The sequence below is a fragment of the Canis aureus genome, chromosome 2, assembly GCF_053574225.1.
Source record: "Canis aureus isolate CA01 chromosome 2, VMU_Caureus_v.1.0, whole genome shotgun sequence".
NCBI classification, from domain to species: Eukaryota; Metazoa; Chordata; class Mammalia; order Carnivora; family Canidae; genus Canis; species Canis aureus.
In genome coordinates this window covers 61,350,881-61,420,609 of record NC_135612.1, presented here as the reverse complement: position 1 = coordinate 61,420,609, position 69,729 = coordinate 61,350,881, and the positions used below count along the sequence as shown (strand labels likewise).

The 69,729-nt window shown below is 56.7% G+C and overlaps 1 protein-coding gene and 1 long non-coding RNA gene across 3 annotated transcripts; one reads left to right on the top strand and one right to left on the bottom strand.

Moving 5' to 3' along the window:
* The first annotated feature begins 41,697 nt into the window (after nt 1-41,697).
* Nucleotides 41,698-46,153, top strand: HMX1 (H6 family homeobox 1). Its single transcript, XM_077860369.1, has 2 exons — nt 41,698-42,082; nt 44,703-46,153. Exons 1-2 carry the CDS (start codon nt 41,698-41,700, stop codon nt 45,356-45,358), a joined length of 1,041 nt encoding a protein of 346 aa, XP_077716495.1. The 3' UTR covers nt 45,359-46,153.
* A 1,718-nt stretch (nt 46,154-47,871) lies between these two features.
* Nucleotides 47,872-51,798, bottom strand: LOC144290785 (uncharacterized). 2 transcript variants are annotated; one of them, XR_013358318.1, is made up of 3 exons: nt 50,925-51,798; nt 48,247-48,552; nt 47,872-48,162 (listed from the first exon to the last, which is right to left on the bottom strand). It is a non-coding gene; the product is annotated as an uncharacterized LOC144290785 (long non-coding RNA). The 2 variants fall into 2 exon arrangements; XR_013358317.1 differs by having other exon boundaries at nt 48,267-48,552.
* Between the last annotated feature and the right edge of the window lie 17,931 nt (nt 51,799-69,729).

Genomic DNA, 69,729 nt, shown 5'->3' with positions numbered 1-69,729 from the left:
GACCCTCCCCTGGAGCCTCCAGGAGGAACCAGCCCTGCCCACACTTGCATCTTAGGACCCCCTCCAGGTAGAAGACCATCACATCTGCATGGTTTCAGCCACCAAGTGTGTGGTGATTTGTCACTGAGCGCATGGCCACCATCGGCCTCCACCCGGTGCCTGCCTCAGGTGCTCACAGCCAGGTCGCCTTGTCCAGATCTGCTCTGTTGAGGAGTCTCACAACCCCAAAACTGTCCTTTTGAACAGGAAAGACCAAAGAACACATAAGCACCGGCCCCGCGCTGGACACCTACAGGGCATGTGACAGAAGTGTCCTCTCTGCCCCACATGGAAGCACAGAGCCCTGCTTCACAGGTGGGGAAATTGAGGCTCAGCGGGGTATGGGCAAGAGCAGGTGTCACCAGGCCTCCTCGTAGGGGAAGCTGGGGGAGCCTGGAGCCAGGGGCCTCCTGGGGCCTGGGGGTCCAGAGGCGCAGACTCCACACAGAGCCTATTCCCTGTCTCCCACCCTCGGGCCTCTCCTCTCCTCCCCTCCCTTTCGGGTGTCAGCCTGAGTCTCTCTTGTCCCTCTTCTGTCTTTCCATCACAAGGACAGAACATTCCACTCATAGCACAGAGGCTGGATGGGCCCAGCTACCCGCTGACCACCTGCCCACAACTGAGGACCCACGAGGGCCTGGCGCCAGAGCTGCCCCAAGCAGAGCACCCAGAAAGGGAGCCACCCAGAAAGGCCCAGAGCACCCAGAAAGGGAGCCACCCAGAAAGGCCCAGGTCTCACCCGGAACCGCAGTGACAAACAGCAGATACAGCCCATGCCAATCTACAAAAATTGTTCAGAGGGGGTCTGGGCACCTGCTCGTGTCCTGCCACTCGGAGGGAAAAGCAGGCCCACAGAATGTAACTGCTGTGACCCCTACAGCAGCAGGCCCACAGGCCCGTGGTCTAAAGGGGTTGTACATGGTCCCAAGGCCCCAGGAGTGTTGGAGAGTTTGCTGTAGAGAAACTCAGTAGGGAGCGATTTTAGCAAACACGCCCTGGCTGCAGAGGGGACAGCAGTGAGGCTGCCTCTTGGGTGCCTGGTTCACAGGCATTTCCTGTGACTCCCACCACGCCCCTCATGCCAGGCCAGGTGCTGCGGCTACAGGGGGCAAACAGGCACCTCCCGGCCCCAGCAGGGGAGACAGACGTGTGCAAAGAACCCACGCAAACAACATGGAACTGCAACAGGAAGTGGGTGTGGGAAGGCTTCCTGGAGGTGGTGAGCACCCAGCCGGCCGAGATCTGAGGGATGTGCAAGAGAAGAGGTTGGGGTGGGGGTTGTGACAGTAACACAACAGTAGGGAAGGAGAACAGCAAGCAGGTGGGGCAGGTAGGGCAGGAGGGGCAGTGGAGCAGCTGGGCAGGTGGGGTAAGGGACAGGGGGTGGTCTGCAGCCCCAGAAAACAGACCGACCCCAGGAGCACCCAGAGTCTCACTTCTGCAGCCCCCCCACAGCTCCAGCTGCCAGAACTGTGGCCCAAAGGCAGACCCCGTGTACCTGTCCGAGATGTGGCAGGCCCCACCAGTCCTGGCACAGCAGATCTCCCCCAGATACCATGTGGAAAAAGCAAGTGGTGGGTTATAACTGTCCAGGCATTCAGTGCTCTTTCTACAAAGAACCAGCCATCACCTGTGAGACAAATGCTGTGCTGCAGAAGGTCACCTGTACAAAGCTCCGCCTCTGCATCCTCCCTGAATTACTGGGTTCACTGCCCGGTGGCCATGTGGGGGACCCCATGCTCTCACTGCCCACCTCAACCCTGCCCTGCCCCAGCCTCTCTCCAGCTGTGTGCACTCCAGGAGGTTGCACGCCCTCTCTGAGCCTCAGTTTCTTTGTCTATCAAATGTGGATTGTGACTGCATCTACCCTTACAGGCTGCTCTAGGGACCGCATGAGCACATGCATGTATCGTATTGTGCACATACCCAATGTATGTACACACCCAAGGACGGAATCATGTTAGTGGAAATACCATGAGCTGTGAGAAGTGGGTCTACCAGCACTTCCTCTCGCCAAGCACTCTGTATTTCATAGTTCCAGCTGCCCTCTGGCCGTGGCGAAAAACACTTCTATTTTACTCATGCAAGAACTAGAACTCAAAAGCTAACATGATGGGGACTTGAAAGCATATTTCTATTTATTTTTTTAAAAGATTTTATTTATTTATTCATGAGAGACACAGAGAGAGAGGCAGAAGCAGGCTCCATGCAGGGACCCTGACGTGGGACTCGATCCCAGGTCTCCAGGACCACGCCCTGGGTCGAAGGCAGCGCTATATCGCTGAGCCACCCGGGCTGCCCAACATATTTCTATTTATGTTCACAGCAGTGCTACTCATAAAAGCTGAGAGTGGAAGCAGCTCAAGTGTCAGCAGATGGATGGAGAATAAGCAAAATGTGTCCCATCCACACAGTGGAATGTTATTCACTCTAAAAGGAAAAGAAATCTTGCCACCTGCCCCCATGTCAATGAAACTAGAAAACATTGTGCTCACTGGAATAAGCCAGTCACAAAAAAGACAAATTCTGCACGGTTCCACTTATAGGAGGTCACTAGGGCCAAAGTCATAGAGACAGAAAGTAGGTGGTGGTCACCAGGGTCTGGGAACAGAGTTTCAGTTCAGGGAGAAATCTCCTGATGGATGGTGTGATGGCTTTCCACTCACTACCACTCAGTTGTATACTTTTAAGAATGGGTAAAATGACAAACTCAACATTATATGTATTTTGCCACCATTTTAGGAAGTTCATGTGGCTTTCCAAGGCCACCAGCTCCTAAGTAGCAAAGCCAGAAGGATTCAAACCCAGTCCCTTCCCTTAAGGAGAACTCTACACACCACCTGCCCCCAACTTGCTCCCCTGGGCACAATGGCGCCCAGAGAGTTGGCCCCACCTGGGGCTTCCCTGAGCCTCTGATCCCCTTGCTACAACAAGACACACCTGGGGAGGGGAGCCTCTGATCCTCTTGCTACAATAAGACACAACTGTGGACTGGATCCTCTAGGCACAAGGACCCCACTGTCATGAGAGAAGAGCTCACCCACATGGTCAGAGTCACCCAGATAGTGTAGAACCAGAGTTTCTATGGGACGTGCCTAGGGTAACATCCTCAGCCCTTCATTCTCTGCCCAGGCTTAGCTCGGCATACCTGCTCATTCTAGCAAAGCAGCAGGGGAGAGTCCTTCAGGCCATGACCATGCATCTCTGAGTGTGAATGGCTGTCTCAGCAGTACATACCTCTAGGAAGTAAATCTCAAGGAAGAAGTCACAGGGACAGGAAAACAGATGTTTGAGCAAACACTGTTCATGAGTATTCAATTCAAAAGGTGGGCTGTGAACCCCAGTGGGTGAGTGTGTAAAGAGTAACGCAGATAGAAGATAGAAGATATCAGCCTTCATCCTCCCACAAAAACCAACAGTTGGACAGCTATCTGTAGATGGAAATATCCCTATTAGGAACTAGGACAACACAGCAAAGCAAAGAATGAATAATAACCTCACAGAAAGAATCCCTAGGGTGGGGACTGGCTCTGCTCAGATGTCTGGAGCCTGCTAGGAACAAGGGTAGGATGTCTTTATCAGCCCCGTGGCAGGTACCCAAGGGAACCAGCAACCAGCTGTTGCAGACCTCCTGGAGAAGTAAGTGTAGGGGCAAACTCAGAATACTCCAATACTAAGGGTGGTCTATAAATCACTTAACTCTAACATAATAGTTATGAGACAAGGATATTAAAAATTATGGTAGGGGTGCCTGGGTGGTTAAGCATTGCTCAGTTGGTTAAGCATCTGCCTTTGGTTCAGGTCATGATTCCAGGGTTCTGGGATCGAGTTGTGCATTGGGCTCTCCACTCAGCAGGGAGACTGCTTCTCCCTCTCCCTCTGCCTGCTGCTTCCCCTGCTTGTTCTCTCTCTCAAGTAAATAAATAAAATCTTTTAAAAATAATAAAAATAACTGTAGCTATGATAACTCATTAATAGATACACAGTATAAAAAGATGTAAATTGTGACATCAAAAACATAAACTGTATGTGGGGAAGTAAAAGGGTAGAGTTTTTGTTATGTTATCAAGGAGAAGTTGTTATCAGCTTAAAATAGACTGTAAAACAGTGAAGATTTAACTACAAAGCACAAACCTATAGTAAATATGTAAAAGAGAAAGAGAAAGGAGTGCAAGCATCCTGCTAAGGAAAATCATCAAGTCACAAAACAAGACAGCAAATTATGAAGGAAAGAACAAAGGAGGTATGAAACAATCAGAAAACCACTAACATGATCACAACAGTAAGTCCTTATGCATCGATTATTACTTTAAACATAAATGGAATAAATTCTATCAGAAGACATAAAGCGGCTGAATGGGGAAAAAAGTAAGACAAATTGTATGTTGCCTTCAAGAATTCACTTCATCTTTAAGGACATACACTGGCTGAACATAAAGAGATGGGAAAAGATACTCCATGTAAATGGAAGCCAAAGTTCTCAGACTTATATCAAAGTACACATTAATCAAAAACTATACCAAGAAACAAAGAAAGTCATTACATAACAATAAAGTGATTAATTCATCAAGAGGATATAACATTTATAAATACATATGCGCCCAACATCAGAGCACCTAATACATTGAGCAAATATGAACAGACCTGAAAGGCAGAGATTGGGAGCAACATGATATTCTTAGGGGACTTCCAGACTCCATTTTCAACAATGGATAGGTCATCCGGGTGGGAAGTCAAAGAGCAAAAATTACACATGAACTGTATTTTAGACCAGATAGACCTAACAGACACACAGGACATTCCATCCAACAGCATCTGAACATACATTTTTCAAGTGCGCAAGGAACATTCTCCAGGATAGATCATATATGGGGTCACATAACAAGTCTTAACAAACTTAAGAAGATTGAAATAATATCAAGTGTTTTTTTTTACAATCACAATGATGTGAAACTAGGAATCAATAACAGGGGGAAAGCTGTAGAGTTCAGAAATATGTAGAAATTAAACAACATACTCTTGAACATTAATGGGTCAAAGAAAACATCAAAAGGAAAGTAAAAAATATTTTAAGACAAACAAAAATGAAAATACAACATACCAAAATATATGGAATGCAGGAAGACCAGTTCTAAGAGGGAAGTTTATAGCCATAAACATCTACATCTAGAAAAAAAATATCTTAAATAAACAACCTAACTGTCTACGTCAAAGAACAAAAAAAAAAAACAACCAAAAAACAAAAACAAAACAAAACAAAACCAGACCAAGCCCAAAGATAGCAGAAGGAAGGAAATAATGATCAGAACAGAAATAATAGAAATAGAGCCTAGAAAAATAATAGAAAAGACCAACAGAACTAAAAGCTGGTTTTTTAGATGGACTAAATTGACAAAGCTTTAGTTAGGCAAATGAAGGAAAAAGAGAGGAACTCAGATACACAAAATCAGAAATGAAGGAAACATAACAACACATGCTGCAGAAATACAAAGGACCATAAAAGATTATGATAAACAATTATATGCCATGAAATTGTGCAAACTACAGAAAATGGATGCATTTCCAGAAACATGCAACATGACAAGAATGGACCATGAAGAAATTGAACATGTGAGTGGACCAATTACTAGTAAAAGGACTAAATCTGCAATAAAACACTCCAACAGAGAAAAGCCCACAACCACATGGCTTCCCTGATGAATTCTACCAAACATTTAAAGAAGAATTAATGCCAATCCTTCTCAAACAGCTCCAAAATTGGATGAGAAGGGAATACTTCCAAACTCATTTTACAAGGTCAGCATCACCTTGATACCAAATACAGACAAGCCACTAAAAGAAAAGAAAATTTCATACCAACACCTCTTATGAACATAGATGCAGAATTTCTCAACGAAATACTAGCAAACCAAGTTCAATAGCACATTTAAAGGATCATACATCAGGGAATCCCTGGGTGGCTCAGCGGTTCAGCACCTGTCTTTGGCCCAGGGGGCAATCCTGGAGTCCCGGGATCGAGTCCCACGTCGGGCTCCAGGCACGGAGCCTGTTTCTCTCTCTGCCTGTGTTTCTGCCTCTCTCTCTCTATGTCTATCATGAATAAATAAATAAAATCTTTAAAAAAAAAGGATCATACATCATGATCAAGTGGTACTTAGTCTTTGCTGTAAATGTAAATATGCAGATCAATGTGACACAAGTAAATGTATGCAAAGAAACATGATGCACCACATCAACAGAATAAAAGATAAAAATCATACTATCATCTCAATAGATGCAGAAAATCACTGGACAAAACTCGACATCTTTTCATGATAAAAACTCTCAAAAAATTAAGTATAAAAAGAACACAACATAACAGAGGCCATATGTGACAAGCTCACAGCTGACGTCACTCTCAGTGGTGAATTCTTCTGGGATCAGGAACAAGACAAGGATGCCCACTCTCACCACTGCTACTCAACACAGCACTGAGAGTTGTAGCCAGAGGATTCAGGCAAGAAGAAGAAATGAAGGGCATCTAAGTCAGAAAGGGAAAAGTAAAATTATCTGTTTACAGAAGACATGATCTGAAAGAGTCCCTGAAGACTCCACCCAAAAACAGTTAGAACAAACCAACAAATTCAGTCACATTGCAGGATACAAAACCAAAATGCAAAAACCAGTTGTGGGGATCCCTGGGTGGCGCAGTGGTTTAGCGCCTGCCTTTGGCCCAGGCGTGATCCTGGAGACCCGGGATCGAATCCCACGTCGGGCTCCCGGTGCATGGAGCCTGCTTCTCCCTCTGCCAATGTCTCTGCCTCTCTCTCTCTGTGTGTGTGTGTGACTATCATAAATAAATAAATAATTAATTAAGAAAAAAAAACAGTTGTGTTTTTCCACATTAACAACAAGCTGTCTGAAAGAGAAATTAATAAAAAATGAAAGAGAAATTAAGACAACAATCCCATCAAAAACAATTTAAAAACTTAGGAATAACTTTAACCAAGGAGGTGAAAACTCCTACATTATTGACTGTAAGACATTGATGAAAGAACTCGAAGGAGATACAAATAATGGCACGGTATATACCATGTTCATGGATAGGAAGAATTAATATTGTTAAAAAGCCCACACTACCACAGCAATCTACAGATTCAATGCACCTATCAAAATTCCAATGGCATTTCTCACAGAAATAGAAAAAAAAAGCCTCCAAAATTCATATGGAACCACAAAAGACTCTGAAGAGTCAAAGTAATCTTGAGAAAGAGGAAAAAAGCTGGAGGCATCATATATCCTGTTGTCAAACTATATTACAAAGAAAAGCAATACAACACATTACGAAACAATATGGTGCTGACATAAAAACAGATACACGGGTGGGGGGGGCCTGGGTGGCTCAGTTTATTAAGGGGCTTACTCTTGATTTCAATTCAGGTCTTGATCTCAGAGTCCTGGAATCAAGCCCCATGTTGGGCTCCATGCTCAGCAAGGAGTCTGCTTCAGGACTCTATGTCTCCCTCTGCCTGTCCCCCTGCTTGCTCTCTCTCTCTCTCTCTCTCTCTCTCTGCATCTAAAATAAATAAATAAATCTTTTTAAAAAATAACAGATACACAGACCATCAAAACTGAATGAGAGTCCAGAAATCAACCCATATATATGGGTTATATATGATTATCAACCCACATATATGATTAATAAATCTATGACAAAGGTCCCAAAAATACACAATGGGGAAAGACAGTCTCTTCAATACGTGGTATTGGGAAAACTGGATTTCCACATGCAGAAGAGTGAAGCTGGACCCGTATCTTACTCCAAAAATTAACATGGAAGCCATTAAAAACTTGAATATAAGACCTGAAACCATAAAACTCTTAGAAGAAAACATAGGCAAAGTCTCCTTGACATGGGTCTTGGCAGAGATTTCTTGAGTATGACCCCAACAGCACAAACAAGAAAAGTAAAGATCAGCAAGTGTGGGACCATGTGAAACTGAAAAGCTTCCATACAGCAGAGGACATATTCAACAAGATGAACAGCAACCTATGGAGTGGGAGAAAACATCTCCAAATCCTTTATCTGTTATGAGGTTCATCTTTAAAATATATAAGGAAGTCAATAGCTCAATAACAAGAACCCCCTCTTCCAAATAATCCAATTTAAAGAAATGGGGAAATTCATAGGCATTTTTCCAAAGAACATATTCAAATGGCCAACAGGCATGTGAAAAGGTGGTGCTCAATATCACTCATCAGGAAAATGCAAATCAAATCCACGTGAGATACCACCTCCCATCTGTTAGAATGACTATTATCCAAAAGACAAGAGACAACAGGTGTTGGTGAGGATGTGGAGGAAAGCCACTCTGGGCACTGTTGGTGGGAATGCAAGTTGGTATGTCTGCTGTGGAGAACAGGATGGACACTCCTCAAAAAGTTAAAAATGAAGCTACCATGTGATACATCAATCCTACTTCTGGGCATATATCTGAAGGGAACAAAATCAGCATCTCGAAGATGCTCATTGCAGTATTAACATATTAGCACAGCCAAATATGGAGACCACCCCAGTGTCCATGGAAGGATGGGGAGAATGTGGTGGGCATTTACACAATGGAATGTTGTTCGGGATCCCTGGGTGGTGCAGCAGTTTGGCGCCTGCCTTTGGCCCAGGGCGCGATCCTGGAGACCCGGGATTGAATCCCACATCGGGCTCCCGGTGCATGGAGCCTGCTTCTCCCTCTGCCTGTGTCTCTGCCTCTCTCTCTCTCTCTCTGTGACTATCATAAAAAACAAACAAACAAAAAAAAACAAAAACAAAAACAAAAAAACTATGGAATGTTGTTCAACCACAATAAAGAAAATCCTGCCATCCATGACAACACATATGAATGTGCAGGGCATTATGCCAAATGGAACGAGCCAGGTAGAGGAAGATACAGTAAAATAAAAGTAAAATACAGTACAATATCGTGTATTTGTGAATTCTAAAAGAATTTTCCAAAATAGAATTCTAGAATTAGAGATGAGAACGGTGGCCAGGGACTGCAGTGAGAGGAGGGGAGATGTCAGTTAAAGGACACAGACTTTCAAGAGTAAGTTCTGAGGACTCAAGGCACAGTGTGGTGACTACAGCCAATACTACTGTATCTTATACTTAAAATTTGCTAACAGAGTAGATCTTGAGTGTACTTACCAAAAACAAAAGTATAAATTAAGTGATGAACATGTTAATTAATTGTGGGTGTCATTTCAAGATATATTTGCATGTCAATCATCACATTGTACACCTTAAATTTATACAGTTTTATTTGCCAGTTATACCTCAGTATAGTTGAGGGGAAACAGAAGAATGGCTCTATGGAATGTGGTATATCCACAAACCATGTGTGTGTGCAAGAATATGCAGGAATAGGATATTACCACATACTGTAGGATTCCATTTATGTGAAATACTCAGAATAGACAAATCCAGAGAGCTGGAAAGTAGATCCATGGTTGCCAGGGGTTGAGTATGGGGCTGAGGATGGGATACTCACTGTTGATGAGAATGCAAATTGGTGTAGCCACTCTGGAAAACAGAATGGAGTTTCCTCACGAAGTTGAAAATCGAGCTACCCTATGACCCATCAATTGCACTATTAGGGATTTACCCAAAGGATATAAACACAGTGATTCAAAGGGGCTATGTTTATATCCTTTGGGTAGATCCCTAGTATTGCAATGTCCACAATAGCCAAACTATGGAAAGAGCCCCAAATGTCCATCGACAGATGACTGGATAAAGAAGATGTGAAATATATATATATATAATGGAATATTACTCGGCCATCAAAAAATGAAATCTTGCCATTTGCAACAACGTGGATAGAACTAGAGGGTATTATGCTCAGTGAAATAAGTCAGTCAGAGAAAGACAATTATCATATGATCTCACTCATGTGAAATTTAAGAAACAAAACAAAAAATCATAAGGGAAGAGAGGAAATAATAAAACAAGATGAAATCAGAGAGGGAGACAAACCATGAGATACTTTTAATCACAGGAAACAAAGGGTCCCTGGAGGGGAGGGGAGTGGGGGGACAGGGTCACTGGGTGATGGGCATGAAGGAGGGCACGTGATGTCATGAGCACTGGGTGTGTATGCAACTGATGAATCACTAAATTACACCCCTGAAACAAAACAAAACAAAGACAAAGACAGCAATTATGCTGTCCCTCCTGGCATCTCAGAGTCCCCAGGGGCGCTCCTTCTCCCTGGAGGGGGCCTGGACCAGCCCTGAGGGGGTTGCTGCTGGTGGTGCTATTCGACATCTCAGTTGCCATTTTTCTCAGTGTCCTTTGCCTTAAGGTGCATCATGTCCCCTGAATGTCTGGCTTTGCTGGCCACAAGGCTGTGATCATTGGAAACACAGCTGCAAGATTTGGCAGCTTCTCTCACCAAGAGGGAGAACCCATCCTCCCCCCCCCCCCCCCCCCCCCCCCGCCATCCATCCCCGCCCTCCAGAAGCTCGGCTGGCCCATGGCTGGCTTTGACCTCGGCTTCTGGAACTGGCGCTGCTCAGAGGACAGGCCTGGACAATGCAGTCCCGAGGTGGGCTGGCACAGGGGCCCAGCATGAGGTCACAGCACCGGTGTTAGAGAGAGGGGGCACCCCGCAGGAGTGAGCAGGGTTAGGGGCCTGACAGGGTGAGGAGGGGCACCGAGTGCGCTGTTCCAGCTGCGTGAGGGGGTGTCTACCTGCAGGAAGGGCAGCCCACATTGGCTCTCAGAGCCCGGAAAGGTGAGCAGAGGCACCTCTGTGGGTGTGGCCTGGCGTGGGGTGTGAAAGAGGGAGGTGCAGCAGGACACGGAGAGGTTGGTTCCATTTGGAGGCATGACTGCTTCAGTAAATATGCCGAGGATAAGAAAATACAGGGTTCCATGGTCCCTGAGGAGAGTCACAGGTACAGAGAAAGGTAGGAAACAGGAACAAAGCCTGTAATGTTGGGCAGCCCAGGTGGCTCAGCGGTTTAGCACCGTCTTCAACCCAGGGCGTGATCCTGGAGACCCAGGATCAAGTCCCACGTCCAGCCCCCTGCATAGACCCTGCTTCTCCCTCTGCCTGTGTCTCTGCCTCTCTCTCTGTGTTTCTCATGAATGAATAAATAAAATCTTTTTTTTAATAAATAAAATCTTTAAAAAAAAAAAAAAAGCCTGGAATGTTGAGTGTGTATAAGGATCACAGGTGACAGGTGCAAAGTCATGGTTTGGGATATACACAGATATGGAAATGCATGTAGATACATGTGTGTAAGAGTGTGTGTGTGTGTGTGTGTGTGTGTGTGTGCACGCACGCACGAGATGCATCCCTTTGCCCCCCACCCCAGCACCGAGAGGTCCTAGGACAGAAACCCCCCAATCCTGACTTCCAATTCCCATTCTCCATAAACAGGAGCCAAGATCCTGGGAGAAGCAGCTGCTCCAGGACAGGGTCAGGGAAGAGCCAGGTGAACCTGTGTCATCCTGCTGCATTGGAAAGTAAGCAGGTGCTCCGTGCGGGAGACTTGTCCCATGGGCAGCGCCAGCACCCTGGAGGAGTCTCCACGGGCCACAGACGGGATAATGTGTGCATCCAAGTCAGTGACGTTACTCACAGATTGTAACCTGTTGAATAAAATAGGAATCCAGAAGCCCATAGCTTTATTCAATTAAGGAGCCACTAACTGTAAGCCTGATGGAGAATGGGCTTTTTCCTCCATCTCAATGTCCCTGCCTACAAAGTACTTGCTGATTTCTGAGAGAAAAGGAGAACTGTGCAAAGCGGACACCCGGCAGGCCCCACCTCAATCAAGTGATCAGAGGTGCCCTCACCAGGAATACGGCAGATCACAGTTGGGAGCCTCGGGGTCAGACACTGTGAGCATCAATGCAGCATCACTTCTGGGATTCTCCTGCCAAAGCGGTAAAGTCTCAATGGACTCGTGAGGACCATCGCCCATCCCAGTGTGGAGGCACGGGGGACCTGTCCTGTAACCCACAGTCAGGAATGGAAGTCACTTTGTAACGATGCCCGTGCATCTTTGGAGCAAATTCCTGAAGGTAGCCTTGCGGAGTAAAAGGGTAAATACAGACACGGTTTTGCTGGAAATTCAGCAATGCATTTGAGGGTGTATCTGCTGCAATTCCTCCAACACCGGGCAGTTGGCAAAGAAACTGATTCTCAAAATAGTTCCTCCATGATTTTGATGCAGGGGGAAATCCTTTCCTGCTCTTGCCTAAAGACAGCTGGAACCCCCAGCCAGCCCCCCTACCCTCGAGGAGACTGGGTCTTTAACTGGCCTCTCTTCTGAGTTATTTCTGAACTAGTCCTAGTACAACAGAAATGTACTGTCCTGCCCGGAGCTGGAGCCCAGGAGACCAAGGTCAAAGTGTTGGCAACAGGGTCTTTCTGAGGCTGGGAGGGGGACCTGTTCCGGCCTCTGCCCTGGCGGCTAGGTGTCTGCTGGAAATCTGTGGCCCCCTGAGTCGTGCTGCATCACCTCAGCTTGGCCCTAGCTTTGTCCTCATGTGGCATTCTCCATGTGTGTCTCTGTGCCATATTCCTCTTTGTCTAAGGACACCTGTCATATCGGATTAGTACGCTCCAGTATGGCCTCCTCTTAACTAGCTACATCTGCAGAGATCCTATTTCCAAATAAGGTCACATTCTGAGGTTTAGGGGTCAGGGCTTCAATCTATGAATTCCGGGGACACACAATTCAACCCAAGACATTTCCTTTCAGTGCAAAGGGCCCCTTGAATGCTCTGAACAGAAGAGCAACTTTCCCCAGTTTTCGGGACCAAGACATAAAGCATATTTATTCATAACTTACTGCCATAGGAAACCACCCTAACCATAGTGGTGTGACACTGTGGTCACTTACTAGCTCATGGTTCTGTGGGCTCAGCTGACAGTAGGTGTGCCCAGGCCTGTGCAGCATACTCAGCCTGGGCTGGGCTGGGGGCTGGAGGGCAGGGAGCACTGCTCAGGGGCTGGGCAGGGGCTGAGCAGTTCCATGTAGGTAGAGTATGACACTGAAAGTGGCTGCACCTCTGTCTCTACGTGGCTTCTCACCCGCTGGAGGGTGAGAGTAGGGCTCCTACCTGTGTCAGCCTAGAATCATCGAAGAGGGCCCCAGCAAGGCCTCAGAGTTCCTATGAGGTCCTCACGCCATTTCCATTTCCTCTAGTTCAAGCCAGTGGCCAGGCCAGATTTAAGCTCCTCCACCAGATGGGGGCGAAACAGGGCCATCTCTGGAAGACAAGTCTACTGGGAAAGCAGGACACCATGGGCTTGTGATTTGATCCTGTGGCACAAAGTCTGTACCAGAGTTTACCCTGTGGGTCCTCCTGTGGTTGAGGTAGCTGCACTGTGCAGCTCAGCGGAGATTGCACTGGTCCTGTACAAGACCTGGCCCAGCCCCTGCCTGCACCTTCAGCCTCTGTCTGCACCCCCAGCCCATGACTGCACCCCAAGCCCTGGCATGCACCTCCAGCCTCTGTCTGCATCCCAGCCCCTGCCAGCACTCCCAGACACTGCCTGCAACCCCAGCCCCAGCATGTACCCCCAGTCCCAGTCTGCACCCCCAGCCTCTGCTTGCACCCCCAGCCCTAGTCTGCACACCCAGCCACTGCCTGCACCCCAAGCCCCTCTCTACACCCCTAGCCCCAGTCCACACCCCCAAGCCCCAGCCTGCACACTCAGCCAGGGCGAGCACACACTCTGCTCTCAGGACTGCAGGACTGATGTGGGGTTACATGAGATGCTAGGTATGGGTCCCCTTGCCCTGCTACGCCCTGGCAGCAATAGGCCCCTTCTTTCTGCCTTTTCCTCTGTGAGGATCCAGTCCCAGCTGGCTGACCGGGGCCAGCCCACCAGGAACGGAGCCCCGTGGCGCGCTCCCACGGGTTGCTATGACCCCAAGCTGGCTTCTCAGATGTGACCTCAATGCCCTTCTCTAATTTGTAAAGCAAACTCTGGGGAGGGTGGGGAGGAAGGGTGCGGATAAGGACTCTTCACGGGCCGCTGGGTCCTCTCTGCTCCGTTCAGGACAGATTAGGTAGCCATCCATCAGCGGTCCCTGCCAGGGGCCTGGAGGAAAGAAAGCTGGGGAGTTGGGCAGGGAGCCCGCCCCTCCCTCAGACCATCGCCGACCCTGCTGGGGGGGTCACTGGGCGGGGTGGGGTCCCTGGGCTGGCTGGGGGCCACCTTGCCTCCACCCGCACAGTCCCATGGCCCTTAGGGATGGGGCACAGCTCCCCGCTGATCCCGAAGCCCTCAGACAAGGCCAGGGATTTCTCTCTCCCGGGCCATTTGTTTCTGAATGGCCTCCACTGGCCACCCCCTGGTAGCTGAGAGCCCCTCCCCAGGCAGCCTCTCTGGTGGGAGGGGCACTCAGTGCCAAAACGTTTGCAGACCAGCCTTTCAGAGTTGAGACGGGATGGGGGTCTGACATTTGCCCTCAGGTGTGAGAAAGAGGGTTACTCCCTGGCCCAGCCCTGCCTCCCTCCTCCCTTCTCTGGCCCAGGCTCCCACGGAGCATGCCCTGGATCCTGGGATGGTTGGAGCATCCGGTACCCAAGGCTGGTGTAGAAGGGGTGCGCCTGTTGGGCACGCACCGTGGCCGCTACCACCCCCAAAGCTCACGTAACCCTCCTATCAACCAGGAGGCATTATCAGCCCATCACAGGAAAGCAGCCCAGAGAATCCACACACTTGCAGCCCGGAGGAGGTGGTGGGAGGGGAGCAGCCAGGCCTGCAGCTTCACTGGGCGGCAGCCACGGTCACGGTCACGGACTGGCTGGTGATGCTGCGCAAGCACGCGCTGCTAACGGCCACGCGGCCTCACCGGCTCCTGGTTCCCAGGTTCCTGCTAGCTCAGCGGGGGCCCGGAGGCTCTGGAGTGAGGGCTGATGGGCTAATGAACCCGTCCTGCACCCGGCAGGCTCTAAGGAAGGAGCGGCGTGGCTAAGGTTAGTGGGAAGTCGCAGAGGCTTCACGGCACACAGGACTCCGTCCCTTTGTACTCCTGTGGGACTTCCTGTGACCCTGAAAGAGACAGGTCCATGTCCTAGCTCCCAAGGCCCTGTGACTGATCTTACTGGAAAGAGGGTCTTTGCAGGCGTGAGTATGTTGGAGCTCTCCAGGTGAGGCCGTCTTGCAGGAAGGAGAGCCCCGTTCCCGGCAGTTGGTATCGTCCTGAGAGACAAGGAAAGGCAACTCAGACACAAAGATACACGGAGCATGCGGAATGCATGAAGGCGGAGGCGGGATGTGCCCAGGAGCACCAGAAGCCGCTGGGAGCTAGCAGTCAGGGACCCTGACCTGGGACTCCTGGTGATAGAAGAGCCACCGCCCAGGTAACGGTGGGCACGCCAGGTGCCATCCTGGAGCAGCTCCTGCATGGTGGGAGGCAAGTTTCCAGGCAAGGTTTCAGGGCGAGGTGCTCCACACAGAGGAAGCCACACATGGGAAGGACGAGGGGACACTCCTGCAGTGGGGAGCAGGAGGTGGGGTGCAGCTGTGTGCTGACCAGAGGGCCAGCCACGTCACCCCGTGGGAGCTATCACAGCAGAGTGCCACAGACTGGGGGCCTCGGGCGCCAGGCCTTCATTTCTCACGGATCAGGAGGCTGGCCTGCCAAGATGAAGGGCGCTGATCGGGCTCCTGGGGAGAGCCTGCTTCCTGGATGCAGACATCCTTCTCTGTGGGGAGAGACATTAGCCCCGGGGGTCTCACCTGGTGAGGACCTGAATCCTGTGGTGGGGGCTCCACCCTCCTGGCCACAGCACCTCCCATAGGCCCTGCTTCCCCGAACCCTCCCACTGGGGTGTTAGGCTCCAGCACTGGAATTTGGGAGATTTACATTCAGTCTATATCAGCCCCTCCCTCCAAGTAATTTATACCTCGCTGCGCCCCGCCCCCCCCCAAGGCTGAGCTCTGAGACCCTTGGTTCCTAGGACTGTGACAGTCTCTCTTGAGCCCCCTCTTTCTGCAATCAGCATTGGGACTTGGCATCTGTGTCCCTTCTGCCCCTTAACTGTGTCCCCCGAAAGCTCTGTCACCAGGGGTGCTAGGGAGTGGCTAGAGGGGAGGAGGAGGGTCCTGCCACTCCCTGCTTGCTCCTTGCAAGTTACCATGGCAACACTCCTCCCTGGGCTGGGCAGTCCTCTCCCCTGCCAGCTCTGAGCTCAGTTATCAGCTCCTCCCTCCCCTGGAGCCAGTCTCCCCTGGGACCAGTCTTGTGGCTCCTCAGACACCTTTGTGGCTGCACCCCACCCCTCTCCCCCAGGTCTGGGTCCTCATCTGGCTGCTGTGTTTAAATCCCTCCCTCTTCTTCTGGTCTTTGTCCCAGCCCTGGGGGTGTAGTCACTTCCCGGTGGCTGTCTCCCGACTTCTTAGGGTCTCTGTTTGCCTTTCCAGGTCTCTGATGCCTAGTTAACTATTCCTTCTAAGAAATTCTCCCTGTGAAAACAATGGGAGCAGACTCTGTCCCGAGGGAACGCTGCTAGAGGGAAGTGATGAAGAAAGTGATTTTTGTGGGCCTGAGTTTGAGAAGTGCCGGTTTAGCCTACACCCCAGGGTAAGGTCCTCTCCGCAGGGGTCTCCAGGGGTTAATCCCAGGTCTGAGGCGTCTCCCACACCTGAGTAGTCACAAGACCATTTGCCCAAAGAGCCCAGCAGGACCCCTGTTCACAGAGTCTATGTTGGGGAGACTCGGGTGGTCAGGGGGCCCCAGGGAGCTGGAGTTGGGGCTACGGGATAAGTCAGCCCCCAAAATTCATCCTGGAACCCAGTAGGTGTTTGCTGTTCCACTGGCCCCTAACCTCTGGGTTCTCCGGTCACTCTGAGGAGCCCGGCCCGGTGGACAGCATCCTCACACACAGGGCCCATCCCTCGTTCCCTCCTCGCTCAGGTGCTGGAGGCTCTGAGGCCCACCGTGGGGGCAACGCCTCCAGCCCAGGGCTCTTTCTCCAGCGAGGCAGGAGGAGGTCTGGCTGCAGTCAGACTAGCCTCCCTTTCCCTCCCCACCCCGGGCTCTGAACCAGAGTGGATGGGGTTAGATTTCCAAGAGACAGTGTTTTCCGGGAGAGGCAAGTGCTTCTTTTCTCTCTCAAATGGTGAGTTTCATTGGGGGGTGGGGGGGCTAAAGACAAACCTCCAATTCCCAATCTGGATCTTTGCAGCCTGGCCAGCAGCCCTGACATGACGGGGCAGTCTCAGCAGAGTGGGGCTCCTTCCAGCCCAGAGGGGCAACACTCACCATTGGCTCAGTGAGTAAAATCCAAACGGAGGCGGGACCTGGGATCCCCCCAACCCCCCCAGTCCTCGCCCAGGGCTACCCGTCAGCAGACAGGGGTCCACCTGTCACCCGCAGATACGGAGCCATGAGACTCTAGATTTCAATGGCCCGTGATGAGAAGGATGCCAACAGCTCTCCAGGGATCGGCTCTACCTGCCTCTCATAATTCAGTGGCTCTGAAGGTGGGGGAGCACATATTTTTAAAATATAAAAAACATGATAAGGAGTACCCAGATGTCTCTGTTTCCTCCCCCCCAAAAGAACCATATGAAAATAAAATCCCCTGAGCGTGATTAATTTTTATGCAGGGAGCCGGCTTTACCTCCATCAAATGATACTTTTCCTTAAATATCATTAACACATTTCCAGACAGGAAAAATTTACTGTTGTTAGCTTTAGATGAGTATTATGCTAATCTCATATCTAGAGCCAAAAATATGCTCCAACAACAATATGGATGCTATTTTTTTCTGGGTTTCCTCCCATGTTTGATCAGCAGATGCAAACCAAAGGGCTTTTAGCTCCTGAGGGGTGCTGGAAAGTGCCAGGATCTAATTAAAACCACGGGCTGGGACGACATGAATTAGGGAGAGTCATCCTTCTGGTTCCCTACTGTCCACCTGCCTGCCTCAGGGGCCACAGCCACCTCCCCACTGTCAGTTCCGCCCTCCATCTAATGCCACTGTCCACTCTGGTCATCCTGGTCCCCAACTCTCCAAACACACTTCCTCTTCCTTATCTTCACTTTCCTATCCCTTCCTGCTGGAGAGGTTTTTCCTGCATTCGTTCACCTGGCCAGGCTGCCCTGGAAATAGCTGCCGTGTGCCTGACGCTGTGCTGGGGGGAGGGCAGCCAGGACTGGGCCAGGTGGGCAGGTAAGTGAGAGCAGGGACACTGACCCGAGGGGACAGCAGGGAAGGCGACTGTGCCCAAGGGTGCAGAGAGTCTCCTTGCGCAGAGCACAGGCAGGCTCTCACAGACGAGACGGAGATGGTGACATTAAGAGATATTTCTATCAATGAGCTATCTGGCTTTCTAGGATGAAGAGTAGGGCAGGCGAAGCAGAGAGATGGTACCAAAGGCAGAGACACAGAAATTAGGATCAGCTTAGCCCATGGCGGACCTACAGGGAGGGACTTACAGCGGGGAGCTGAGAGGAGGGCCTGGCGGGGAGGGTTTGGTGCCAGGTTAAGGAACCCACTTGCTGGGCGACCTTGGGAAAATCACTTCACCTTTCTCCTGCTCCGCTTCCACTTCTTTGAAATGAAGACCGTGAGTCGCCTCACAGGCCAACCGAGGTATAATCTCAGGCCCGCGACTTCCACGCAGGCAGGGCCTCACTTGCTCGCTAGCTGCCTTTCCAGAAACTTGATGGTGATTGGCACCCCCCAGGCATGCAGTAAAGATTCTTGGAAGTGGGGAGGGCAAGCAGGAGGGAGGACACGTGTATAGATTTTGCTGGGAATTTGGAGCTGTCTGGAAATTGCTGCCGGAGATTCCAAACCCTTCTGGGTGAACTATCCCAAAAACTGCTCAGTTGAAAAAAACCAGACTCCTTAGGGGGGAGGGGGATTTAAAAACCCTCCAAGGTTTCCCTGGTAACATCCATTTGCACGCGGCATGGGAAGTGATCTCATGGAGGACCAGAGATCCTGGAGACATCTTCCCAAGCGGAGACCCCCGGGAGAAGGGTTAACAGCTCTGCCAAGTTCTCTTTAAACCTGTCCTGTTCCGTCCACCCCAGCTCGGAGCTAGCGTGTGCTTTCCAGTGAAATGATCTGGGGCCGCGCTGATTTGTTTTTCCCGGACTTATTTCCATTTAAATCGGCTGCCCTTCGGAGCCCCTCCGTCTTGCATAATGCAGGAGCTCTTGAAGTGAAATCAATCGGAGCTCGAGCTCGAAGGAAATGGATTTGTATTCGCATCCTGTGTGGCGGGCTCTCTGCCAGGCACCTCTGAGCTCGCGGGGTGTTCAATCTCTGATTGTGGGAGTGTGCATGTGTGTGCACGTGCAGAGGTGTCCCCAATTCAAGTCCATTTTTTCCTGCTGCTGTGTGGTCTTACTGAGTTTCCCAACCTCTCTGTGCCGCCATTTCCTCATCAGTGAGCAAACAACGAGGGTGGCCCTTTATTTCATCACCGGGTTTGCGGAAGCATCCTCCTTGACCCTCCACCCAAGCCCCCATCCCTGTGCGGAGTGGGGAAAAGGATTACTTATCTTGGGCCCTGCCTCATCCCACAGGTCCCCACAACTTTCCAAAGCCAGGTGCAAGGTCGGGGACAGAGGGCTCCGTGCTGGTGCTGCTCAGGCTCGGTCCAGGCTGGGGCCCACACACTTGCCTGGCTTCTTGTCCCACTAACCTCCTGCAGCCCCGCTGGGGGCCAGGGAAGCCAAGTCGGGGTCTGGTGGGCAGTGGGGACTCCGCGTTCTCGGAGGCTCCAGGAGGCTGGGATAGGACATCTGGCTGGACCTTGGACCTTGGAAGGCCAAGCTGGGAAAGCGTCCAGGCCCCATCAGTGCCGACACCCCCCCACAAAGTCCTCCGGGAACCCAAAAGCCTTTCTAGTGTCCACATCCATCCGGAGGTGTAGGTGTGGGTCCACCCCACATATGTGCCCCTTCCCTGGAAGAGACTCAGAAAATATGTCCAGGTGACCATCTGCTTCATCTGGTACCACCTGCTCCCACCCAAGGTGACAGTCCCACACTGAGGCCTGAAGGGACCGTCTCACCCCAGTTTGTCCTGCTGAGTTGGGGTTTGGTCCCTTCCCTCCCTGTGTGTGGCTCAGGGTCCCCAGACCCCAGAAGAGAAGCCCCTTCTGGCAGGAGCAGGAGTGTGCTCTGCAGGGAGGGGCAGGGCCTCGTGGCTGAAGTAACTCCCCAGCCCTCAGCTTTGAGGCAGGTCTTATGCAGACAGAGGAAACTGATCCCCTGCCCAGGCAGTGAGAAGCCTGGCTGTGGGTGCCCACAGAGGCTACCTGGCTGTTCCGCAGGGTCCATGATGTCAGACCTGAGCACAGCCAGCGCCCAGCATCAATGAGAGGCCAGGGGCATCATCTAGCCCCTCTGTGCCTCCATTCCTGGCTCCCAATGGGGGTAACACAGGCACAACTGTGGGTAGTATCATGGGGCTAAAATGGGCTAAAAAGAGAAAGTCCGGGTGGGTGAGGCTTGCAGAGCACGGAATGTGTGCTTCCTGTGTCCCAGCCCTCCCACCGCCTTACCTGGAGGCCACATTGTTTCCCTCCCTGTCCAGAGTGGGAAACCCCTGGCATGGGAGGGACGCACCCAGAGACACACAGGTAGGTGGGCCCTGGTGGTCCTAAAGCTTATGTAGTCATAGGGCTCCCGATTGATAAATAAAGGAAGATATAGCAATTTTTTTTTTAAAAAAACAAAGCATATGTGCTGGTGAGCTGCTGGTTTGGCCTCTCGGGCCTGGACAGGGGCCCTGGCCGTGAAGCTTGCGCCTCACCTCTGCCTCCTTTCAGTGAATCTGCCTTTGAATTTAGCTTGCCAGACCCCCTCCTGAGGCACCCCTTCTGCAGCCCAGGGTCTCGAAGATCTCTGTGCAAGCAGGCTTGACCTGAGCTGCCTGGACCTGCCTGGTGCTCTAGGGGGCTGTCTCTGGGCCCCTAGCCTCGCCCAGCACCCCACCTGTTTGTGTGTGTGTGTGTGTGTGTGTGTGTGTGTACTGGGTTCCCCCTTAAGCCCATGCTTCCCAGCCTGTGCTGAGCTGTAGGCCACTTCTGGGAAGGATGGGCTAGGCTCAGCCCTGGCTGGGAGTGACCCAGTGGCAGCTTGGCAGGGGACACACACCCTTGGCCTCAGAGCCTAAAGGAAGGTGGGGAAGCAGATGAGGGGATGGAGGGGCTTTGGGGGGAGGCCTGGGAGACTCACACACAGGCGTCTGGGAGACTCTGCAGGTGTCCAGCGTCCCTGCCATCCGCCCAGCTGGCACTCCTCTAGGGTTCCCAGTGCAGCCAAAGACAGCCCACAGGTCATCTCAGGGCACCACCCAGTCTGTAGGGAAGAACAATGACCTACCGCCTTGCAGAGAGCCCCAGGATGGGAGAGCACTTGATGCAGTGTGGTGGGGGGAGGCTTGGGAGAGGCCCAGGTGGGGCTCAGGGCTCGCGCTCCCACTCAGCCCAAAACCTTGAGGCACGGCTGGTTTCCAGGGTTATGGGCACCTGTACAACCACACAGGTGCTCTGCTTCCACGCAGAAAGGCCCTCCTTCCCTGTCACTGCCTTGAAAGTCATGATGCTTATTAATTTGCATATGCATTTTCCCACAGAATTGTGTAGCCACAGCAGTCTGCAGAGGAGAGAGCCCTAGTTCCCAGGGAGGTTGCAGAGGGCCTGGGGCACAGCTAGGCCTCCCACCCTGTGGGATGGGCCGGGCAGGACGGAGGGGAGGCTTGTGGGCCCCACCTCCACCGGCCAGGCAGCCCCTGGCGGGGTGTGGGGTCAAGGCTGGGCGGGAAGGTTAAACAAGCAGACCGCAAGGGGGCTGGGGCTGCGCAGGGAGAGTTTGCAGCCAGCCCAGCTCCAGGCCAGTCAGTGGCCCCACTGGGGCCTGCTGGGGGAGGGGAGGTCATCCACCAGAGCAGAAGGCCGCCTGGAGGCCTGGGGTTGGCCGCCTGCCCCATGGCCCCCAGGAGTGATAAGCGCAGAGCGGGGAGCACAGAGCGGCAGGAGCGCAGGGCCCACCCGGGCTGGCCTCGGTAAGACTGGGGAGACCCAGGCAGGCGGGCCGGGGCGGGGCGGGGAGGAGGTGGCAGCCGGGAACCCAGGCGGGGTGGCCAGGGACGGGGGCCTGAGGGCCTCAGGTCAGTGTCCGAAGCTCCCAGGACCCCTGTCCAGGTGCCGCCTCGGTGGGAGATGGTGGCCTCGTTTGGGGGAGAAGCTGGAGCCCTGAGCACTGGGCCAATAGCCAAGACCCAGGGCAAAGGCGGGGTTGGTCTTTGTTCTTGCTGCTGAAGCTTTTGGCCCCTGGTGGGGACCATAGGGACAGCGGGGATGATAGGGACGATAGTGACAATGTATGCAATGTATGCCGCTGCTGGCAGGCAATGTGTTGGTTGAGGGCAGCACTGGCCCCTCAAGGTTGTGGTCGCTGTGGCCACAGAGCCAGAGCCGGTAGGTGCCACAGGCACTGGGGCTCCCCACCACCTGGGCTTGGGGATGGCCTTTGCTGTGCTTGCCGCAGAGCTCTGCCTCTGCTCAAGGCCTGGGCTGTGGCCTGCAGGCGACAGGCCCTGACCCACTTAAAGACAGTATCACTCCCTGAGGTCCCCTCAGGGAAACTGAGGCACGTACAGCCTCTCTTCCTGTCTGCTAAGACTCAGTTTCTCTGTCCGGGCTGTGGAACCCAAGGCAGCCTCTGGCAGTGTGGCGAGGAAGACTCAGGGTGGCCATGGGGCAGGAGAGCAGAGGTAAAGGGAGAGATTGATAACACCGGTGCCACGCCAGCAGCTCTGGCCCGCACTCCAGCCACAGCCCAAGACGCAAGGGGAGCACCCACCCTTGGGACAGGACAGGTCAAATCCTGCTCTGAAGGCCCACAAAAGGCTGGGCTGTGGCCTCAGGCTTTGGGCAGCGATCCGATTGTGTCACTCAAGGACATAGGTCCTCCAGGGCTGGGGCCAAGGGACCCTGAGACCAGCTCCGTGTGCCCACATTGGTGCGTGGCCCTGGAGAGCATCCGGGGGCCCAGGGCGTCCCTCTGGGGAGGGGCCTGCAGTGGGAATGGAGGGGCTGGTGCAGAAGTCAGCCCTGCCCCAGGTCATTTCCCAGAGTGGTTTCTCCCTAAAGGCTTAACACTTATTGTGCACTCTGATACCCAGCAGTCCTGGGCCATCCCTTCCTGCTTTGTGCCAGGTACGAGGGCTGGGGGCCTCGACTAATGGACCCCAAGGCACGCCCGGGGTAAATGACCTCAGGACGGGTGCTGGGTGCCCGTTAACTTGCCACTACGGTGCACGCCCACAGCGCGTGGTCATTGGCCTGCGTCTCCGTGGTGGAGACAGGTCAGCAAGTTGCTAGGTTCCCCTGACTCGCCTCGGCTGAAAGAATTGGAGGAGACATTTTCTGGAGCCAGGCGAGGACCCACGGGGTTGAGGGTGATTCTCGGCCCGCAGTCCCAAGCCACCTGTTGTCCGCACAGCATCGCGAGTGGGAGTGCGGCCATAGGTGTCCTCCGTGGAGAGAGCAAACCAAGTCCAGGGAAACCAACTAAGAAACCCCGAGGGAGGCGCCGATCCTGCTTAAAATTTGCACAAATGCTGCAGGCTGGACGAAAGGAGGGTCTGGGGCAGAGGACCCTGGTGGTTTCAGTGGATTCGTGCCCAGAGGGTGTGGTGGGAGCCCAGTGTGGGGCCCCGCTCAGCCTTGCTCCCCTGCTGCTGCTGCAGGAGGCCCCAGCTCTCCAGCCTCCGTGAGTGAGTGCAGCGGGGGTCGGAGGGTGTGTTTTCAGGTCTGGTCAGTGACCGCGGGGACGGCCCACTAAAGGAGTTGTCGTGCCCATGTTTGAGGGGTGACGCCATGCTCCATGCCCGAGCCTCAGGCGAGGCCTCCATGAAATGGGACTAACCCGGCTGCCTGGGTGATGACGCAGTGGCCTTTGGGGGCGCAGGGGCTTGCGGGGCTTCTCTGGCTCCCCTACTGCCCCAGGAGGGCCTAGGACCGGAACAGGCGCCCTGACCGCCAGCTCTGCAGACTCCCCGGTTCTGCTCTCCCGGCCAGCACCCTGCCCTGGACCCCAGCACCGCACTCCAACAACACTAGGCATGAGCTGGGAAGGAAGAGCTGGGTGGACTTGGGCTCAGGGCTGTCTGGAGGAGGTGACTTGCAGGCTGCACTGGGAAGGGTAGTCCCTCCCACTGAAGGGTAGTTCCCTCCACCATTCCTCCTCCCCCAGGGTCCCCAGGTTCTGTTTCCTGCTAAGGACAGCGGTGAGGTTAACAGAGGTGGCTGCCAACCGAGATTCACTCCTTCCGTCTGCAAATACTGTTTGATCAAATTCCTTGTGCCCTGAGGATGAGCACAAGGCTTCGGGAGTGGGTCGCGCAGGCAGTGAGCAGGTCAGTGGGGGCACACTGCACGGTGTGAGGGGCGAGAGAGGCAAGAGGTCCGGGAAGGTGTCAGGGAGGGAGGAGGAGGATTTGAGCTGGGCCCAAGTGACAGGAGAGATCCCTCCTGCCCTGCTGGGGGGTCAGCGGAGATGTAAGGCACAGGATTTGGTGTCACCGTGCCCAGGCAGTGGGCAAGGAACGGCCTGTGGCCAGTGCCAGGGTTTAGGAGGCAGGATGAGAGGCAGATGGCAGGATGCAGGTGCTGCAGAGCCTCTCCGAACAGCTAAGCCCTGATCCCCACCCCGTTTCTGTGCCTAGAGGGAGATGCAGGCATGGGCCGGCCCTGCAGCTGCCCACAACCTCCCATAGGTCAGTGCCCACAGGCACAGGGCGGTGGGTAACCCAGTCCCTGCAGCAGCCCTGCGAGGTCAGGACCATCCTTGTCTCCAGTCTCTAGAAGAGAAAACGGTTCGAGCTGCACAACAAAATAGCATTAAACGCAGGGGAAGGAGGTGCTCCTGGTCTGGGGTCCACTGTTGAGGTCAAACCACAGGGAAACACCTCACAGTCTGGGGGAACAGCTGACTCTGGGGAAACTGAGCCCCACGGAGGCCAGGTTCTGCCCCCAAAATCCAGTGCATTCACAGCGGAACTAATGGTTGTGGGGGGCAGGTAGGTGTGGTGCCTGAGGAGGGGGAGGGGTGAGGTCCCAGAGGACCCCACCTCTGCGGCTGGGCACAGCCTTGGAAGAAGCTGTGGGAGCCGTGGGGGCGACTGCCAGGGCCAGGGCCAGGACAGCACTCTTCCACTGCAACTGGCCTGCCACCTGCTGCACACCCTGGGGACGGGAGCTCGTAGGGCCCTGGGAGGGCGGCCTGGTCCAGGGCGGGTGGCGCTGGGGTTAGCTCTGACCCAGAGCCGCTGGGGGAAAGGTGCGGAATTGGCTGGCGAGGTAACTCTGGGCGGAGCCGGCTAAGCCGCTTAAATCGAGAGAATGTAAGTGTGTGGAGCCCAGAGGGGCCTCCCACCGTCCACCTCACCTCCTGGAAGTCCCTTCCCTGGACGTCCTTCCCTGGACACTGGGGTCTGGGGCCAGGGATGGCACCTGTAGGAGGAGGGGTTTGCTGTGATGCTCAGCTGCTTGGCGCCTGTGTGGAACCTCAGAGTCGGGGTGCTTGGCTGGGGTTTGCCCCTTTGCTCCCTGCTCCTGCCGCTCCCGCAGAGGGAAGTCCCTGTGCTCTTGGCCTCTGCGGCTTCCCTTGGCTCCCAGGGGATGCGACTCAGTGGTTAGGTTCCGGGGATGAGCCCACTGCTCCAGGGAACTGTCAGGAGGATGTCCCCAGGGTTTCCAGGGGCAGATCCCGGGGTGCGTGCCATCACCTCTCAGGCCCTCCGCTTTCCCCTGGCAAAGCCTGGACACACGTGGGTCTGGCCCCAGGACTACACGTCAGCCGCAGGGAGGGGTCCTGTGGACTTAGTTTCCTTTCCACTGTGTGCTGGCTGACTCTTCTGCCTCGGGCTCCGCTGAAGCCCCAACACCTCCCACCAGGAGGGAGGGAGGAAGGGAAAGAGAGAAGGGAGGAGGGAGGGAGGGAGGGACTGAGCCTGTGGGAGCAGGAGGGAGTGAGGGAGGGAGAGAAGGAGGGAGGGAGGCAGAGGGTGGAGCGGGACAGAGGGATGGAGGGAAGGAGCGAGGGAGGGGGAATTTGGGGGAGAGCGCCCACCCTGCACTACACCCAGTAGAGACTTCTCGGGAAGCTGAGCCCCACAGCGGCCCCAGAGTTGTGACATCCGGCACCCCGTGTTCACTGGTCTGCGACTGAGGCTCTGGGCCCCCCTAGGCAGGGGCTGCGGCCCACTGCTCCCTCCACCGCTGGTTCCATTGCCAGGGTTCGGGGGATCCTCGAGTCCCGGAGGCAGGGGAGTCCCGGAGGCAGGGAAGCGGACCTGAGAAGCCCGAGGCAGGCCTTAAGACCCGGAGAGGCAAGGCGGAGGCTGCAGAGTCTCCAGGAAGGAATGAAATGCTGTCGTCCGTCCCCGGGGTGGGACAGAGCAGAGCCCGGGGCGAAGGCAGGGTGGTGCTGAGGCTTCAGGGCTTCAGGACCCCCGCAGGGAGTCCAGGCCTCCCCCACCTCCTCCGCTGGCTTAGACTTTCTGATTTATTTCCGAATATATTTATTTTGTCCGTGTGTTTACTCTGCTCTGCAGAGCTGTCTCCCAGAGACGTTAAGCAGAACCCCTGGGAGGAATCACCCCCTCCCCCACCCTGGGGTGCACCCCATTCCTGTCCCAGGAACCTGCCTCTCCCTCCTTGGAGGTGAGTCTGGCTAGGAGACTCACAGCTCTGCCTCCACCGTGGGGAGCCCTGGATCAGCGCCTCTCTGGGGCTGCTTCCCCATGGGGCTGCCCGGGGAGTAGAGGCCTGGGACTGGAACCCAGGGGGCCAGGGAGGACCTGGAGCTGGCTACAGGGAGCACACTGCCCCTAGTCTTGACTCATAGCGGGACAGCCCTTCGTTTGCTTTCTGGAGAGGCTTTTGGATCATTTTTCATCAGCCTGGCCAGGAGAAGGCTGGGAAGGAGGGCTTCAGGGGTGCCCATGCACCCCCAGCACCCCTCTCCCCCTCCCTCTCTTCCTAGGGCCAGGTAGCTCCTGGAGCCTGGGTTCCTCCTGCAATACAGGGTGTTGCCCAGTGTACAAAGCATCGTGGGGTGCACAGCCTGTTGGGGAAGGCCCGCCCTGGGGGGGTCTCTGTTGCTAGGCATTGGGGAAGTGGTGGCCCCCTCTTTCCGGGCACTGACTTTTCAGCTGCGCAGATCAAACAGATGTCTCAGTCTGCCCTCATGGTGTGTGTGCCCAGTGAGCTGCAGGGAGTTGGGGGGTCTCTGGTCCACTCACCTGCCTACTGAGAAACAGATGCTGAAGGAGGCTAAGGCCGGACCTTGGGCTTGGGGTACCCTGAGGCCGGAGACTGGCTGCTGACAGCCTCCATGTCTCCACTAGTGACCATCCCAGGAGTGGGCAGGGCAGGGATGGAGCTGCTTTTGGACGCCCTGAGCAGCCCTGTGGTGGTGGTGGTAGTGGTGGGTGCTGTGATCCTGGTGCCTAGCACACCCCTGGGGACACCCATCTCTTGGTGTCACCTGGAGGCGTTACATGAAGATGCGGGGAAAGGTCTGTTTCTGCACACTTTCCAGGAGGAGCTCCTCCCTGGGGCGGAAGCCTCCACCCACCAGTGCAGGAACCAGAGGAAGCAGCCCAGGAAGCCATCAGATCTCCTTCCCCGTCTGGGAATTCTGACCTGAAAGTCAGGTTCAGTCACAGCATCACTGGCCTCTGCAGGCAGCGTGCCGTGCCCCCAGGGGTGCTAGCAGATTACCCCCTGCCCTCCCTGACCCATTTTCCGCTCAGGGAGAGGGACCAATGATGTGGGACTAAAGTCTTAGCAGCTCCCGCACACCCAGCCACTCTGAGCTTCCTCCAGCCCCGGCTTCTCAGCTGCCATTTCAGTAAGTGATGTTCCCCTTCCATGGGGAGGAGAAAGAGTGGCGTTCAGGAAACTCATGCTCCAGGGGCCCAGCAAACAGCTCCTGGTTGATTGGGCCCTGATGGAAAGACATTTTAGTTCTCTGCCCTCCACCTTGCTTCTTGTTTTAGGAAGAGTTAAGTGGAAAGTGTGTGGATTTCCACCAAAACATCTACAAGAGCCACCAGACTGGACCCCCCCTTCCCCTCCCACTGGCCTCCTGCACGGTGCAAGCTCAGAAACAGCCACCACAACAGAGAAGCCTGGCCGCCCCTGGATTCTGAGGCTGCTGGACTTGCACTGGGGCCTGGTGACACTGTATTATCCTTCATGGATTCTGAAGGCCACTTTAGGTCCTTGGGGCTCAGGGATCCTCCTTCCCCCTGGCTATGCAGGACCACGAAGAGAGGTCCCGAAGGACGCTGGGGACTCGGGACCCCTCCTGCACCCCACGCCTCTCTCTGGTGTAATAGGTCATGACAAGTGTTCACCGTCCACCCTGTCTTCCCCTCGTGGCCAAGGCTGGGTCCAAGTCCACTGGGCTCTTTCCTGCGCCCCGAGTGGAGCCTTGATGCCCGGCTGTATCACATCAGTAGTTGTCGAACAAATGATAGAACAGATGGAGTGGCTGAATTTCTCGGAGCCCAAGTCCTTAGTCTGTGGACCAAGGGTAAAGCTGGCCCTGGCTAGGGCGTGCAATGAGCCACAGGGACCACCCAACCACTCCCCTCGCAGAGCCCTGGGCCCACCAGTCTGCCTGAGCCCAGGCTGTTGGGCCAAGGTCCCCTGTCCCCCTGCCCTGGCGAGGGGCAGGCTGTGCTTGCTGAATTCCCCTGGATGCAGCCTAACAAGCATTTTGGGGAATGGAGAGGAGGCTCTCTTAGAGCCCACCTCACTTCCACCCCATGGTAGCCCCCAAACCAGAGAACTTGTTTTAAGGCACTGTGTTTGTCCTCGGAATGGTGTGGGCTGCAGGGACGCAGGGAGGTCTTAGGGGAGAAGGTGCATATTTGCGCATCGCTGCCCCAGAAGGGTGTTAACTCGAGCCAGTTCTAGAAGTCTCCTCATGGTGGTGCTCTCGGGACAGGACTCGCGCATCCAGGCCCTGCGTGGCTTCTGCTTTTTAAGCTTTCAGAATAAATTAGCCTTAGGTGGATACCTCCGCTGTGCTGCCGCGGAAAGAAGCAGAATTCCAGCAGAATCTGGTGTATTTATAGATGTAGGTCCAAAAAACTGTTTTGTTTCAGCCTGTCCTCCCCTGACCTCAGGAATGTCACGTAAGGTGATTCGGACACTCAGTGGACACATCGACACAAGACTTATTTTACAGCTGGTTCTGCACACCTGTCTTTGTGCCGTGAGCCACAGGGTGGGGGGTGGGGGCAGCCCCACCCCGCAAACTGCGGCCACAGATCTTTGCCTTCACTGGTGCCCTGTGACCCCTGCCAAATGGGTCCTCTTGGGGTGCTCCAATGGGCTGGTGAGTCCGCAAAGAAACCTCAGTGATCATGAAGAATTGTAAGCACAAGAGGCCTACATGGGCGGCATGCACCGAGTGAGGTTAGAGACCCGGCCACCTAGGGCCACGATGTAGGACCACACCCTTGGGGGCTCAGCCAACAGGCAGGGGAGCAGAGGACAGCGTGGCCTGGGGTGGGGGCAGGGGGCATGGTTCCTGGCTTGCCATCAGTGTCAGGGCACACACACAGTCAGAGGCCTCTAAGGGTCTCAGGCAGGTCTGGATCCCAGAAGCAAGGCTTACACCGCACCCCCTCAGGTGTGGAGTGTTCAGGAAAGCCGCCATGACCTGACACCATTCAATGGCACAGAGTTGGGGTGTTGTGTGACATTGGGTGACCAGCATGTCAGATTTGACAGGCCTGGGAGCTCAGCAATCCAGCCACCTCCCCCATCCCGGGTTCCTCTATCCTGGGCTCCTCCATCCCGCCTGCTCCTACTGCCCCATGCACATAGCTGTCCCCAGGCAGGCTCTGGCCAGCCTCAGTGAGCTCACCCCAAGGAGGGAGCATGGAGAGAAGCAGGCAGAGGAGACCAGGAGGCGGGTGTGATCATGCCCACCCCAGACACAACCCCTGGGGTGAGGCTGGACCTGCGTGTGAGACCCACCCACCCCGCCCCTGTGTGACTTTGCTGTCACTCAGCTCACGGCTCAAAGCCCCCTCCATCAGAGAGGCGCACGCCAGGGGCAGCCCGGCTCCAGCCTCGAGTGTGTGCACCAGCCTGGAGCTTGCCTCTTGCTCGTACTGAGTGGGCTGTCACAGACGGTTTCTCAAACAAGCTGGCCTCTTGTTCAGCTGAGGCTCACAGGCTTCGCCGAGGCCCAGTCTCACTGCACAGCCTTATGAGTGCAAGGAAAGGGGATGGTGGAGCAGAGAAAGACAGAGCAAGCGATCTTGTGCGGTAGTGAGTTCCCTGTTAGGAGAGGTGTGCGAGTAGCAGGCAGATGACCCCTGTGAAGAGGTTTCTACACTGAGACACTATTGGGATCCTCCCTCTGAATTCATCTCCCAGGATGATTTCCAGGTGTGGCTTCAAGCCTGCTTTCTGCAGCCACTGGCCACGGGGTTGGCCTCACCCGGGCTGAGAGCAAATGGCCCATGTGCCCAGGAAGCGGAGAGGAGCCTGGGCCCATGCTGCTGCATCAGAGAGCTGATGTGGATGCAGTGGGGGTTGTGGGCTGGGCAATGTCCCCCAAGATGTCAGGTCCTAATCCCCGAAAACATACAGCTGTGACCTTGGCTGGGAAAGGGCGTTTGTAGATGTGGTTTGTTAGGGATACTGAGATTACCCAGGATTACCCGAGCAGGCCCTAAATGCAATTATACATGCATGCTAGTAAGTGGGAGACAGAGGGAGATCGGACACATGGACACACGCACGCTCACGGGGAGGAGGCTGCGTGAAGATGGAGCCAGGCCCAGGGGCGGCTGCAGCCCCTAGAATCTGGAAGAGGCAGCAAGGCCCCTCCCCGAGAGCACCTCACCCCCACCCCGGGGGCACCGGCCCTACTGACACCTGACTCCCACCCAGGGCTGTGGACTTCGGACTTCTGGCCCCCAGGACTATGAGAGAATACATTTCTGTTGTACGTGGTGATAGATGAGTGTGGGTGAGGGCCCTGTGGCCAGCTTGGTCCCTGGGGCCCCAAAGGCTCAGAGCGTCTGCAGAGGGGCCCAGCAGAAGGGTGCCGGGTCTGCACGCTCCTCAGTCGTGTCTGGGGTCTGGGGTCTGGGGCTCCCCCAGGAATGTCGATGGGGAGGGCTGTCCTCCCCCTCGCGGACACATAACCACGGTAGCAGAGCCTGGGGGGCAGGTGGGCAGGGAGAAAAGCAAAGTTTGCGTCTTGCCCATCTCCTTCAAAATCTTTCTCAAACTTCTGTTATCTGTAGATGCCAGAGGAGATGCTTTCTGCAGCCTCAGTAATAAGATGTGGAGTGGGGGTGCCTAGGTGGCTTGGTTGGTTGAGCGTCCACCTTCGACTCGGGTCATGATCCCAGGGTCCTGGGATTGAGCCCAGAGTAGGGCTCCCTGCTCTGTGGGGAGTCTGCTTCTCCCTCTCTCCCTCCTGCCACTTGGGCAGTCTCTCTCTCTCTCTCTCTCTCTCTCTCTCAAATACATAAATAAAACTAAAAAATAAGATGTGGCATGGTAGGAGAGTACCTCGGGATGCAGGCGCTTTGATTTGTGTGGTCTTCCCCAGGCCGAGCCTCCACGTCCCACCGGAGCAGCTCTGGAGAAGCCCAGGCTTGTGTGCAGATGATGATGGATGGGAAGGGCAATGATGCCATTTTAAATTTACCCCTCCGTTGGGCCAATATTTCATCTCCTCTGGGACCTGCTGAAGAGCTCTCTAGTTTGGGAGGACAGATCGGAGCCATGGGTGCAGCAGAGTGCTGACTGCCTCTCTCCACTCGGTGCTGAGCCTTGGGCCAGGGGCTGGGGGTGGAGGGCTGGGATGGGGTGCTTTTATCCCCTTCCAGTCTGCAAACTGATAATAATCTCACTGACTGAGATTCGAGGGGGCAGGCGAGTATGAGGCGGATGGTCCCTGCTCACAGGGACACAGGAAGAGAGAGAAGGCTTGAATCTCATTGGGGCACACCAGCAGCACGTGCTCCACTAGACTCCAAATGCAGTGCTTTCTTTCTGATTGCAAGCTGCCTGTCCACTCACAGTGGGGCCACGCCAGGGCCACAGAGCAGAGGGGGCAGTGAGACAGTCGTCACCTCACCAACAATCCCTTAACTTGAATGCCCCTGATGCATTGGACATTGCAGCCGCGCACACACGTGTGTCTGTAGGCCTGTGCAGGATGAGATGAGTCTGGGGAAAACAGGGGAAGGGTATGTTAGACTGGCACCAAGGGGCACCAGGGGGACGAGATGGGGTGGGTGGGCAATGAGGGGGCCTATGGCAGCAGGCATAGTGTGCAAGGGACGTGTACGGGGCATCAATCTGTGTGCATGTGGGACATACGTGTGGGTGTGGGGGCACCATGTGTGATTGTGGGTGGGTGCTATGGGTTTGTGCTCCTGTAATGGGAGGTGTGAAGAAGGGTGAGAGTGTATGGGAAGAGGTGTGCATATGGGTGTGGGCATAGGTGTGAGTAGGCACTTATTTGAGTGTGGGGGGCATAAGGGGGATGGGAGTGTGTGCATGTGTATAGGTATGCACGCATGTTGTATGTGTGGGTATGTGCGTGTGTGTGAGGGGTTGGGGATGCATGTGTGCATGTGTGTTGTGTGTGGGGTGGATGCAAGTGGGACTGTGGGTGTATGTGAGGGGGTTGGAGGTGTGTGTATGCATGTGTGTTGTGTGTGTATGTGTGTTAGGGGGGTTGGGGTACATGTGCCTGTGGGGATGTGTGTGTGCATGCGTGCACATATGTAAAGAGGTTGGAGGTGTGGGTGTGCATGTGGGTGTGGATGGAAGTGGGTGTGGATGTGGGGTGTGTGTGAGGGGGTGGGAGGGAGTGTGTCCATGGGGATGTGGGGTGTATGGGAACGGGGTGGGGGGTGTGTGTGCCCGTGGGGATGTATGTGGGGGTGTGGGGGGGTGTGAGCGGAGTGGGGGTGCGTGTGCGCCCGTGGGGATGTGTGTGGGGTATGGGGTGTGTGTGAACAGGGTGGGGGTGCGAGTCCACCCGTGGGGTGTGTGGGGGTGTGGACATGGGCGTGCCTGTGCCCCAGCCTGGGGCTGCCCCGGGGAGAAAAGGGAGGGGCCGTGGCGGAGGGTCAGCGGTGGGGTCTCGGGGCGGCGGGTTTCCAGATGGCCTGTATTATCTCCTTTACATCATCACGTATTTTTCACATTTTCAACTTCTCTGTGTTGAGCATGTATTATTTATATAACATAAACGCTCTTTTTCAGGGAATAAAAGGTTGGGGAGACAGCAGAGGCCCTGTCGGGCCTGGGGAGCTGGGCAAGCACGTGGGGGCGCCCTCATCAGCATGGCCCAGGGGCTGCCTCTGGACCCCAGAACCCCTCGCCAGCCTTGGGGGGACTCCCTCGGTCCTTCGGGATCCCTGGGCCTCTCCCCTGCACCCTCCACACCCAGCCCACCATTGAGGGGCCTGAATGGGCGGTCCCAGCCTCTAGCTCCTTTGCCAAGTCACCCTAACAATTCTTTCTTCCCAGGATATCATTTTGGGACTCTTTTTCCCATTTCTTTCTGTCTCTCTTATTATTTTAGATTGTATTCATTCATTTGACAGAGAGCAAGGGAGAGAGCACAGGCAGGGGAAGCTGCGGGCAGAAGCAGAGGGAGAAGCAAGCTCCCCACTGAGCAAGGAGACCCCCTCCCCAAAGTGGGGCTGGATCCCAGGACTCCGGATCTTGACCTGATCCAAAGGCAGCCGCTTAACCGCCTGAGCCTCCCAGGCGCCCCGCCCCCACAGTCCTTTTTTTTTTTTTTAATCCAGTAAAGCTTGCACCTGGTAAAAAACCCAAATTGCGCCCAGATGCACACAGTGTGACAGCTGGATGCCCTCCCGCCCTGTCCCCGTGGGACGGAGCAGCCAGCAGGCCCTGGTCTCTTGGCGTCTCTTCCCAAAGGCAGCCGAGCTGCTGCAAGTGGGTGCCATGGGGCCAGGGGCCTTAGGACAGCACAAATGCATTGTCCCACAACTCTGGGGGCCAGAAGCTCTGGTCAAGGTGTCCCAGAACCGCACTCCACTGAAGGCTCCAGGTGGGATCCGCACAGGGCAGAGGACCATGCGGCAGTCCTCACCCCCACCCCCGCACCTGCCGCTGTCCCTGTGACTTCAGCTTAACCAGTGACATCTGCAATGACTCTTTTCTCCAAATCAGGTCACGTTCTGCAGTGTTGGGGGTTCAAATTCAACACCGGACTGTCGGGGGATACAGGTGAGCCCGTCACAGCAGTACGCGCCAGAGTGCGCGTGAACAAACCCTTGCACAGTACTTATGTGTGTGTACAGACCTATTTGTACTTCCCCCTCTCCCGTTTGCACACATTCTGTGCCCTCCTGTTGCCTTCCCCGAAGCCGATCTCCTGGGAGGGTGGCGGATCAGAAGCACCGGGTCCCCTCCCCAGCTGCCCTGGGTCTATTCCCAGTCACTGTTCCCAGGTCACTATTCCCCGTAAGGGCTCCCGCTGCTCTGTCTTTCCCATCACAGCAGTCCTGCCGTGGTGAGCTACCCCGTGAGCTACCCCGATATCCTCTGCCCTCCCGCCCCCAGTCTTGGGGGAGGCAGTTTTGTGATCCTGGTAAAGCCCCCAGACAGGGTGTGTCCAGAGCTGGGGCTCCGGGAACTCGCTGGGCTTGCAGGAGGGCTGGTGAGGAGTGGGGCTCCCTCCCGCCTGCCCCCAGGAGCGCCCTGCCCTGCAGCAGGGTAGCTGAGCCCCAAAGCGGACATTCCTCAGCCAGATGTTCACGCTGGCACCCTGTGCAGGGTGGGGGAGGAGGAGGCACCAGCACACCCTGCCAGGCCACAGGCATCCAATCCATCCCAGGATCACAAGGGGGGAGCCCAGCCAGAATGTGGGGTTCCCACACTGACTGGTCTAGTCGAGGTTTCCAGAAACTTCCCTCCAGTTCCTGGGAAGGGGTTCCCCACACTGTGGTCATGGCCCTTTGTTCCAGCCCCGTTTCTTCAAATCACTTCCAATCAAGGTCACGGGCAGCCCAAGCTGTCTGAAGGTCCCCAGTGGTTTGGACCACTCTTGAGTGCAAATCTCTGTTCCACTGTGGAAACCAGAACCTGCTTCCCCCTTGAGATGCTCTTCCTATTAGAACCAGACATCCCTGCACCCCCAGCCTTCAAGCTTTTGTGACTGCAACTTGCAGGTCTTTATCAAGGCAGGAAACAGCAGCAGCCAGCAAGGTGTGACTGTGAACACAGAGCCCGTGTCCTGCGAGGAAGACTGTTATCACACTTCAAAAAGGTCCCAAGATGTCCATCTAAGGAGTGTTTTCTCGGGCAGGGCATTAGTTTTGCATACGCAGTTTCCCCTCGCTCCGCTCCGCTCCCCCGTTGCCTTATTACGTCCACTTCCAGAGGAGGAAGTGGTGCTCACTGAGTCTTACTGCTGGTCAGTGGCAGGGCCGGGACCCAGATTCACACATTCCCATGAAATGCATTGAAAACAAAAACAAAAACAAAAACCAGATGGATGGATAAAGGGATGGATAGATGGGCAGATGTGGTAAAGCAAGAAAAGCACCGTGCTAATGGAAGAATCTAGATGGTGGGGATTTGGGTGTTCTCCGACCAATTTTTTCAACTTGTGCATGTTTGGAAGTTTTCAAAATAAAATGTTTTTAAAAATATTTTATTTATTTATGAGAGAGAGAGAGAGAGAAAGGCAGAGACACAGGCAGAGGGAGAAGCAGGCTCCATGCAGGGAGCCCCAACGTGGGACTCGATCCCAGGTCTCCAGGATCACACCTGGGGCTGAAGGCAGCGCTAAACCACTGAGCCACCTGGGCTGCCCTCAAAATAAAATGTTGGGAGAAAATATATCCCTTGGTGAGTGAGAGGTCCAAGGTCTGTTGGGCATCCGTTCCAGGGGGGCATGGGGATCAGGTGGGTGCTTACTCTGAGAAGGGACGGGTCGGGACACAGTCATCAAGCCTGGGGCATGAGTGAGCAGGGGCAGAGAGACCAGCTCCGCCCACCCACGGCCCCCGGCAGGTGTTCCGACAGTTGGAGGTGGAGCAGCCTTCCTGGCATGGCTCCCTGCTCCCTCCCCGCCAAACGGACCCCGCATCTTTTCATCTGTGCCACCAACCCCACAGACTCAGAGTGGTGAGCAGGGCTGGGCCCCTCTGGGGTGCTTCTGTGGGGGAGGGGGTGTCTTCAGGGCTGGCCAGGCAGCCTTGGTGGGGAGAAGTCACCCAGGCAGTGGGGAGTAGGGTGCCCCACAGGCGCCTTGCCGAGCATCCCCACTGCTCCACTGCTGAGGACGCTATCTTACTCCTCCTACCCCCTTTCCCTCCACCCCTGCTCCTCCTTCCTCTGGCTCCCTCCCTCCTCCCTCTGCCCCACCCCTCCTCCTTCACCACCTCCCCCCCCTCCCAGGGAGTGGAACTCTGGGAATCATCCACTAAATACGTTATGAAAATGAGCCTCCTCTTTCCAGTGTTTAAAAGGGGGGCTTTCACAAAGATGGATATGTGGCTAGACCCTTAAAAAAAAAGCAGTCCAAATAATTTCAGACGTTTGGTCTTTTTCAAAGCAAATTTTTAAAATATACACCAAAGACTTGATTGCACCATGATTTCCACTCAGCCCAGACCAGCCCCCGTAGTGGGCAGCACTGCTCTTCTCGCTGGTCAGAGCAGGTTCCTGGGGGGCCAGTGATGGCCCACAAGCACAGTGGACTCAGCAGCCCGGTGGACTCAGCAGCCGAGTTGAGTGCCTGACCGCATATCTGGACAGCTGCAAGGACACTTGGTGCTGGCTGTGATGTGGGGAGCAGACCACTTGACAAGCCACTGAGGATGTACTGGGCTCTCCTCAATCCCCGCTCTGGCCTGTGCACCAGCTGACAGGCACTGGACACTGGAGACAGGGACCCTCTGCTTGGCCACTGCCTGCATCTGAACCCTCCTTTGTGCTTGGCCATCTCTCATCCACCCTGCATGTGGCATCCCTTCCAGGTTACTCCTCCTAAGGCTCAGCCCAGCCACCTCCCCAGTTAAACAATCTTCAGTGGCTCCCCATTGCTTTACAAACTAAGAACCATACTCTCTAGCTTTCCGTGCACCAGCCCTCTTGACTCAACTGTGTCTATCCCTGCTTTCTGCACCCCAGCAGCTCTCCCACATCATGCTGCCCTCGCTTCCACCCCCCTTCATCTCCCTGCCTGTGGTGGTATGAAGATATGAGAACACGGACACTGGCAGAGCTGCTCTGAAGAATCTGAAGTGCTGCGTGAGGTTGCATCTATATAGACCCTTTCAACCCAGGAGTGCCATTCTGGGGGCATGCACCAGAATGCATCCCAATGACATACATAATAGCAGAAGCTGGCAGCACCCTAAACATCCCCCAAAGGGGCAGTCAACTATCCCTGGGCCTCGCAGTGTCTTTTCCTGACCGACTACAGATTTCTCAACCCATAATCTGACGGCCCTCTTACTGACAGATGGGGTCCAAGGCCCCTCGTCTTGAGCCTTGAGGGGCCCTCGGCCTGCTGCGGTCCACAGAGGATGGACCCCAGAGGAGCGATGCTCTGAATTTTCAGGTCAGGCTCTGTGTCCCTCTCCCTCTACCCCCTCCATGCTTCTTCTGGAAACCTAAGTAGTGTGAGAGCCAGGTCACGTGGAGAGGACCCTTGTGGGGCTTCTTCAGCTGACTCCAGCCTCAGCCCTCGGACAGATGGGCCACTGGGGCTTCAGATGCATCTGGACCTCACCCCCGACCCCCACGTTCAAGTCTTCCAGCTGAGGCCCCAACATCGTGCCCTGGAGATGAGCCACCCTCAACCCACAGACCCCATGAGCCACTAACATTGATTATTGTGTTACACCACCAAGTTTTGGGGAAATGTGTGACTGCAGTCATAGGAACCAGAACAATGGCATACGTGGCTGTTGGGTTAGTACATAGCGATTTAAAAATCAATATGAAAAATAAATAAAATAAAATAAAATAAAATAAAATAAAATAAAAATCAGTATGACATTTACCAGCACCCATAGATCTCAAATTTGCACTTTAACCCCCCCCCCAAAAAAGAGAGAAAGAGATAGGGGAGATATGTAATGTAAATTAATACACAAGAGCATGTATGTAGGATGGCATGAAGGGGAGCTAAGGACAAATGGGATTGGGGTCAGAGATGAAAGAAAAGTAAGACAAAAATCTGAATTTAAAAGTGGACATTGCCCAAAATTATTTTTTTTAAAGAAAGCTTATTGAGACCAAACACAACAGGTGGTGGCCGGCTGCAGTTTGCTGACTCCTGATCCAAGCTGCTGGGATTATTTGCACTAGCACTTCTTTGCATTAAGGGGCATCCGTGGTTAACAGCCCTGAGTTCGGCACTTGGGACATGGGGGACAAGGCACGGTCCCTGCTCCCCTGCTGGCTGTCCAGATGAGAAGAGCACGGGTATCCTCTAGGACCATTTGCTGGGATTCTACAGGGCCCCCCCTGCACTGGGGAGAGAGAGTTGGAGGAGTAAGCGAGGAGGAGAGTGGACACAGAAGGAAGGGCAGCTGTGGAGGTACTTCACACAGATGGAGACAGAGAGGTGACAGCCTGACTTGGAGGCTCTACTCTTCTGCACCAGGAGTCCCTCCGCCCCGTGCTCACTCATGGGTGACCGAAAACTTGAGCTCTGGCCCCTTGAGCGCCAGAAATCCCGCTCAGGTCAGGGCCTGACAGAGCCGTCTGGAAAAGGTGTCGGGACCACCGACTGCCCCTGGAGGCTGTCCTGGGCTTGAGAACAGCCAGCCCCTCGGAGCTGGCCGCCCGTCTGAACGCACAAAGCCTGCGCGAGGCAGTGATCCCCGGCTCTGGCTCGGTGAGCAATCCTGTCTCAGAACCCGCCTCTCCCCCCAGCTCAACGAGGGGCTGCCTCGGTCTGGTCTCCAGGGCTCTGGCTCTGGGACCAGCGCTGCTGGGCACCCCAACCGCTGCGGGTTGCTGCCTGCGGCTGCAGGGAAGCACCTCCGAAACCCCCAGAAGGCTGGTGCTGGGAGCCGGAGAGAAGGCCCACTCTCCTCCGCTCAGTTCAGCCTGTCTCCTCCCTCGCCTCCCACCCCCACCGTCCCCACCCTCTGTGCAGCAGAGACAGTGGGGTGACCCTGGTGGTGCCCTGTACCCACACTCGCTCCCCATCCTGGGCGCACCCAGCCTCCCTCCCAAGAGCTTGCCTTGGCAGGGCACTTACTACTACCGGAGGTTCATAGAAGAAACCTGAGCAGAGGTGAGGTTGGCCACACAGCCCAGAGCAGAGGGAATCAAAACCCAGGCTCCCCAGGAAGCCCCCACTCTTAAGATGCTTAGAAATGAGAGTGACAGCACCAATCTCTCCTGCTTGTGGTTCAAGAAATGTGCTGAATGTGGGCCCAGGACACCTTGCCTAACATAGGTAGTTATCTGGAAGGCACCCATCCTTACATCCACTGTCTTTTTATCCCCGTCCCTCTCTGGCCTCCATCTCCTTAACTATCAGAAGTGCACTCAGATTAGACGGTGTCGGTGTCTAACCTGGGGCTAGCACTTCTCTTCCCAAAGGGCTGAGGCTGCCATTTCTGTCGGGGCTTAGCCTCTTCTGGATCCATCCTCAGGAGTTTCTCTGACCCTGGGTGCCCTCCGGAGACCGGGCTCTATCCACGTTTGCTAAGTGTCCTTATCTATGCAAAGTGGGAAGAGCCCTCATCCTTGTCTGCCTCCAGGCTGTGGTAGTCCTGGTATTTGGTGGTCTTTGCCCCTTCTGGGGCCAGAGAAGGTGGGTCCTGCGGAGGGTTCTGGAGACTGAAGGAAAGCACTCCCCATGTCCTTCGCAGCACCGGGAGTTGGCAGAGCGGTGAGCGGGTGACCAGGGGAAGCTGGCTCCTCAGCAGGTAGGGCATTACACGCACTCAGGACACGGAGGGGTGCATGGCCCCACCAGGAGGCCAGCAGAGTCCCAGGGCTATGCCTTGTCGGGGCCTCACCACTTGGTGCCCTGATCCCATTCCCGGGTATCCGCGACCCTGCGGTGAGGGGCCCTAAGCCCAGAGCACTGGAATGGGAGGCCTGCCAGAGCCACTTACCCTCGGGGATGGTCTCTCCCCTCCTCGCCTCCGTTTTCCTCTCTGGAAAATGGGGTTGATGCTTCCGCCGAGGTGGCTGATCGGGAGCTTGAAGCGAGTCGGGAGCTGGGCCTGCAGCCCTCCCGGGAGAGCGGGGGCAGCACGCGGTTGGACCGAAGGCGCCCGGCTGGCACCGGGGGGCAGGATGTATCTCTCCGAGAAAACCCGCGTCCGATGAAACCGGCCCCACCCGCGCGACCGCGCTGCGGGCCGGGTCACAGGGTCGCTCCTGAGCACAGTTCCGAGAGTGGCGCGGGACGCCATGCACTTTTGTCATCGTGCGCCCTGCTGCAGAAATGGGAGGAGACTCCCCACGGGTTCGCAGTCTAGAAGCGGAGGCTCCGGGAGGGAGGTGGCCTGCCCCCAAGACCTCCGCGACCTGGGGCAGTGGCTGTCGTCCCCCCGCGAGGCCCGGGCTCCCGGGGAGGGGCGGCGGGATGCTGGGGAGGGGCGCTCACCCCGCGGGCTTTGGGCGCGCAGCGGGCAGGCAGGGCCACGCGAGCGGGGGTGGAGGCGAACCCTTCCTTACGTCCTGGGCCTCAGCCTGGGAACTGGAGACTTCTATGGCATCACATTTGGCATGGAAAGCATATTTTATTAAGTGTAAATATTGAAATATGCCGCAGCTTTGCAGCCCTGACACCCGGAGTCTTACAAAAAGATGGCTGTGACCCAGCCTCTTACGGTTCCTTGGAAGTCCCGGGGTCTTCAGGCCCCCGTGCACACGCACATCCACACACACGTGCACACACGCACATACCACACTCGCGAGCGCGCGCACAGTTACTCACGCTTGGTCCCACACTCTCCCCGCGGCCCGGCGATTACGGCCCCGGCCGGCCGGTGATTGGCCAGCCCGCCTCTCCTCGGGGCCCGCGGCCAATGGGCGGCCGCTCTGCCGAGGCCCCGCCCCCACAGCCCGCCCCCCCCCCCCCCCCCCGGAGCGGGCCGGGGAACCGATCACGCGGGTCCGGCCCCGCGGCGACCCCCGCCCAGCCCTCCCGCCGCCCGCCCTCGGCCGCGCTCCGCCCGCGCGCTCGGCCCCGGCCCCGGCCCCGGCCCCGGCCCCGGCCCCGGCCCCCGGCGGCGTCTCCCGGCCGCGGCCGTGCTCCCGTCCCGCCGCCGCGTCCTCCGGCTGCGCCCGCGGCCCGCGCGGCCCCGCCCCTCCCCGCCCCCCCGCCCCTCCCCGCCCCCAGCGGGCCGGCCCGGGCGGCGACCAGCGCGGCGACGTGAAAGGCGAGCGAGGCGGCTGCCCGGCCGGCTGTCGGCGTGCACCCCTCCCGGCCCAGCCCAGCCCGCGCGGAGCCGGGGCCCGACGCCTGCGCTCCGGCGGCCGCTCCAGGGCCGGCCCGCGTGCGCCCGGGGCCGCGCGCCACTGTCCCGCCGGGAGCCCCGAGCAGCCCCGAGCAGCCCCGAGCAGCCCGCGGAGCCCGCGGAGCCCGCGGCCGCGATGCCGGACGAGCTGACGGAGCCCGGGCGTGCCACGCCGGCCCGCGCCTCCTCCTTCCTCATCGAGAACCTGCTGGCGGCCGAGGCCAAGGGCGCCAGGCGCGCGGCCCAGGGCGGCCGCGAGGACGAGGAGGACGACGACGACGACCCGGAGGACGAGGACGCAGAGCAGGCGCGGCGGCGGCGGCTGCAGCGGCGGAGGCAGCTGCGCGCGGGCGCGGGGCCCGGCGGGGAGGCGCGGGCGCGGGCGCTGCTCGGGCCGGCGCTGGGCCTCGGTCCCCGGCCGCCCCCCGGCCCCGGGCCGCCCTACGCGCTGGGCTGCGGCGGCGCCACGCGCTGGTTCCCTCGGGCGCACGGCGGCTACGGAGGCGGCCTCAGCCCTGACAGTGAGTGGGGCGCGGCGGGGCGGCCGGGGGGGCCGGGGCCGGGGGCTGGGGTCCGCCGGAGGCCTCTCCGGGCCGCTCGCCTCCCTGCTCGTGCGTAGCGGGGCCCCCGCGGAACCCCGGCCTGGGCGGGCTTGGAGGCCCCCTCCCCGGGACAGGGTCCCCGCCTGGGCCCCGGCGTCACCCGTCGCCGCGCTCTGCGGTCCCGGGGCGGCTGGAGAGCCTGCGAGGAGGAGCCTGGGGACCGGGGACGCGGGCGGCTCGGAAGAGCGAGGGAAGGGAGTCGGGAAAGAGAGGGAGCAGCAGAGGAAGGGATGGAGGAAGGAAGGGATGTGGGGAGGAGTGAGAGAGGACCAGACACAGACAGAAGCCCGCGGGTGATGGTGAGGAGCCAGGGAGCTAACGGGCAGGAAAGAAGTGAAGACAAAGTAGAGTCCCCTGGGGAAATGTGAAGGGGCTGGAGCAGAGGGAGCCATCGTTGGGAGGGCCGCATAGTGGAGGGGATCATCTGTGCCCCCAAATCCCATCTCCCCCGAGAGCTGCACACATGCACACAGGGGCTGGGGCCTGCTGGCCCCCCTCTCAGTCCCCCCAGACCGAAGCCCCCAATCCCACCCCTCTCATCCTTTTCTGCCCCTCCCCCTCCTATGCCTTTGTTCCCTGCTGAGGGCTCAGAGGCTGGGAGTGGGGGGTTCGGAGCTGCTCACCCCTTTAGCCCTGAGTTCTGCTCCCTCTCCCCGGGGCTCGCTGCCTCTCTCCAGGGCATGCCCTTTGGAGGAAGACCCCTGGGAGGAACACCAGGAAGCCATTCCAACTCTGTCCCCATACACAGACACACACACACTCAGTCCCTGCCAGCTGTGGACTCTTCCAGGGTCTTGTTCCGAAATCCGTTAGTGTATGCTGGGGGTGGGGTGGGCAGGCCCCTCTCACCTCGTGGATAAACCCCCCTCTCTGAAGTGGGAGTGACCCTTTTCCAAAGGGACCCACCTTACAGACCCCATGCCCGGAAAAGTCTGGGCATACACTTTCACATACACTGGATCTGGGCTCAGTGGTTTCCTGAAATCAAGTGATCGCATTTAGTGCCCCTCTGGGAGTGTTTCTGAGAAGGTCTGTTTGGGTGGAATGTAGTCCCCACCTTGCCCCAGGCTTTTCTCCCCCTGCAGCCCAGGTGGCAGCTCCTCAAGATGTGGCTTCTTATTTCGTGCAATGCGGGTTACGGTCGGGGTTTTCCACCAGAACCGGCAGGCCTGGCGTGGTGACTTGTGGTAGTGCATGGGCCTCTGTGAGTCTCAGGGCTTGGGGTGTCATGGGGAGGCAGAGGCTCCTCGTATCTGGTAGCACACACCACAGGGGTTGGGCAGGGGCACAGGGGTATGGCCCAAGCCACACACACAAGCCCACCGGTGTTTGCACACCTTGTAAACACACTGCCAGCACAGCACTGGCTTCGGAGGGCTGGAGGGGTCAAACTCCACGTAGACTGCCCACCTGCCAAGCCTTGGCAGAGAGGGGGGGCTCGGGCCAAGGCGAGGCAGAAGGGCAAACTGGCCCCGGTTGGCCTGAATCTCGAAGGCTGGCTGCTGCAGTCTTCAAGCGGGGGCCTGGAATCTGGACAAGCACCCGCATCGCGGGCAGATTCGTTTGCCTGGAGGCACTGCCCCTTGCCAGTCCTGTGGAGGGCATCTTCTTACTTGCGGGAGATCAAGTGGAGCCCCTGGTATTTGGAGCATGAGCTCAGGAACCCCTGTGGACCTCTGTAACCCCAAGCCCACAGGCTCAGCCACGGCTGCTGCGGTGGTTGGGGTGCTGCGCGGAGGCCGCTGTGTGTTTTTGCAGAGCCCCATTTGTATGCGCCCTTTGAGCATGATTAGGGGGAGTGCAGACTCTCAGGTCTCTGTGGGCATTTGGGTGACAGGTGCAGGAAATGGGGACGGAGTGGGTATGCTAGTGTCACCTAGAGTTTTGTTTTGGGGATCCTTTGCATTTGTTTATTCTCCTTCTACGGAGTGATTCCATGCAAGCGGGAATTTCGGGAATTTCGCCTAGGCTACTGGCCACTGAAAGTGGATGGGGAAGGCCACTGCAGGTCTTTATTTCTGTGTCTGGGGGGCCTGGTGTGGGGCCCAGCGCTGGAGACTCGGGTGCCCTTGTGCTGTTTGTTTTCCAGCGCGTGCAGATCTGGGAAGGACATCTTTCCTCCCATGCGGGCGGGGGTCGTTCCTGCCAGGCTTTTCTGTGTTTCAGCGCGGAGCCAGTAGTTTTGAGAATCTCTCTTCTTTCTGTGTTTCTGTTTGCATTTTTGTGTTTCTTTTCTCTCCTTTTTCCTCTGTCGTGTTGGGGGGGTGGGATGTGCAGTTCTGAGCGAGAGTGTTACCAGCCTGTTGGTTTAAGGGACTGGGTATGGCTCTCGGGTCTTCAAGCTCACTTCTCCTGCCTCTGCCTTTCCACATCCCTGGGTGAGATCTGGAGACAGCGGTGAGGGACGCAGGGCCCCGCGGGGGACCATTCCCCTGCCGGCGGCTCGGGTGAGCCCTGGGTCGGGGGGAGCCGCCGGCCGCAGCGATTGGGCCTGGGGATCAGCCCCGGAGCCAACCGTGTGCCCCTCTCTCCCCTGCAGCCAGCGACCGGGACTCACCGGAGACGGGCGAGGAGATGGGCCGCGCCGAGGGCGCCTGGCAGCGAGGCCCCGGGCCCGGAGCGGTGCAGCGAGAGGCCGCGGAGCTGGCAGCGCGGGGCCCGGCGGCCGGCGCGGAGGAGGCGGCGGAGCTGGCTGAGGCCCCGGCGGCGGCGGGCGAGGCGCGCGGCGGCGGCGGCGTGGGCGGCGGTCGCAAGAAGAAGACGCGCACGGTCTTCTCCCGCAGCCAGGTCTTCCAGCTCGAGTCCACCTTCGACCTGAAGCGCTACCTGAGCAGCGCGGAGCGCGCGGGGCTCGCCGCCTCCCTGCAGCTCACCGAGACGCAGGTCAAGATCTGGTTTCAGAACCGCCGCAACAAGTGGAAGCGGCAGCTGGCGGCCGAGCTGGAGGCGGCCAGCCTGTCCCCGCCGGGCGCGCAGCGCCTCGTCCGCGTGCCGGTGCTCTACCACGAGAGCCCCCAGGCCGCGGCCGCCCCCGGGCCCCCCGCCGCCGCGCTGCCCTTCCCGCTGGCGCCCGCCGCGCCCGCGCCGCCCCCGCCGCTGCTCGGCTTCCCCGGGGCCCTAGCCTACCCGCTGGCCGCCTTCCCGGCCGCTGCCTCCGTGCCCTTCCTGCGGGCGCAGATGCCTGGCCTGGTGTGAGCCGCACCCGCTGGGCCCACTCCCCGTGGCCGCCGGGGACCTCCTGGGCGGCCCAGGGAGAGCTGGGGAGGGCTGGGGCGCTCCAGGGCCCCTCTGCGCCGCAGGGCGGGCTGTGCACTGGCCACAGCCCTGGCCGAAGGAAGCGCGTCCAGAATGTAACGGAGATGTCTTCGAGCGGCTCCCAGACAGGCTGGACCCCTGGCAGGGAAGAGGGCATCACAGAGAGACAGTGCGCCAGGCAGCCCAGAGCCCCTGCAGGACGGGCCCCAGCCTGGCAGCAAGTTCACACAACCCGGCTGCAGCCAGCGAGTGCCCAGGCCCAGGCCGCTGCCTGGGCCGCAAACAGGCTGTCCGAGTGCTCCCGGGTGACTGCTCCCCAACACAGCCCCCACCCTGACATGAACGTCCCTTCCCAGGACTGTGCAGGCCCCCCCGAACAGTGGGCCTCCGGGAGGACTGTGATCAGCCTCGTGGCCTTGCCGGTGGGCCCAGCAGAGGGAGAACCCCAGGGAGAGCACCCTGTGAGGGAAAGGGGCAAAGACCCGGCGGGGTTGTACTTCTGTCAGAGTGTCCCTTCCGAAGACAGGGCCGGACTGGGGCATCTCTCCTGGGCCGTGGCCTCCAATTCTTCTGGCGAAGACTTTTTTAAAAAATGAATCTACTTATTTGCGTATGGAATAAAAGGGACTTTTCTGGACTGTTTCTGCTGATTTGTGATCCCAGGGGCAGGGCTCCTCCTCTGGTAGCAGCTGCCTTGGGTGCCGGCTGTCTCTCCTTCCTGGAGCTCTGTGCACTGCTGACCAAGGACCGAGGACCGGTGGGAAGGTGGAAAGGACAGGAAGGGTCAAGGTCTGGGGACTCCCAGCTCAAGCCCCCACACCTGGCTCCCAGCAGGACCTCAGGGAACTTTGTGGCAGCCAAGGTAAAGGGGAGGGGAGAAGGAGGGGACTGTGTGTCCAAGGTCCCATAGTCCAGAGGCCTCCACAAAACCCAGAAGCCATGAGTCAAGTGAAGGTAGAACCTTTCGGTGCTCTCCTTTGGCACAAGGGGTGCTGGCTGTGTAGTCCCCCACACCTGCTGCCCCCTTCGCTGAGAGCCATCTCTAACCATATGGGGTTTTCTTTTGACCAAAACAAAACCCCAACACTCCCTGCAACACTCCCCAAAGATGGGGAAGGCTGCTCCCCAGCCTCTCCTCACCCGCTGGACCATCTGCAATCTCTGGCAAGCTTGGGAGGGTTCAGACCTGTGGGCAAAGCCCCAGCTCAGGGCCTGAGTTTATGAGCTCCTAACAAAAGCTTATTCTGATAGTCTGGAGTACAGGGGCTGTCCAGCCTCCACTGGCCCCAAGATAGACCGTTACAGGGTGAATACTGGGTCCCCTGCACAGGGGGTGAGGTGATGGACTCTGTATTGGGTGTGCTTCTCTGGCTGGGGAGAGAGGTCATCTGCAGCTAGAAAGGGTCACCTCTAGCAGAACCGAGGCCCCTTGAAAACCTGTCTCTGTCTCAGCTTCTGGCTCCCAGGTTGAGATGCACAGCAACCGGGCCACACTGGGGCCTCGGTGTTCTCAGTGGTGGCGCCAGACGGCCCAGAAGGCGCCACAGGGGTCTTCCCTGGGCTGGCGACCCATCTGTCTGTTTGCCCCTGCCATCCAGCTCCCTGACCCGGAATCATCCCCTGCCCCAATGCCAGTCAGCTCCCAGTGCCCTGAGGCCAGGCCCAGAAAGTGTGGCTCCCTGGGGGGGGGAGCCTATGGCTTAGGCGGTCCTTGCCCCTCTGGGTGGCTGCCTTCCAGCGCAGCGCCTGCCTGCAGCACAATGGCATAGAGATTCCCAGGGTCCCTCCGCCCAGCCCAGCCTCCTCCTCAATAGGTGCATTTACAGTGACCACCTCAGCCTTCCCTGAGTCTTTCCGGGGCTGGCTATCCTCTTTTTTGGGTGGGGGGTAGGGGGGAGCAGACCCACGCTGTTTTCCAAAATAGGTTTCACTGGACTTTAGGAAGTACCTATAATCTACTTCAATAAAACAAATTTGGTGTTATTTCCAAAGGCTGCGGCTCCTGGTCAGCGGCCAAGGGGGATATGGGGTACCCAGGAGTCTCCTCTCGCTGCCGCTCCAGGGCCAGCACAGACACATCCCTTCATCTCTGCTCCATCCCACTCTCCCCACCTTCAAAAGCCCTCCACACTCCCACCTGGGGCCCTTCTCTGTTCTTCTGTTGCTTTCGTGGTGGCCTCAGACAGTCTGCAGATGCACCACTGCCAGTTCTGGTAAGGATACCACAAACCCGCCTGGGCAGAGGCCTCTGGGGCCAGCGCAGGTCCTGCAGGGAGCTGCCATCCACTCTGGCTCTCTGCCTTCTCGAACCAGGCAGGTTCCAGTGCTCCAGGAACACCCTCTCCACCGTACAGACAGGAAATGGTTTTCGGGAACAGCTTTGGTCATGGGGACTTTGGGACCTCAAGCGGGACAATGAAAGCCCAAGTCAGAGAGGTTATCACTACAACGCAACCATTTTATTTAACTTTGTGGCCAATGAGGGCACAGTTCCAAGGTGGCCTGGCGACCTCCGCTCACCACTGAGCACCTGTGGCGGAGAGGTCTTGAGGAGGAGGGTCGCCTCTGCAGTAGGTCTCCAGCAGGTGTCCCTGGAGGCTGCCAGGGCCACAGGTGCAGGAGAAGGTGGAGGAGAGTGCAGATGCCTTGTCTAGAAACTCCCCTCTGCCTCCTGGGAAGCCAGTCAGCCAGCAGACCCGTCCAGACCTTCAGTCGTCACCTGGACACCCAGCCTGTGTCCGTCACTGCCTCAAACAGAGAAAGGGTCCATAGCTGCAAATTCAGTGGAAGAAGGGCTACGGCTTTCAATGGAATAGTGAAAAGCTGACCTGTAGAGAGGGTTCCTTGCCTGTGGGCTCTGAGGTCCTCAGCTGGAGGGAGCCAGGAGGTAGAAAGAGGGGCTGCCTGCTGTGTGGGTGGGGCTAGGAGCCAGGAGCCCAACTTTGAAGCACAGACAGTGGGTGCAAACTGGAGTCAGTCCGGCTGGGCTCACGAAGCTGGCTCTGCCCCATACTGAGCCAGCATCCTGGGTGTCTCAGCAGGGCTAACACGAAGCCCAGGAAGCCCTAGAGGGCGCGCGGGACCAGGCTCCAGCAGCGTCCGTCGCCAGGAACTCAGGGCACGCAGCTCAGCTCCTGGAAGAAGATGAATGTCTTCCAGGTCTTTCTACCACACCTGCCCTCCCTGCTCTCGAACCCACCTCACCTCTTTCTTAAAAGCAAGGGCCATTCCCTGCCACGGTGGACTGCCCTGGGGCTGCAGATTGCAGAGTCCCTGAGCCTGGGCAGGGCCAATAGGTCCTGGACACCTGGGGCATGCCCACCCCCTCAGTGACTTTGAGCAAATCCCTCCTGCCTCCAGGGCTTGGTTTTCCCCAAGACAGACCTGTGTGAGGATGGTGGTCTATAACCTATAAAGGCTTCATTTTCTCTGACCCAAGCAAGATGACAAGGTACCCCAGGCCAGTGGGGACACCCTCCCACAATGATGTGGGATCGGGGGAATGACCCTGTGGGCACCTCTCACTTCTCTGTCCTGGCACTATGAGAGCTGAGTTCCCACCAGCACTGCCCTGAAAAGAACTTGGAGAACCAGCTCCCCCCCCCCCCAGCTTGTTTCCAGACCCTGGGAAGGTGGGCAGAACTCACCCTCGAGGTCTTGGGAAGGGCCACTGTGGGCTCAGGGCCCTCCTTGTGTCAAGGGCAAATGTGGACTTGAAGCTGGCAAGCATTTCCCCAGCCAGGTTCCTGCTCCCCATAGAACCAGACATGCTAGAAGCAGACATGCCTGCCCTATTCCTCCCAGAGAGCTGCCCTGCCAGGCCCTAGGCTGGGAGAGTGGGGAGCACCCTGGGCTCTCTCCAGCCTGCCTCATCCAGAACCCTGCTGGGGGAATGATAAGCACCCTGACAACCAGCCCCTCCACTCTGAACCGGGAGCTCTGGCCTTTGTCCTCCAGCCCACCCAGGGCTTCCCACTGAGGTGCCCTTTCAGGTAAGAGCCCATCGGGCCCTTCTCATTAGGCCATGGGTTAGAGGTGCTCTGTGGCCTCCACCCTCCTCCACCAAGCCAGGCCCAGCTGTGTGGGACACGGGCTCCCCGGGAGCTAGGCTATCCAGAAGTTTCTGGGAAAGGGCTGGGAGTTGGTCAGGTGGGCACTGGGAGGGAGGCAGGAAGAGCCAGGTGGGCTCCTGTCCCTGTGTTTCCTGTGTCTGTAGGTGTCTCCCTGCTAAGCATCCTTAGTGGCCTTTTTGCTATTCTCAGAAAGGGGGCCTGAGGCTCAAAGGGGGACAGAGATTGGGGGCAGGGACTGAGAGGTCACTCAGCCCAGAGGCCCTTCTTTCTTTCTTCTACCTTGCTCTAGGAGTTCAGCTACCCATCCTGGCTGCTGACCCGAACTGGGGTTCCTCCCCGCCCCCGAGGGGGCCTACTCAGGCAGGGCCCATTCTTTTTCCCCACCATCTGAAGTATCTGGATCCTTACCTTGGGCTACTTTGTCCCTCCAGTAGCCAGTGCCGGCATCCACCACCAAGCTGCCTGCCTATGAGGTGGGGCAGGGGGGTGTTTCTCACTAGAAAGTGGGGTCCGGCCTCATTCAATCCGTTAGAAGCATTGCTGGATTTAGTGATCCAAGCCGGGTACCCAAGGTGGCTCGCTCCCCCTCTGGCAGTCTGCCTTCTTGGGGGGGGGGGCGGGCGGGAGAGGGGGATCTGCCCTGTCCCGACAGTGCTGAGCTCTGAATCTGGACCAGCAGGTCAGACAAAGGCTCAAAGAAACATCAAGAGTCGGAGGCAGCGAGTGGCTTCACAGAGCCCAAGGAACGGAAGGGAGGGCAGCCTTGCTGCGCAGCCCTTGCCGGCTCCCGAAGCTGCTGGCCTCGGTTTTTGTTAGTTTGGTTTTTTTTTAATTATAAAAATAATGGTGTTTATTATTGTTTATCTGGAAATTGACATAGAAGGATGTTGTCTGCATTTCCACCATCCAGTGTCAGCTGCTTCTGAGTGTTAGGCCAGACTGTGGATTTACTGTGAGGTGATTTACAGCCGTATGGCTAATTTTAAAAAGTTCTTACCAGTTAAAGATGCACTTATGTATTTACCAGGGAAATGATGTGATGTCTGAGTTTGCTTAAAAATATTGCAACAGAATAAACAAATTAATTAAATAGTAGAATCGAAAGCCAGAGCAGATGGCCCCAGGCCCGTCAGGAGTTGTGGTTAAAATGGGGGGTGGGTACTTGGGGGTTCACTTTGAGGCTTCCTTTACACTTTGTTTTACATTTGAAAACCTCCGTGATAAAAGTGCCTTAAAAAGTGGCCACCGGGGACCAAAAGAGGGATGTGCTGCTGGCGACTGATTCTCTCCTCAGGGTCTGCTTTTGGGGCGGACTGCCTTCCTCGGATCAGGGGTCTGGCCTCCGTGTGCTGACACCCTGCTTGCTCCCAACCGTTCCCTCCATCTGCAGATCTGTTTCAGTCTCCAGCTTTCCTCTTTCCCACGAAGCTCACCCTGTCTCACCCTTCCGCACGGGTCCAGGAGCCCGCTCCGGCTGCCCGGCTGCCCGGCTGCCCGCGGGAGGCCCCGGAGTCTCTCGGTGGACGCAGCAGGGCGGCAGGACGCCGGCGCTGCCCCCGGAGCACGATCTCCGGCTGTCGGACGCCCGGTGCAGCCCGGCGCGACCCCGCGGCGGCCCCTCCAGTCCGCGGTCGTGTCCTGGGCTCCCCACTGCTTCCTTGGCGCCCTCGGTCGGTGTCCCTGGGAGCACAGCGCCCGGATTTGTGGCCGAAGCTGGGCCAGGTGGCCCCTGGTTGGCCAGGAGGCCCCCACAGCCTGGGGCTCCATTCCCAGGTGCAGACTGGTCCGAAGGGCGCGCCCCACCCATCCCCTGCTGAGGGCATCAGGTCCGGGCCCCCGGGATGTGAGCGCCCAGGCAGGCGGCCCCGGGAGAGGCCGGTGAGGAGCCGGCGAGCTGCGCACAGGGCCCCCGCCCCGAATCACGGGTGTCCCCCGGGTCTCGCAGCCTCCTGGAGGGGGCTCTAGTGGAAGTGACTGACCCGGCGGACCCTGGCGGTGCCTCCCGGACTCCGCCTGTGCGGCTGCGCGCCTCCCTCCTCGCTGCGACTCCGATGGAGCCGGTCTCTGCCTCTGCGTCTCTCTCCATTCCTCCTCCGCTCTCCGCCGTCCAGCTCCCAGGCCAGGGACGTCCCGCCCGAGCGTCCGGCCCCAACGAGCGCGGCCCCCTTTGTTCCATTTGCCCTCCCCGGGACGTGACTGCACCCCCTGGGGGTCCGCCCTGGTGGGAGTCGGGGAGGCCGGGGCCTCCGTTGTGGGCTTTCGTTTCGGGGACGTGTCCGGGACTTAGGCCGGGGGAGGCGCGCACCGTGCGGCGCACGGGCCCGACCGAGGCCGGCGTCGCCCGGTGGGGCTGCGGGGAGTCCGGTACCCGCTGCGCTTCCGGACCCCGCGGGGCCCCTCCCCCGGCCTCGGTGTCCCTCGGGGCTGCCGGAGCTGGAGGGAGAGAAACCCGCCTCCCCGGCCCCGGAAGCGCAAGGCCGCGGCCGCCGACACCCTCGCGGGTGGGGGCCCGAGGTCCTCCCGGGGCCCCACCCCTGCCGCGGTCCTTCCGGCCCCGCCTCCACCCTGCCCGCCGGCGCCCGAGCCCCCGCCCGGCCCCCGGGCCCCGCTCACCTGGCGTCGCCGCGGCGTCTCGGAGTCTGGCTCGGCCCCCGGGCCCCGCCCCTCGGTTCTCACCTCGCCCCTTCCCGCCCCGGCTCCCCGCTCCCCCGCCCGGTCCTCTCCTCGCCGGGCCCCGAGCCGCGGCCCCGTCCCGCCTCCGCGCCCCCAGCCGGGAAGCCAGCTCCGGGAGCTCCAGCTCAGGACGGGGCCGGGGGAAGGGAGGTGCCCGCGCCCGCCTGGGTCCCGCAAGGCTTCTGCGAGGAGGCGGCGCCAACCCGAAGGCGGCGCGCAGGTGGGACAGCGGTCGGTTCCCCCGAGGCTCAGCGCTCGGTGGGGGCGGCTACACCCCAGTCTGCGGTTGGCCTCGGGTCTGGCCTCCTCCTTTTCCATTCTTCCCTCCCAGAAGGATGGGGAGCAGAGTTAAGATCGCCGCGCCCTGTACTGTCTTCACCGGCGCCTGCGTGGCTTTGGGAAGCTCACTTCGCTTTTCTGAGCGCAGTTCGCCAGTCTGTGGCGCCATCGGGATGCTCAACCCCTTGGTCTGGGCCGCAGAAACAGTCCCGTGACCCCAGCGTCCATTCACATACACAGTCATGGTCCCACTGGTTCCCCAGGACAGCACCCTGGTTCTCCAGCCCGTGCACCCTGTCCGGCAGGCCAGCGTGTGCAGGCACCACGCCCTCCAGGAGCACACTTGCACCGCCTAAGCCGGAAGATGCCATCAGCACCATCACCTGCCCCGCCAGGGTCCAAGCCCCCACTTTCCAAGGCACACAAATCCTCTGCCCTTTGCCTGGTTGTCTGCAGGGACCCCAACATGTCCAAACGCCTGTGCACCCCCTTCCCACCATGGGTAACTGAAGCTCAAGTCCCCACCGCAGAGCTGGCTGCAGGTATTCGGTATCCAGAAGTGGACACAGACCCTGGCCCTAAGCCCTAAGCCGCAGGGCCCTGTTCCACCCACTGCGGGATGGTGGATGCCCGATAAGCCCATCCACCTTCCACTAGGGCTTTCTTTGGGCTGGGAACTGATCCAGCACTTCACCTGAATTGCCTCAAAAACATTCCTACAATAACCTGGTGTGTGTGTGTGGGTGTCCTCATTTATGAGGAAGATTGGAGTAGCAGTCCAACTCCAGATTGTGCAGGCCACGTGTAGGGAAAGACAGAGTGGTGTCCAGCTCTCTCCAATGAGGAGAAGACAGGAGGCCAGGGAACAGGGAGCGCTCAGCCCATGCCTGGGCCCCAGGCTAAGTAAGATTGGGGAGACTGGGTGGGTGGGAGCAGCTCTTCACCCCAGAAGGTCTAGGTCCTCAAACTGCTCTCTCTCAATCTTCCCCAAGCCTCCCCCTCTTCCACTAGCACTTTTTGGCCCTACATGGGTCCCCCACAGTGGGAAGGCCTCAGAGTCAGTGCCTCAGTGCCCCAGGCTGTACCCCAGAGGGCCCACACTGCAGAGTGCCTTTCTCGGAGTGTTCTGAGGCCCTCTAGGATGGCTGGCTGGGGTGACCTGTGTGTTGGATCACTGGAGGACAGCCTGGCCAGCTTCCAGCTGGGGTGATGAGGTGGATGGAGGGATGCTGTCCCAATGATTTGTCAGGATTTAGACTGTTTCTGCAGGTGGGGGCTGTGTAAAACTATTTCGTTCTCCTGAGGCAGGTGACAGCCTCAGCCCCCCCTCCCCCCAAAGGGACTCTTGCCAGTCTGGCTCACCTCCTGGTCACATTTTACAGGCAAACCCCATGTGGCCCCCAAGAAAGGCAGAGATAGGCTCCTTAGAAGCCAGAAGCCAGCCTCCTCCCTCCTCTGACCGAGGCCTCTGAACCCAGCAGCAGTTTAGTTCTGCTCCAGGAGGGAGGCCCCAGGCCAGGCCAGGTACCCTGGGAACAAGAAGGGCCACTGCGCCCCTCCCATCACCCCCAGCGTGAAGAGGAGGGGCCGAGAGGCCCGTCTGCTCGGTGCCAGGCCTGAGCTCCTCAATCTCCCACCCCTTCCCCGCGGACTTCCCAGGATCTCTCCTCTGAAAGTCTGATTCTCCGGCAGGGCCTGGCCAGGGAGCACCCAGTACTGGACCCCAGGACGCCCGCCAATCCGCCTGTGACCAAGGGGTGGAGTGTGTGTGTCTGTGGGTGCCTGCGCGTGCCAGTGCCCACCTCTCCCAGCCCGGCGGCGAGGGAGGCCTGACCTGCGGCCAGGGATGGTGAGCTCTGGGTTCCGCCCCGCCGGGCCTCCCGCGTCCTGCCCGGCGGGAGCCCGGCCTCTCGGTGCTGCCTAGGCCTGGGCCCCGTCCGGGCTCTCGGGGGCTCCCGCGGGGCGCGGGGAGGGCCCGGGGCGCACCGCAGCCGCGCCGCCGGGTGGGTCCTGCCGGGGTGACCCGGCCCCGCATCCCTGCGCCCCTCGCCCCCGCCCCCCCTCCCGGAGCCGCAGCTCTCGGGCTCGGGCTGCGCGCGGATCGCGGCGTCAGCACATCCGGGCCCCGCTCACCCGGGTTCCAGGCGGTTTCTGAAATCGCGCGAATCCCCTTCCCCCCGGGGGGCGGGGCGCCGGCCCTCGGCCCCCGGCCCCCACCTCCACCCGCCGCGACCCGGGGGCGCATTGATCCCGCGTCTCTGCGCAGCGCATTAGCCCTAATGGTTTCGCTGATGATTCAACTTCTTTTTCGTTAAAAGCCGCCCTCGGTCCTCACCCCTCCTCCGCCCGCCCCTCTCCGGGCCTTGCGGCCCCGGCGCGCCCGCAGCCCCGCGCTTTGGGGGCCCGCGGCCGGGGCGACGCGGCTCCGGGGACTGCCCGGCCGCAGCGCCGCGGGTGTAGACGCCACTGGCGGAGCGCGCGGCGGGCGGAGGGCGCAGGCTCGCTCCGGGGAGGGGCCCCCCTCTGGGACCCCGGGCTCCCCCGCGCGGAGGATGCGGAACCGGGACCGAGCCGCGCGCGGGCAGGGCGCCGCCCCATCCAGGAGCTGGGGGAGGCGGCGGCCTCGCGGAGGGGCCGGGGGCGCCGCGGGGACCCCACCCCGGTGGCCCCGGGACCCGCTCCAGGGCGGCGGCCGCGGGAGGGCTCAGGTCGGGGCAGCCGCGGGCAGCCGGACCGCCTGAGCCCCTGCGCGCCCTCCGAGGCCTCACCCCGGGGAGGGTCCCTGCGGGTTCGCTGGGAAACGCAGTTCGTTGTAGAAAATTCGGAAAATACAGGAAAGGAAAAAAGAACGAGGCACCACGAATCCGACTACCTGGATAGCGAAAGTTTTCAATAATTTGCTTTTTTTCCCCATTATTTTTTTTTAGAACGGGTAGGGCAGGGGCTTGACGCAGAATTCCAACGTTTGACCACGTATTCCTGGGAGGGCTCCCTCCGCTCCTTAAAACTGGAGATACACTTACTTATCGAGAAAAGCACGTATCTTAAAAGTACAATATGATGAGTTTTCACAAATGTGCACACGCGTGTAGCCACCACCTGAATCCGTTTTTTTTTTTAAAGAAAAGAAAATCCAATAAATGTCTAGAGGATTTAAATTGAGAGATTCAATGTACCTTCCCCTTCCTCCCTCCCCCTTCCTTCTTGTTCTTGTTACTACTAAAATTTGCCAACATTATTCATGCACACGATTTAAAATGTCCTCTGCTTCCAAGAAAGGAATAAAAGCCACAGCCAGAAAAGATTCCCCACCCCAGCCCCCATCAGCAGACAAGGCTGTCCTTACCCAGGGGCTAGCAGCTCTGTTTGCTCCCACCTGCCCTCACTTCTACAGAGCATGCTTATCCTGTCTTTTGATTTCATTTTTTAATGTTTTGTTTTAATTTTCAAGGGCTCTATCAAGTGCCTGAGGCCCGTCTGGAGATGGAAAGTTCGTTTGCTCACAAGTCATGCTCACACCATCCAGCACTCGCTGTTCTTCCGTCCTCCTCCTCAAAATGCTGTCCTCTGACACCCGGTGCTGAGCTGGGGACCCTAGTTCACAGGGCTGCTATCCCATAAATATCCTTGTGCACTAGGTGTAAGCTGCGATCGCATTCTCTGCCCGCCCCCAACGAATTTTCCCGTTTTGTTTTCTTTGTGCCTCCATTCATCCATCCCCAAACTCCCTTCCAGTAAGCCCGTCTTGTTGGGGGATGGAGGGCATGTATACACCCAGAGACCTTATGCCTTAGGGTGGAGCACTGGCTAGGGCTCCCCCGAGACCCTCCTGGTCCCGGTTCTGCCTGGGTACCATTGTCAAAGGCCACAGGACCCTGGGCAGCTCTCCTTACTCCCGGCCTCCCAGATTCTCTGAGCCCTCCCACCCCCACGGGGAGCCTTCTGGGTGACTTCGGGGACATGTTTCACTTGCGTTCACACCCTGTGGGCAGGGAATGCAGCAGGTACAGACTCCAGATTTCAAAGCGTCCTGCAGGAATGTGGCCCCTGGCTGGCCCCTGGCTGAGGAGTGAGTTCCTGAGGGTGAATCCTCTATTAGCCTCCCTGGGAAATCTCTTAAGGAGAGGGTCGGGGACTCAGCGCCAGGTAAAACAAACATTTCTTTTTTTTTCTTTTAATTTTTTAAGAAGATTTTATTTATTTATTCAGGAGCGATGCAGAGACATAGGCAGAGGGAGAAGCAGGCTCCCTGCGTGGAGGGGAGCCCAATGCAGGAATTATCCCAGGACCTCAGGATCACCACCTGAGCCAAAGGCAGATGCTCAACCACTGGGCCACCCAGGTGTACCGAAAGGAAACATGTCTTATCTCCACCAGGACTCCTTCAACGGGATGCTCACCGTATAGTGAGCCTGCCTGGACTTCCACCCCACCTGCCCCCTCGGAGCTAAGTGACCCCTTCCCCACACCCCTACAGCCCTCATGCCCTCTCATCATCCCACCACTTGGTCTCTATGGTCACTGCTGTTTCTCATCTGATTCCTTTCTGAGGAGCTCTCTGGGGGCAGGAATCAGGCCCTGCCATCCCTGTGAGCTGCTCAGAGACTGCCCCTGATGGGTGTTTCTTTATCATCAGTGATCTAGTAAATAGTGAGTGGGAGGACTGTGGTTGGATCCTCACACTAACCATGTGATGTGGGCCAGGCCCTGCCCAGCCAGTTACCTGGGGGAGTGAATCCAAATCTGTGAAACCCGCCTCTCAAGACTGGTTCTTCATGTAGCGATGAACCCCAGGAGACTGGCCAACCCACTTCTACTGAATGTCTGAGTGGAGGGGCTTCCGCGTGGCTGGGAGAGCCTGTGGGGGTGTGTGGCCACCCAGCGTCTATAGGGACTCGTCGTCCTGCACATGTGTGTTCTATGATAGTAAATCTACCAAAAAATATATATATATATATAGAAAGAGAAAGAAAGAAAGAAAGAAAGAAAGAAAGAAAGAAAGAAAGAAAGAAAGAAAGAAAGAAAGAAAGAAAAGAAAAAAGAAAAAAAGAAAAGAAATCCAGGGTTTCTCACCTGCTGGGATTAGCCTTGTTTGTTGAATTGGTTTTGTACACTCTGTATTTGTAGATTTATTTCAGAGTGTAAAGTGCATTTCATGCGGTGATTATATCCACAAGGAGAGTCTGGAGGTCGCTGGTTCATGCTTAAATCCATTTTGTTGGGACACCTGGGTGGCTCAGCGGGTAAGCGCCTGCCTTCAGCTCAGGGCGTGATCCTGGAGTCCCGGGATCGAGTCCCGGGATCAAGTCCCGCATCAGGCTCCCTGCATGGAGCTGTTTCTCCTCCGTCTGTCTTGTCTCTGCCTCTCTCTCTGTGTCTCTTGTGAATAAAATAAAATCTTAAAAAAAATCCGTTTTGTTACCTTATAATTCCAGGTTTTTTAACTGGGGGCTGGCAAATCCCAAATCTGTAGAGCAGGCTGTTGGGTGGGCACTCAGGCAGGGTGTGTATGGTGCTCTTTCCAGAATTCCTGCTGCTCCTGCAAAGCTCAGCCTTGGCTTGGAAGGCCTTCCACTGATTGGGCAAAGCCCACCCCCACCCCCCATGGGGGTCATCTGCTTTGCCCACTGTCTACTGCCTTAAATGTTAATGCCATCTAAAAAATCCCTTCATGGGACATCTAGGCCAAGTTCGGGCAAACAACCAGCCAAGCATAATATTAACATCTCAGGTCCTCAGGCCTGCCAGTGGATTTCAACATGCTCCCTCTGTATCAAAAAGCAAAGGACTCCTGCACTGGGATTTCCACTGGCATGGAGGACATGAATTGGAGAGCCTTCGGCTCTTCCACCCACTCTGGGATCCCCAAGTGCAGGCCCTATGAGGGTGCTGGCTCGCGGGGAGCAGGACAACCCTGCCAGCAGCCGCCACCCCTCGGGACTAGGCTCCAGCACTTCTCATGCTGGAGGGCCTCCCCTGAAGCTGGGTCAGTGCCATGAGAGGTGGTGGTCCGGTCCCAGGTGCTGGGCTGTTTCTCCCACATTGTCCAGGTGGTGGCAGTGGAGGGGGTAGGAGGGTTCCAGAAGATTGGCTCACAGCATACACCTGTGTTCATCTCTGGGCGATTAAAGATGTACATGCAAAATAAAAAAGCATAAAAGACTGAACATACTCTTAATTTTTCCCATGGTCCCAGGGAAGGGGAGGCATATGGGTTCTCCCCCTCTGCCTGTACCAGTTGGGCCCTCTGAGCTCTGGCTGGCCATTCACCTAGAGCCACTTTCCCAGCTTCCTTTGCAGCTCTCAGCCTGGTCACACCAAGGTTCTGACTTGTGACAGGCGGGGGCGGGGGGGGGGGGGGGCGGACCAGCCATATGCAACTCCAGATCTTTCTTTTATCAGGGAGTAGATGGTCCTCAGGGCTTTCCTCTCCCCTTTTCTGGCTGCCTGGGACGGGGCTGTGATGACCAGGTGAGGATATGTCACTTAGAGCAAAGCAGAGCCTCAGATAGAAGGAGCTGCATCTGGTCAGAGTCGCCTCACCCCTGGACCATTCACCAGTTTGCTGTTTTGTGAGAGAGATAAAAACCATCTGTGTTGGATAAGCCACTGTGACTTGGTTTCTATTCAGGAAACTGAGTCAGTATCCTTCCTAACGCAAGAGGCCTTTCTAACCTGGGCCAGTTAGCACCTCCGTCTGGCTGCTGATGACAGAGTATTGACCACAGCACCATAAAATGAGTCTGGAGATGGGCACCCAGGGCTTGATTGGTGTTCCATGAAGACACCAGAGACCCAGGGACTTCTTTTGCCTTTTTTCTTGCCATCCCAATACATGGGTTCTGTCCTCCAGGTTGCCAGATGGCTGCTGAAGCTCCAGCCTTCATATCTCTGATCTGTTCAGAAGAAGGAGAAAGGCAAGAAGCAAAGAGGCCTCCTCCCAGTTTTCAGGGATGTCCCAGAGGTGTCTTCATCTCTTTGGCTACCCTTAATTTCCAGAGACAGTTTTCTTCTCAAAGTGGAGTGGGCCTGAGTACTAGGAGGCAAGTAGGAGGCCCTGCAGAGAAGGTTGTGAGCTATGACCACAAATCATCAACAAGACCAAGTCTTTTGAAAGACCCATAACTCATCTCCCCGGTTCTCCTGCAGGCGCCTGCCTGGCCAGCAGCTCTGCTGAGCTCAGTGAGCGGGTTGGAGGGGTGTGCAGTCCCCCCCACACCAGGCCTGAAGGCTCTAGTGCACCCAGAGGGGATGCAGCTTCCTGCAAGGTGGGGTGGTTCAGGGCAGGGAGCCTGGGTGTGGTCAGACAGACCAGGGGGCCCTGGCGCTTTGGCTCTCCAGCTGTGTGGCTTTGGGTAAGGCCCTTGACCTCTCTGAGCTGCCACATGCTCCCTTCGCTCCGGCTACACGGGTGCTGAGAGGATCCCAGGAGTGAATCCCTATCATGTGGGACCTCGTAGGGCAAGCACAGTAGGTGCACAGGCGGCGGCGGCGGCGGCGGCAGTGCTGCTTGTGAGCAAAATGCTCAGACCCAGGGCGTAGGCCGCAGGTAGGTCAGGCCCTCTCAGCTCCTCCCCTAAAGCCAGGCTCCTTGGACGGCTGTCCTGCTGGGTGAGCCCATCTGTAACTTTTATTATAAGTTGCCACTCAGTTGGCTTACGCCAAGGCCTGCTGCCCAAAATAACGTGAGTGATTGCCCAAGGAGCGCAGGGTCAGTACTGGCTCTGTTCTCCGAGCCAAGAGGGATGGGGCCCCGGGGAGAGCTCCGTGCCCGGGGGGACACCCCACCGGAGAAACAGCTTTCTCTTAAGATCCCGCGTGGCTCTGAGGATGTCGATGGAACTGGCTTCCTTGAGACCAGGCATGGGTTCGAGGGCCTGCCCAACTTGAGATCAGACCCGCTGGGCTGGCTCTGGGGAGTCAGCGCGGAATGCGTGTGGTCTCCGCAGTGCCGTGGAGCATGGTCGGCCCAGGATGCCAGTGTCATCCACCTTGCGGAGAAACAGGGAGTACTCTTCGGAGGTGGGGAGTGCTCCTCGGACGTAGGGAGTGGGGTTTGGCCTCCCTGTTTGTTGGTGGAGGAATGGAGGCCCAGAGAGCCCCAGAGACTTACCCAAGGGCACACAGTGGCTAGCGGCTGAGATGACCATGGATCTCAGGGGTTCTCTTGCCCTTCTAGGGGGTTTACCCTGAGGCCCACGGAGCCATCAGTGACCCACACACGGGCCTCAGGTGAACCACCCGGACTGGACCAAACCCGTGTGTGCACGCCTACGTGGGGTGGGGGCCCCTGGACTGTGTCATTTGGCTCACAAAATGTCCCAAGGGTTAAGAACTATGAAAGCCCCCTGGGCATGGGGTGCTCCCCCTGCCTCCCTCCTTAGCTGCTCCGCAGGGCTCTTCATCCACACAGAGTCACGGAGGAGCACTTCTCATCGTCCTACCTCTGCAAGGTGTTGAGGCCCTCCGTGCCTTGGTGGGGAGGCAGGGGCCCAGCTTTTGTCCTGTGTGTAGGTGATGGATGCCCGATGCCCTGCCCCCTGACCGGTGGGAGATGCAGCAGCCCTGACGGGGATTCCTGGGAATCGGAGCCAGCCCGGCACAGCTGCACTGGAAGACACCCACCATGGAGCACCCAACTTCTGAGGGTGGGGGGCCTCTGGGCCATCCTCTGGGAAAGGAAACCTGTTGCTCATTCACAGGTCTTTTGTTCTGCCATCTGGACCCAGACCCAGATGCTCCCCAGACCCTGCCCGTCCTTCCACGTTGTAGGGGGTCGGTGCCCAGGCGCAAGTCAGACAGACACACGGGATCTGGGTCCTCTGCGTGGTGAAGCTGTCCAGTGGGCAGGTGGCAGAGCGGCAGCAACCCTTAGTGGTCACATGTGCAGATGGAAATGTACTCCAGGCTTGCAGAGGTCCGCGGATGCCTTTCACACAAAGGATCCAGAGACAGGTTTGGGGGGTCCCGGCCTTGTCGAGGAGGCAGATGAGCCCAGAGGCTGCGGACCCCCCTCACCAGGCGTGATGTACTTTCCTGGGGCATCCACTGTGTGCAGGCGCCGTGCTGGGCACCAGGGCTCCAGAAGAAGGTGGCGCCTCAGTCCCTGGTCTAGGAGCCTCATTCTACCCGGAGAGACTCAGACAAAGGAGCACAGATAACGCAGCCTGGCTGGTAAGTGTGGCGACAGGCTCAAGACACTGGGCAAGAGGGGGCCCCAACACCGAGGGTGAGTAGGATTTACCCAGACTGGGGGCAGGAGCTGGGAGAGTATTCCAGACTGAGGGCGCGGTTTGAGCAAAGGTCCCAAGTGATGGGCAGGGGGGTGGGGTGGGGGTGGCTGAGGGTGAGTCAGGGGTGCTGTTGGACATTGCTGGAGACCTCGAGTCCTCGAATGCAGGGAATCAGCTGGAGAGTAGTGGCCAGGCCTGCAGGAAAGCACGGCTTTGACCCCCGGCCAGGGGTCTGGACTTCATTCCAGACCACAGTCAGGGGCGCGGGCAGCCCTGGGCTTTCCTCGCTTCAGCCGTGGAGGGGCCGTGATGCACGTCAGTGGGGCCAGTTGGGTGGAGAACCAGGGCCAGGAAGGAGAAATGCTTCCAAAGTTGGGAAGGTGTCAAAGGGCAGAGCGGAGCACCCTGGAGGAGGTATTCTGGACTCCCCACCTCAGGTGGGGGCTCCTGCAGGCAGGTACAGGCTCAGAAGTGAGGTCCCAGGGCCCAGGGCTTGGGGTTGAACATTCAGCTGATTTGGGGGCTCTCCCGGATCCCCCTCCTGCCTCCCAACAACAGCAGCAGGTGCTCTCTGGGTGGCCAACTCTGCCAGCTGTCACCCAGCCAGCACCTGTCTGTGCTCACTCGCTCGCTCATTCAACAAACTCTGCTCACTCATTTGGTGCCAGGCCCATGAGCAGTGGGTTTTCCAAGTGTTGGGTTTGGAAGAGGGGGTGGCCTGGAGCCATGGAGCCGTGGGCCAAGGAGACCCAGAGAGACCAGCGCCCTGGGAGTTGGGCCGTGGCTTTATCATGCACCTGCATGTGTCCCCTCATTGGGCCCCAGTGGCAGAATGCAGGGGCTGAGGACCCACTTCCTGGCGCCTGGAGCTGCGGATGGGGTTAGGTGAGAAGTTGCAGACCCTACAAGATGACCTTAGCTGTGTGCACACGGCCTCCAAAGGGGGATTGTTCACCCTCATGTCCTGTTTAGAGCCAGCCAGCAAAGAGGGAAAGAGGAGGGAAAGAGGCCAGGAGGGGTGCTGGGGAGTGGGACACAACCATGGGTATCGGGAGGGCTGAGCCAGAAATGGGTCTGGTGGGAATCAAACCGGGGGCTCCAGAAGGACCGGGGGTCATAGATGCCCTGTCAGGGTCCTGGGGTGGCCATAACAGAGCATCACACAGCAGGGCTGACGGCAGCCAAAGTGTTCCCTTGAAGTCTGGAGGCCTGAGATCTGAAATCAGGGTGAGGGCAAGGCCCCTCAAAAGGCTCCATTTGGGTGGGGTGTGTGTGTGTGTGTGTGTGTGTCTGTGTGTGTCCTTCCTTGCTTCTGTGGGCTTTTGGTGTTTGCAGAATCCTTGGTTCCAATCCCATGGCCGTCCTCCCCATATCTCCACGTCCTCCTTCTGTGTGTGTGTGTCTCTGGGCCCGGGTTTCCCTGCCTCGTGAGGACACAGGCCCACCTGAGAACCTCATCATAGCCGGTCACCTCTGTAACGACCCTCTCTTCAAGTAAGGTCACGTTCTCACATCTCCAGTGTAGGAATCAGGGGTGCAGTTCAGCCCACAGCAGCTGCCAGTGTGCTCACAGATGTGTTAGCCCCATGGCTTCTGCACCGCGACACCTAGCCCCATATCACAGGTGGGAAAGTGGAGGCTCTGCAGAGGCCCGCCTGCTGGGAAAGCCCTCATGCTGCCTGCAGCACTGGCTGCCTTTTTGCTGCCTCCGGGGTAATCTGACTGAGGTCAGATGTCACACTCATGGGTGTCTTGCTGGCTTGGTTCTGTGGCTGTAGACCTGAGTCCCTGGGGGGCAGATCTGAGGCACAGGGGGCATCGGGGGCCCAGTCTAGGTTTGTCACAGAGCACTTGGCCCCTCCAAGCATGTCTGGAGCAAGTGCCCAGGTCTGGGCCCAGCTACCTCTACACCATGCTGTGTGACACCGGGAACTTACTTGTGCTCTCTGGGCCTGGACTTCCTCCTTTGTAAGACCAGGGCATTGAATTAGGCCATTCTGAGGACTCTCCCCAGGTGAGTGAAAAAGTCATAAAATTTTCACCGATGTTTTATTCCCGTTTTATCAAAATATCATAGACTTTAAGGCAGTGCTGTCTGAGAGAAAATGCTACAAGAGCCGCATATGGGATTTAAATTTCCCAGTAGCCATGATATAGTCATGGGTACAAATAAATAATCACTTAATCCAGTGTGGTCAAGATTATTATCGTTTCAGCATACAATCGATGTAAAACCTGGGGCAGTGTACATTTTTGCTATTGTCTTTGAAATATGGCGTCTGTATTATACTCGTGCCTCAGTCTGGGTAGTTTGCTGCAAATACTCCATCCGTACTGTGTATCACTTGAGGAAGCAGGTGCCCATACACCGGTTGTTCCAAGCAGTTGTCCGTACTACACACTCATGCCTAGGATATGGGTTGTCAGTCTTTAGATTTAAAATTAAATTCCTTGGTTGTAAGAACTGTGTCCACCCTGTCACAGGCCGCTGGGCTGGCAGGGGTGGAGGGGGAGGGGGTCCCCGGCTGCCCTCCTGGGCCCTTGCCGTAAATCTCAGATTATAGGGGCCTCTGAATTCCTCGGTCCGATCCTAGTCACCCACTGTCAGCTCAGGCCTCTCAATAGCCACCCACCTCCTCTGAAGGCCACTCCCGCTTCTGAATGTTGTTCCTTTATCATTGTGTCCAGAAATCACTGATGGAGCACTGACTGTATACAGTATGCAATAAGGAACGGCTAGAGCCAGAGCAGGCCCTACAGTCCTCAGTTCAAATTCGGATGCTTCCAACTCCTTGGAAGCCTCCGATTCCACTTCTGCAACCCAGGAGCTGTCCTCCCTGACTGGCAGTGCCGCACACTCGGCACCTGTGGCTGGTGCTCCTTCAGTCCTGCGCTGTTTGTCGGAGCCAGAGCTGGGCGTGTGGCCTGGCAGTTCCAGGCTGCTGGCAGCATCGTGCTAGAGAAACGCTGGACCAGATGTCGCTTCGCCTGGACAGCTTTTCCAAAACCATTTCCCAGAGACCTCTGGTTCATCAATTGGTGATTCTCAACTCATGGATGCTGTGGTCAGATATTCCTGGGAGACATTGGGTCCAATGCAACTCAAAACTTTATTTATTTATTTATTTATTTATTTATTTATTTATTTATTTATTTTTTCAAAGTAAACTCTACACCCAGCATGGGACTTAAAACTCACAACTTTGAGATCAAGACTTGTACATTCCACTGACTGAGCCAGCTAGGCGTCCCACAGCCTTTTCTTTCAGTGGCACTTCTCAGAGCCTTTGAGGGGGCCATTGAATTGTGATGAGATAGGGCAGGGAATCCCCATTTTGCCAGCACATTGAGAGCCCTGGGTCTGGCACTTTGAGGTAGGACCTAAGTCACGCTCATCCTGTGGCTTCGTGTCACTTTTGCACACAGCAGAACCCTGGCTGTACCTGGCCCATGGCAGGCATCTGGCAGTGATCACTGATCAGAACATGAGCTGAAGAGAAGAGCTGAAACCATGATGTGCTGGAGCTCAGAGGTGTTTCCAATCAGAGGATCAGGGAGGCCTGTCTGTAGGAGGTGACGTCTGAATGGATTCTGAAGGGTGAGCCTACATATAACAGGGTAAGGGACTTCGGAGGCTCAGAGGGAGCTGTGTGCAGGGTCTGATGTCCGACGTGGGGTGGGGCGTGTGGATAGGACGGTATGAAAGGGTGCATGGTACCACTGTCCACAGGGGATCCCAGCACCCTGGCCCCACAGCTCGTTAAACCCAGCTTCCCACCTGGACCTCCTGCCTTGGTCTTGGGGTGGGAACCTGCATATAGGTGAACTCCTGGGCGCTCTGAGGCCCCTGCCATTTGAGCCCCAGATGCAGGTCAGTGGAGCATCCAGGTCAGCTCACACTTCGTGTAGCCACAGCCAGCACCCGTAGTATTTGACTTTTCTCCCCCACAGGCCCGGGGAAGGCTTGCACCTCCCAGGTGCGGTCAGGGCAGGAAGGTGACTGGTCTGGGCCCATGCAGAGTGGCCAGGAGTGCACAGCAAAGGGCCCTGCACCATGCACAGTCTCTCTTCCCTCTCCCTGGGGCTGAGCAAGCTTCACATATGGGATGGTACATCCACAACAGGGTGGAGCTCCCGTCAGCCCCTGTCCCAGCGTGACTGCATCCAGTGCATCCCCCCAGAAGACATGCAACATGAGCAGGAAATAAATTTTCATTGTGTTAACCCACCTGCGATTTTGTTTGTTATTGCTTTGTGACTTAGCCTGTTTTGACTAATACACATGCATCCACTCAAATGTGGAGCCCGCTCCAGTGAGCACATTTACAAATGTGTGTGAATACTCATTCTGTACAATAAGAAAGGCTCCCATTCCCTTCCATTCTTTCGTTTATCTCCTTCCCTGTCTCCCTGCCTCCAGGGCGGCAGTTAGCCTGTAGAGCACCCTTGTGAAAATCACAAGAAGGCTTGCTCTCTGGACAGAGTTCTGGTCTGCTCAGCTCCGCAAGCAGTGAGCAGAGATCAAGCTGGACTTTAGCATTGGCCCACTCCCTTGGCCAGGCACTTTTCAGCAGTGCCCAACCTACACAGGGAGACTCAAGCACTCATCTGTCCCCTAACTGAGGGCTGACTGAGCATCAGGCCTTGGGCTGGGCTCTGAAGATGCAGGAAGAGTAGCATGTTATGTGCATCCTCAAGGAGCTCATGCTGGACAAAGTCAACAGGCTGTAGAATGACCCTCAGCGCAATCAGTGTAGGAAGGCTCTGGGCAGAGGAGGCTGTGAGGACAGTGAGGGAAGCTCTTGACCGGGATGTGGGTGGTAGAGTAGAAAACGTGGGGAGAAGCATAGGTTTGATAAGGAGAGAGGGAGAGGAAAGCTATTCTGTTGTGGACATGTGGGATTCCTAAAGGAGAGATGGAAGGGGTGGACATGGGGCTGGGGGGAGAAAAACCCTATAGACAGAATTTTCTGAATTTTTTTTTCTGCTAAGTTTTGCTAAATAGGATTTGCTGCTTCCCCAGGGGATGGTCCTTAGGATTCAGAGGGTGGGAAGTTCACTGGGGTTGGAGCCACAGAAGGACATCCCTCTGCACGTCCCTCCCCGTCTGCTGTGCCCATCTGTCAGTGGTTTCAAAACCCTGGAAGCAAACACTCCGGCAAACGCCCAGCCCAGGACCCTTGAGTAGTGGGGAGCCAGCCAGACTGGGGTTCAAGAGTAAGGAGGCCCTTCAGCAACACAGAATCACGTTGACCCCTCATGTCTCATTTGGGAACATTCCCTGGAGAATTCTTTCTTAAAATAGTGGTTTTATTGAGGTATGATTTATATATCCTAAAATTCTCCCATTTTCAAGCATAAAATTCAGTGGTTTTTAGTGTTTTTGGACTTAGGCAGTTGTCACCACTGTCTAATTTTAGAGCACGTTTGTCATCCCTGATAGAGACCCTGCACTCATCAGCAGCCCTCCTCCGCCCTCCCTCTCCCCACCTTGGCAGCCACTAATCTGTGTCTATCTATGCGTTTGCATATTCTGGAAGTTTCCTGTCAATGGAATGGTGAGATTGTGTGATTTCGCGGCTGGGTTCTACCACTGAGCATGCTCTCAGGCTTCATGCACCCACGGCGAAGCATGTGTCAGTACTTCATTATTTTTTATGGCCAAATAATAGTCTCTTTGGGCAGGTAGGTGCACCATTTTGCTTGTCCATTCACTGTTTATGGACATAAATGGCTGTTTCTACTTTTTGACTACTGTGAATAATGCTGCTAGGAACACCCACGCACAAGCTTTTGTGTGGACATATGTTTTCAGTTCTCTTGGGTAGGTACCTGGGCATTGGATTGCTGTGTCATATGGCAATTCCATGTCTTTGAGGAAGTATCCGACTGTTTTCCAGAATAGTTGCACCATTTTATTTAAAACAGTATGTGAGGGTCCTTGCTCCTCCATGTCCTCACCAACATGTGTCACTATTTGCCTTTTTAAAAAATTCTATTTATGTTTTTTAGTAATCTCTACCCCCAACACAGGGCTCGAACTCATGGCCCTGAGATCAAGAGTTGCATGCTTCATTGACTGAGCCTTCCAGCGCCCCATGGCTTGTCTTTTTCATTCTTATCACCTAGTGGGGATGAAATGGTATCTTGTGGTTTTTGATTTGCGTTTCCCTGACGACTAGTGAAGTTGAGCATCTTTTCATGTGTTTGTCAGCCATTTGTCTTCTTTGGAAAAATGCCTATTCAAATCCTTTGATTATGTTTTGATTGGGTTATTTGTCTTTTTATTCTTAATTATGAGTCTCTTAGATCTTCTGGATACGGGTCTCTTGACATACACATGCTTTGAAAATATTTTCTCCCGTTCTTTGTACTGTCCTTGTACTTTCATAAGAAAGTCCTTTGAGGCAAAGGCTTTATTTAAATTTTGTTGAAGTTATTGGGGAGATTCTTATATCTAAGATAACAAAGTATAAGGGCAACTACCATATGCCATAGCAGTGTATGTATTGATTCATTGAAGCCTTACACCAGCCCACGAGGTCAGGACTGTCATTGTCCCTGGGTTACAGTCAGGGAAATAGAGGCACAGAGAGAACAAGAAAGAGGTTCAAAGTCACAGAGCTAGTACAGGACAGAGGCAGGATTTCAACCCAGCAGCTGGGTCCAGAGCCAAGGCTATTAACCACTCAATGTAGCCTTTACTACAGGGTAAGAGAGATTGTCCTCACCATCACTATCTTCATCCCCTGCATCACCCCATCATCACCATCATCCTCATCTTAACCTTCATCACTGCCACCTTCACCACCACCATCATCACCACCATCATCATCACCACCATCACCATCCCCATCCCCATCACCACCATCACTGTCATCATCACCATCATCATTGCCATCATTGCCATGATCACCATCACCACCATCACCATTACCAACCATCATCATGGTTATCATTGTGATGGCCCCTGGACAATCTACTGAACTCCTCACTTGGAGCCAGTCTTGGAGCCCTATGTATCTATCACATAATTCATTAATCCCAACTGCATCCAAGTGTCATGACGCTGGCAGAGGTGCACCCATTGCACCCCTAGAACCTTTTCTCTGGCCTGCTGAATGCTGATCTTTGCTCTGAGTCCAGTCCACTCACCTGTCTTATAGAGATGTAGACAGAGGACCAAGTGTCAGAGCAAGGGGAAGGGAGGGGTGACTGGAGTCGAGTCCTGGCCAAAGTTGAGGGCTGGCTGAATGGTCCCTAGGTTGCGGCCCCTAGGAAAAGATGCCAGGAGAGAGAGGGAGTTGGGAAGCTGGGCTCCCAGGCGTGAAGCTATCCTGGACAAGTGCAGGGCTGGGGAGGACCGTGGCCGACCCTATCAATTAGTACAATTAGCCGTCAGGATGGAGGCCCTGGCGCTAATTGCCTGGTGGCCAGCAGAGGTGCTCAATAATGGATTAGCGGACTGCTACAGCCACTACAGGGGTGGCCTTCACCTCCCAGGGTCAAGGCCAAGTGCTCCAAAGATGCCTCTTCTCCCCAGGGCTGCCCAGCTATCTGCAGCTGTGTGCTGTCCCTCCCCCTTGCCCCTGCCCACTCCCCAGGACTCGGAAAGCTGGCGCTGGACCCACCTGGCCACAACCCGGGGCAGGCAGAGGTCATGGTCACAAATGGCCTGAGGTCCCCCAGCCAGGGCTTGGGGAGCGTTTCTCCTGCCAAGACCCCTCTGCTCACAAGTGGGCTGACCACTGGATATATGGCGGGGTGTTGGGGGGTTACTTGTTCACCTTGCAGGGCTCTTTTATCTGCCAGGGATAAAAGGGCTTGTGTCCTGAAGGCTCCTTGAGTGCAACCTATGCTCAGAGCAGCTCAGTCATTGGTGGGATCTGACCTCCAGTTCCAGCCTACCTGAGGTGTCCCTGTGTCTTTATCTAGACATTCCTCCTGTGACTGGGTCCGGGGGGAACAAGGGTTAGACTGGTCTCTAGGGCTGGAAGCTGGCCCAGGCACTGGCCCTTTTGAGGGCAATGGGAAGCCACAGAAGGGATTGTGC

Excerpts from the sequence above, each read along its gene's own strand:
- HMX1 (XM_077860369.1), top strand. The coding sequence starts at position 41,698 with ATGCCGGACGAGCTGACGGAGCCCGGGCGTGCCACGCCGGCCCGCGCC. Across the intron at positions 42,083-44,702 it reads AGGCGGCCTCAGCCCTGACA|CCAGCGACCGGGACTCACCG; the intron begins GTGAGTGGGGCG and ends TCTCCCCTGCAG.